This window comes from Dreissena polymorpha, chromosome 3 (assembly GCF_020536995.1).
Source record: "Dreissena polymorpha isolate Duluth1 chromosome 3, UMN_Dpol_1.0, whole genome shotgun sequence".
Lineage (NCBI taxonomy): Eukaryota > Metazoa > Mollusca > Bivalvia > Myida > Dreissenidae > Dreissena > Dreissena polymorpha.
The window spans coordinates 2222757-2294845 of NC_068357.1; the positions used below are offsets into that span (position 1 = coordinate 2222757).

At 35.7% G+C, this 72089-nt stretch overlaps 2 protein-coding genes across 2 annotated transcripts in view; both read right to left on the reverse strand.

The window, feature by feature from the left end:
* Positions 1-16160: 16160 nt before the first annotated feature.
* LOC127872741 (chromatin assembly factor 1 subunit A-A-like) lies at positions 16161-56698 on the reverse strand. Its single transcript, XM_052416110.1, has 15 exons — positions 56620-56698; positions 49689-50314; positions 47330-47422; positions 42526-42729; positions 40493-40569; positions 39473-39554; positions 38681-38758; positions 36660-36791; positions 32487-32563; positions 31500-31677; positions 30818-30895; positions 30366-30470; positions 29074-29241; positions 19795-19933; positions 16161-17927 (listed from the first exon to the last, which is right to left on the reverse strand). The coding sequence occupies exons 1-15, from the start codon at positions 56663-56665 to the stop codon at positions 16933-16935; spliced, it is 3078 nt and encodes a 1025-aa protein (XP_052272070.1). The 5' UTR covers positions 56666-56698; the 3' UTR covers positions 16161-16932.
* Positions 56699-64195: 7497 nt separating this feature from the next.
* Positions 64196-72089, reverse strand: part of LOC127875075 (serine/threonine-protein phosphatase 4 regulatory subunit 4-like) — a 106579-nt gene continuing 98685 nt past the window's right edge. The window contains 2 exon segments of the mRNA XM_052419895.1: positions 64196-65600; positions 68729-68998. Of these exon segments, the coding sequence (XP_052275855.1) occupies positions 64654-65600; positions 68729-68998 (1217 nt within the window). The 3' untranslated portion in view covers positions 64196-64653.

The window sequence follows — 72089 nt, forward strand, 5'->3', positions numbered from 1 at the left end:
TGTCCCTTGACATATTGCTTTCATGACCCCAAACTATAAACAAGAGCTGACAACTCTATCAAGCATTTAAAAAAAATAATTATGGCCCTTTTTCCACCTAGAATATGCATATTATTGATAAATCTATGTTAAGGTTTGCGTACCACCCCAAATATTTCAATGTCCCTTGACATATTGCTTTCATATTTTGCATACTTCTTTACCAACATGACCCCAACCTATAAACAAGAGAAGACAACTCTATCAAGCATTTTGTTATAATTATGGCCCTTTTTCACTTAGAATATGCATATTATTGATAAATCTAAGAAAAAGTTTTCGTACGTCCCCAAATATTTTCAATCTCCCTTGACATTTTGCTTTAATATTTTACATACTTCTTTACCAACATGACCCCAACCTATAAACAAGAGCAGACAACTCTATCAAGCATTTTGTAATAATTATGGCCCTTTTCCACTTAGAATATGCATATTATTGATAAATCTATGTTAAAGTTTGCGTACTACCCCAAATATTTTCAATGTCCCTTGACATATTGCTTTCATATTTTGCATACTTCTTTTCCAACATGACCCCAACCTATAAACAAGAGCAGACAACTATATCAAGCATTTTGTAATAATTATGGCCCTTTTTCCACTAAGAATATGCATATTATTGATAAATCTATGTTAAAGTTTGCGTACCACCCCAAATATGTTCAATGTCCCTTGACATATTGCTTTCATATTTTGCATACTTCTTTACCACCATGACTTCAACCTATAAACAAGAGCAGACAACTCTATCAAGCATTTTGTAAGAATTATGGCATTTTTCACTTAACATATGCATATTATTGATAAATCTATGTTAAAGTTTGCGTACCAACTCAAATATTTTCAATGTCCCTTAACATATTGCTTTCATATTTTGCAAACTTCTTTACCAATATGACCCCAATCTATAAACAAGAGCAGACAACTGTATGAAGCATATTATAAGAATTATGGCCCTTTTTTATCTTAGTAACTGAATATTTTGTTAAATTTTGTGTTTAGATCCACTTGACTTCTAAAGTATCAAAGCTATTGCTTTCAAACTTCAAATATTTTCTTACTATCATGAGGGTACTGTACCTGCCAAGTTCAATTTGACCTTGACCTTTGAATGACCTTGACTTTGAAGGTCAAGAGTAAATTTTAGTTAAATTGCCATTACATCTTTATTTATGATCAGATTTTATTTATACTTTGACAAAACAACACTTAACTGAATACCACAATGGATTCCACCCAAACAATACCCCATGCCCCAACCCAGAATCCCTGCCCCGCCCACTTTTTATTTTTGAAAGATCATCTAATAAATGACCACACCCCACATTATACCCCCTCTAAACCCCCACCCAACCCAAAAAAAAAGAATATTTTTTTCTTTGAAACATGGTTAAAAAATATATAAATATATTTATTTACTTTATTGTTGAAGGACCGTCCAAACTTCCCACCCAAGCTTTTGCAATCAAACTTTAAATAAAATCTTATTAGTTTGTTTTATGTCTTTACAAATGTTCAATAGATTGTGGAAAATATACCTGACCTATGACCTTGACCTTATTGAATAATTTGAATATTACCCCATGATGGCTTACGTTATACTGTCAAGCATTTGAATAGTTGAGCTCGCTGTCCTCTGACAGTTCTTGTTGGGACAGTGCTTAGACCTAAATGAAAGTTAATGTTGTCCCCAACAAGTCTGAATTTCTTTCCACTGTCAATGGAATCAATTAATTCAGTATTAAAATGTCCCGATATCTGATCCATTGTATACAACATGCCTGAATGGCTCAGAGTGACACCCAAAGGTTGAAGTCTGTCATACACCTACAATGATCAAACATTTTTGTCTATAATTCATTTGATATTTTTAAAAATATTACCTTAATGAATCAATTAAAATGGGTTTGAAAAGCTTAACCAAACACATTTAAGTAATACTTCATATATTTCCATTTACCTGAAAGGCATTCTATTAAGTGAAATTGTATAAGGATACATTACATACAAATGTAGATAGTGAATAATTCATAATTTACACCTGTTTCACGTCGGTGCGCTCAACTTACTATAGGAACAATTAGTTTAAAGGCTCATAGAAACATCACATTTCAGAAAATTGTAGAATGAATTAGCCAATGAAAAATCTTATACTTGGTTTTGCCTTATTTTAGAAAAATTCCATTGGTTTTTCTCTACAATTTGGTCAAAAGGTGATTGTCATTAAATGTAAGTATTATTAAAACAAGATTGAAGCAATAACTTTCAGCTTTAACTCATTCAGTGTGTTTGGTTTTTGAAGTTCTATAATACTTTAAGCATAAATAACAAATAAACATAACCAAAGTATAAACAAATATCAACAAACTAACAGTCACAAGGTACATTTTTTTATTTCTTATTTATGACATCTGCTGTGTAGCAGAGCAATTTATCTTTTCTAAGGCTGACCTTAAAGGGGCCTTTTCACGTTTTGGTAAATTGAACAAATTTAAAACAAAATGTTTCATATTCGCAAATTTTCATTTTAGCAATGATATTTGTGAGGAAATAGTAATACTGAACATTTACCATGCTCTAAAATGTTCATTTTATGCATCTTTTGATGACTTAAAAAAGCGAAACGATTGAATAATTTGGAAAGTTCTGTTGTTGTCGTTATAGTTTGGGAAACTAAGAGGATTGCTTATATCATTAAAAAATACATCCGCTCATAGCATGAGCATGGATGGACGAGCGGTCTATGCGGGAGACTTTTTACTCCAGGACTCCAGGGGTCAGTGGTTCGAGTCCAGTTGAGGCTTACATGTTTTTTCCTTTTTTAAATTGTATTCTTGTTGTTTTTTACTGGAGATTTTTAGGTCCAATGTTTAAATTTATCAATATAAAGCATTTAATGACAAGCTTCAATACATGTCAAAATCTGTGAAAAGGCACCTTTAAAATTTTTATTGTTTGGAGATTCCTGACTGACCATGAAATTGACAGGACCAATTTTTTTTGCTTCTGTATAAGGTTAAAAATGATTTATTAGTTAAGTATTACAAACCCTGAGAATCCGGCAGGGAAATTCACTTTTGACATCAAATTTATTACATTTTTACGTAAGGTATATTAATGACATTTAAATGCTGTTCTAATTATATATAGAACTACAATTATTCAAAAATTTAAACGAAATGGATAAGAAATAAGAATATTTTTTTATGCAAGATTTGTTAACTTATTCCTGAATGTGTTAAGGGTAGAATTAAAACAAAAGGGCCCTATATCGCTCACCTAGGTACAGGTAGCCAATATTTGTCAATGGCATAGTGACCTAGGTTTTGACCCCTGATGACCCATCTTTGAACTTGACCTACAATTCCTCCAAACAATCATCCTGACCAAGTTTCTCGATCTATGAGCAGAAAAAACACCAAAGGGGAGTTAAAAGAAAAAGGACGGACAACAGACATTCATCGATCCTATGAGCTCATCTGAGCTCAGGTGAGCTAAATCATCAAGGACCTTAAGAGCCTGGGTCAGCGCTATTAAATAGATGTTCCAAAAGATTTATTTAATTTCAAAACAAAACATGTGTCATGAAAAGTAACATAAACATTCAAATGCCCAATTTCACAAACTTGAGGTTAAGAAAATAGTACACAATTTAATGTTTAATACTGTTTTTTTTAACAACTTGCAAGAAACTATACATGCATATTGCTAATTTCTGGCTAATAAAGATTTTTTAAATACCTGGTATGTTTTTAACTGTATGTGTATTTAGATATTGTGAAATATTTAAAACATATAAAGATATATTTAAAATACATACATTGAATATTTTATAAAACAAACATTCATTCACAGCTGAGTTTGGCAACTCTTTAATGAAATTTTCTCTTGAGTTACTCATAAAATGATTAAATATAAATTGCACACTTTACAAAATTCCATTTTATACACAAGGTGTTAAGTTCATATTTCGTGCGTTTGGGCTTTAACATAACATTTGAAGAGAAAAAGAAACACAGTTGAAACAAAATGTAATTTTTGTCATGTTTGTTCATTAGCTAAAGTCATTGCGATTATCTTTTGTACTAACGAGTTGTAACGACAACTCCTGGTATCCTGTATTGATCAACATTCCAAACACAGTAGATATGACCAGTATTAGTATCTGAACAGATTTTATATTCCCTCTCTTAGAGGTTTGTAGAGACAAAGCCAAGAGAACATCAGCTAGCAGTGGCTGATGCTCTAATAGTTCATTTATGAGTTCATGCCATTTAAATTCAGCCAGGTCACAGAAATCCTTTTGGGCTAAAACACTGTCCTTGTTGTAGCATTCTTTTGCTGCATATTCAATTTCATTTAAAAGTTCTACAACGATACTTCCTCTCAATGGAGAAGACAATATATGCCCTGCTACTTCTCTTGGAGAGCTGGAACCTGATTGAAGCAAAAAACAAAACCAAAAAACAACAACAAAAACAGAAATAATGATATATGATAATATTGCTTGATAAATCTGTTTTTTTCTTTTAAAGAAATGACAATATTATGTTATTTTGGCAAACATAAATAATCTATGTTTCTATATCATAGACTTCTTAAAAAGTGTTTTATACATTATTAGTAGTCATTTCAAAAAAATTGTTTGTTTAAATTGACTAAAAATAAGTCATATATTTTACAAAAACAAAATATCTGATTGATAGCCGTTTTAGATTTTTTATTTTGTAAAATCACCCACCCCTTTACTACATTTATCATCTCCCACTGTTTCTGTTGTGTTCATATGTACAGCTTATGAGATATGGTAATTACTGTTTTCTAAATTCAATTTAATAAGCATGGTTCATATGACATTGTATCATACCTGAATATAAAATTGAGTGCTCTGCCAGCAAAATAAGGAAAATATACTAATGTGCTCACTGTTTAAGGATCATTATGTATCTGTTCTGTTTTTTCCACCAAACATGTTGTTCATGGCAATTGCACAGTTGTTCCAGAAACTGTTTTCTGACTCGCCATCTTTTCGTAATTTCTGACTGTTTTCTTTTAGAAAGGATTTCTCTTCGTTGGACCATTTGTTGTGTCTGGTTTTTCATCATAGATCAGTGATGAAACATGAAAATTTGAGTGTTTAATGGCAAAGCTTAAAAAAGGATTGATGGGCTTGTGCCAAAATAGTTTATATGAATGAAGAGTGATTTATTTGATCTTTGAATTAAAATTTTAGCCCATGTCCTAATGCTTTGAACTTAATATTAATGGCAAAAATAAAATGTATACACAACAAGACAGTGTTCTATTAAGCAAGCCTATGTTAAACAAATATTAAATCCATAGTATATATACCAAATGTTTGTTCTTAATAAGTGATATATACCAAATGTTGGTACTATAGTGATATATTGTGTTTTCAACAAATTTTACAATTGGTTGAAGAGATTTCACAATTATAAAATTACAATTGAATTATTATAGAAAAGAAAGTAGTACTAGAAAGTAAAAAAAACCCCAGTTTACTCCTTTTGTGTTAATGTTTAGGTGTTTTACCTGTGGGAGTTGATATTGCCCTCTTGCTTCCTCGTTTATAAGGGGTACTTGAGTTTTTTGGGCACAGGCCCTGTATGTGTGATCTGGGCCAGACCAACTCTCAATTACTTGGAACCAAGAATGATCCATCTGAAATATGATTCATGATTTGAATTATGAATTATGGATAACTTTGTCTTGAAAATCACGAACCATTTTTAATGGAGTTTAGAAAAGATATTTAGAAGCATTTTGCTAATCTGGGAAAAGCAGGTCTAAAATTCTGACTGTGGTGAACCTGGAAAAAGGCCTGAATCTATAAAAATGCATTACTACTGTTAATCAAAGATAACCACACTGCAATGCTTTCATATTTGTCACACTACTCAAAAATACATCACAAATACAGCATGTTACAAATTTACTCAAACATCTAAAATTACACTATCTGTGTACTTGTCCGAAACATACTCAGGTTATGGAACATTAACTCTAATATGCGGAAGAACTCGAAAAAAAGGAAGAACGTTTACAGAATGAAATATATGCATTTCCATTGAAAAATGAATGATACCCCGACGAACCACATTTTTAAATTTTTGGTTAACTCACCATTATCATCGCGTCGACCATGATTCCGCCAATGTAAGACTTCTATTTGTTTACAGTAGAAGCTGGGAACCAGAATATGCGTACAGAATATTTACACATGTTACGCACAATTTGATTGGCTGACTAACTCGGGATCTCGAGATCGCAAAAATTCTCTTCTCTTTTATTTAAAGCACCCTGCCTTTTTTTACTGCACCGCTCTTTTTTTAAGTGCACTCCTCTTTTATTTAGTTTTGCACTACTCTTTTTTCTATCTCGTGGCCACATAGCTTACTATGTCGTGGCCACGAGGTAGAAAAAAGAGGAGTGCATTTTTCTATTTCGAGATCTCGAGATCCCGACTTAGCTAACTCGTGGCCACGAGATAGAAAAGAGGAGTGCAATTTAAAAAAAAGAGGAGTGAATGTCGCCTCTATGCCACCGTACATATGCACATGTATGGAATGAGTGATGTATTGGACGTCATCAATTTATGACGTTCATTGAACGAATGATAATGGCGACTAAAATTCGTTAAGCTCCTGGTTATAGCCGCGATTTGGGGGTCTTGAAAACTGGCCCAACACGTTTGCTGAAATTTGACATGTTTATTTCTGGGAAAAATCTAGTTTTTGATAAAATGACGAAAAAGTGTTTTTTTTTATTGCGGCTTGGCCGGAAGTACATGTAGCGTTAATAGCAACCCCAAGACAATTCACCCCCAGGAAACAATTCATGCGCTAGACAATTCAAAATTGATTTTAAATGTTTGTTTTCGTACCCAAAATATTTCGTACCCAATTTTTTTTCATACACATTTTTTCGTACCCAATTTCTTTTCGTACCCAAATATTTTCGTACCCAATTTTTTTTTCGTAACCATTTATTTTACTTACCCAAATGTTTTTCGTACCTAAATGTGTTCGTTCCCAAATGTGTTCGTACCCAAAAAATTTCCGTACACATTTTTTTCGTACCCAAATGTTTTTCGTAGCCAAATGTTTTTCTTACCCAATTTTTTTCGTACCCAAATATTTTTCTTACCCATTTTTTTCGTACCCAATTTTTTTTCGTACCCAATTTTTTGCGTACCCAATTTTTTTTCGTAATCAATTTGTTTGTACCCAAATGTTTTTTTCGTTCCCAATTTTTTTCGTACCCATATTTTTTGTGGACCTATTTTTTTCGTACCCAAATTGTTTCGTACCCAAATTGTTTCGTACCCAAATTTTTATTCGTACCCTTTTTTTCGTACCCAAATAGTTTTTCGTACCCTAATTTTTTTCGTTCCCTATATTTTTTGTACTCTAATTTGTTTTCGTAACCAAATTCGTTTTTTTCCTACTCACATTTTTTCGGACCCAATTTGTTTTCATACACAAATTGTTCGAACCCAATTTTTTTGTACCCATTTTTTTCGTACCCAAATTTTGTTCGTACCCAAATTAGTTCGTTCCCAAATTTTTATTTGTACCCAATTTTTTCGTACCGAAATAGTTGTTCGTATCCTAATTTTTTTCGTACACTAGTTTATTTTGTATTCAAATTTGTTTTCGTACCCAAATTTTTTGTTCCTACCCACATTTCTTTCGTACCCATTTTTTGTTCGTACCTAATTTTTTTTCGAAATAATTGGTTTTCAATTTCATTTGATCCTCCCACTCCTTCCATTCCGCGAAACCCTTAAGGTGTCGCAACTCTAGTAAACAAATAGGTGTGTAGATAACTACTGTAACATTGAGTTACTACGCAGAACATTTTTTTAGTTGACCGCTTAACTGAACGCCTTAATTAATTTGTTTCAATTTATGAATTTTATTATGTCCCTTATGACTCGAAATACTGACTTAAATACATGCTGCACTAAATAATTACAAGGCTTCGTGCTTCAGTTTCATTTTGATCATGTTGATCTTGTTGAATTGCACATTTGTTATATCTATTTGCCCTTTAAATCCGTCAAACACTTTACATGCGTTGTCGCATTATATACTTCGAATATGAAATTTAAAATAAGCTCAATGTATTTTCTCATCGCTTTAAGCATTAATATTAACTCAACATCATATTAAGGATATATGCGTGAACCATTAAATACTGCATGACGATGTGGCAGTACTAACATGTTTATCGTATGCATTTTAAAGTGTTTGATACATAGGCAATTGGAAAACTTAAGATCGTTCTAATGTCAACAATGGTTTCATTCCTTTCGTACTATTTTCTTTGGGTAGGTCTTCATTTTTAGACAGTAAAACGCTCTGGCATAAGTTTCTTTCAAGATCAAAATGAGTACACATACTTATAATACTTAATATAGTGGTAAATGACATACAGCAAGATACAAGATACAAGAATCTCTATTTAAGTACAAGATACATATACAAGAATCTTTATTTTACGTTGGATATGAACAACAATAAACATTAGCTCATGAGCTATTTCCCAGCAAACAGATGTATAGAGTATAACAAGTTTGAATGAGATAAAAGAAAGATTAAGTATGTAGTATAAGCATATAGAGTACAAATACATAGTTTGAGCACATAAAACACAAAATAAAGTAGAAGTGTACATTAAGAGCATAATATTTTGCGTGTTAAAACACATACATATAAGACAAATGTTAAGATACCTAAAGCTACATTAAAGTTTTCTTGCATGGTTGAGCATTAAAACATATATTATATACATTTAAACACTTAAAACAAGCATAGCAGACCTGTTTAAAATTTAAGATATTAAAGCAAGTATAGCACATAAATACATTTTTAAAAGCATATTAAAGCACATAAATAACAGCTAAGTATATGTATATATATATATATATATATATATATATATATATATATATATATATATATATATATATATATATATATATATATATATATATATATATATATATATAATAACAGTAAAAACACGTGTCTGGGATTTTAAATATATATTGATTTAGCCAACGCGTTTCGCATAGCTCATCAGGGCATAATACAATATATTACAACGTCAAAATGTCATGGAGATAACGTCATATCAATTATGACGTCATAACGTCAATAAATATTAAATGAAATTTAATTTGGGTTTAAATACATGTATAAAATGTTGTTCTTTTGCTAACCTAGCTGAAATATTGTTCGAAAATAGCTTATAAAATGGAAATATTTTAAATTTTGGTTCATTATGTGAACATTCATCTAAATGTTTACTCAAAGGCATCTGTCTTGTTGAGGGGTCTCGCATTTGTTGTTCATGGACAGATCGCCTATTTCTAAGTTTATCGCCAGTTTGGCCTATATAATATTGTTTGCATCCATTGCATACTAATACATAAATCACATTTAGTATATCACATGACATATTAGTTTTTATTTTGAACATTTTGCCATTAAAATCAAAAGAATTCCCTTCAATAATATAACCACACAGGGCGCATCTAGGGTCATTACATTTGGATACTCTTGGTTCTTGAGATGAAAAGTAAGATTTGGTTAACAGACGTTTTAAATTAGGTGGCTGTCGCTTACATTTTATTATCTTCTGATTTGAAATTATTTTATTCATAACCGGGTCTGTTTGTAAAATGTCAATGTTGTTTTTTAATACGCCAAACAGTTCTTTATTTTTTGGATTTTGTGTTGAAATAAATGGAATTATATTACTCTTGTCTTTTTGTGTTGATTTTGAAAGTAATTCATGTTTAGGGATGGAAAGTGCATTTTTAATACCTGTATTTATAATAGATTGTGGATATTTTCTTTGAATAAGGGAATGCTTAAGTTCATTTAAACGTTTTAGTTTAAGTTTATCATTCGAAACTATGGTGCAGATCCGTTTCGCTAAGGTGAAAGGAATATTTATCTTTGTGTGTTTATTATGACACGAGGTAAAATTAAGATATTGTTTAGAATCAGTTTCTTTGTAATATATATCAGTATTAATTTCAGTATTGTTTTTATAATCAATATATCAAGAAATGGTAACTCGAGTGTGCTTGTTTGCATTGTAAACTTGATATCCGAATGTAAGTTGTTTAAAATAGTATAAAAGTTTTGAAGTTCATAGGGAAATTTTGTCCAGAAAATAAAGCAATCGTCTAGAAATCTTTTCCAAAATGTTTTTATAAAAGAAAGAAATTCATCATTATAAATTGATCCAATTCTTGCATATAGTTTTTGTTCTAAAAATCCCACTACCAATGTAGCGTATGTTGGCGCGAATTTAGTACCCATTGCAGTCCCATTTAGATTGGTTGTAGTACTTATCATCAAAATTGAAGTTATTATTTTCAAGTATTATTTTTTATTCCTTCTTTTATAAACCGTTGCGAAAACCTTTTATTAACCGACTCGGGATATTTTTGAAGCTAATAATCAATAGCTTCTAAACCAAGAGTATGCGGTATATTAGAATATAAATTAATTACATCAAATGATACTAATGTACTTGACTCTGGAACTTGTGAAGGTATATGTTTTAGGAAATCTATGTTATTTGTTATATTGCTATTGACATATTTTACAAACGGTTTTAACAAGATATCCAATAAAGAACTTAAACGACTTGTTTCACTGTTAGTTCCAGCGACTATTGGGCGAAAGTTTAAATCGTCTGGATCCATTAACTCTATATATTCTGAATTGCTATGTTTAATTGCATCCTGAATGATTTTACTTTTATGAATTTTTAGAAGACCATAAAATAGACTTGTTTTCCATTCGAATTTTAGCGCGGCAATTTTAGCCTAACGGCTCGTCCAATATGACGTCAAACTGTGTGCTCGTCCAAATATATCTCCGTAGTGTACAGTGAAACGTCTAATAACCTATCATTATAAGATGATGACTTGGTTTTAACAAGATCTCTGATATATTCAGGCGAGATACAATTGATCATTGTGTATGTCTCTGTTGCAATTGTCCTTAATCTGCTGAGATTAAGGGTAGACAACTTTGCCTTATCTAGCAGGACTGAATATGGAGAGTCATAGTCATAGACTATTCGCAAGGCTCTATACTGAACCTTTTCGAGTTTTTCAGTATTCGCCTTGTTTCAAAAGTGCCGATTGGACAATAGTTGAAGTTTGTGATGATATTGAATTTATATAAAGACTGCCAGCAAATTCGATGCAAAACGTGTGCCACATTTCACTTAGAAACATATCACGTTGCCTTACACATACTGTTGTCGTGTCCTCGCGGCAAAAGTTGTAAATAAAAATAAATAAATTCTTTGCACTGTTGTAAGCACGTCGCCAACATGTTTACGGTCCCAAATGTTTCATCCATATGTTTCGTATAAAAGAACCTGCACAAAATGAAGAAAAGATGGGGAGTTTTCTACTTTTTTGTGCGAACACCATTTTAACAAATGCGGAAATTTCTCTTATTAAACTTAAATTAAATTGAGCAATAATATCAAACAGTGATACTATTTTAATAAATATCGATCTCATGGTCGATAATTTAACCACACAAATATTCCTGAATGTAGCCCTACCCACAATATTCTCGTATCTCTGCGTAATAACTTGTACTCTTATTAAGAGGAATAAAATAATTTCTACATGAGATTTCTGGAAGAAACATTTTTCGATAATTTACTATAATATGACAAACCGTTGCACGAAGTCTTACCTTACTTTTATAATTATGTAGAATATGTGTCTTTTATCGAAATTACAAAAAGTATGTCAACACGGCTTCCGAGCAAAAAAAAACTGTTTAAAATATGAAATCGGTAGTTTGGGTGCCCCTTTCTTTGAATGTGAAGCATGTTGGTATAAATTCATGTTCTTCCAGAATCGAAATGTGATTATAGAAATGTTATTCACTCCAAAATGACGGATACAGCTTCGTGCATTGTATCTGTGTACCTATATCTTACGTTAAGTTGAAAGTTCACAATATTTTTATATAAAATTATATATTTAGTTATTTTAGTTGAGGTCAGACTTTGTGCTAAAAACTATATGCCGATGGCTAGCGATGTTCTAAACATTTTCAGGATCGAATACAAACGGATTCCAATTTCTATGAAGGCAAAAACAAATATTCAGCCTTTTTCGCTTTTATAATTGTTATACAATATCCCTTAATTCAAAACATTAACATTTAAATAAATAATTACTGGTGTGATTTATTTGTAGTTGTGTGATTTATTTGATTCGAATTAACAGATCTGGCAGACAAAACTAGTGAAACACCAGCGACATGAAATAATGGAAGTTTTAAAGGCGGAAATAAATACCATCTGTTTTCTGCCTCCAAGCAAGACAAAAAGACATAATTATTATACAAAGACCATTTTCCTGAATTTATTTCATTTTTCGTAAATAATTTACCGTTCAAAGTTGGATGGTATTTTAGTAAACTTTTAGCACAAGGAACAAGTACAATGTTTGTTTGACTTTATATTGTTTTTCATTCGCATACTTCACATGTTTTTTATTTGTAATAATGTTCAGTGTCTTTCAGTTAAAAAGCAACGTAATCTTTGAAAACATTTTAGATCGAATAACATCTATTGGTTAAGTGATTATAACGATTGAATCGTTAAGCAGCCTTTATAATTGTACAACACAATCACAGGATAAATAAAATTAGTTATTTCCTTGTATAAATTTAGAATTCTTATGATAGGTTACTTGTAATGCTTATTTCAATAACTTTTTGGATTGTATCGACCACAGTGAATATTATACATTTAAGCGTATGGGTAAGTTCGGATCGCTTAAAAAAGCGCTATTCAATTGGCTCTCAACTGGTTCGCGACCCATTTTCTGCCGGAAATGGAGCTTTTTGCCGCCGTACAAGTGTTTTATGAGATCGATTTTACTGAAACTTTGCAGAAATAATGTTTAACAGCTGACATCAATTATAGTATTACTTCTTTTTAATGCAAATCTTACAAATGTAATCGGGATCTGTCACTTTAAAAACACCCCTATATTTACATAGAAAATGCTTGAAACTGTATTAATTATTCGCCCACCTAATAAAAACAATGTTTTCTTAAAATCCAGTTGCTCTTTTATTGTAAAATGATATTTGATGCCTATACAGTTTGTGTTTGCGAAATTCTCATCGAAACTAGTGCAAAAACACTGAAAGGAAGTCGAAATTAAGGGGTTTTATTTAATAACTTTATAAATAATACGAAATATTTTATGAAAAATTTACTTAATTGTACTTATTAAACAAATCAGACACTACAAGCAATGAAATCAACTACAAAAGGGGCAATGAAGGGATGTTCTTGCTGTAACAAAGTTTTCAGTCTTATTATTGATGGGTACAGGAACTGTGGGAGCGTTCCAACAGACACCAAGCATTGATTCTACCCACGAAACGGACTTTTTCTATTTTAAAACTTTTTCGAACCGAGTATAAATGAATAGGTTTAAAATACACACCATTTGAAGTTTGAGTCATATTGTATAACGATAATTCACAGAACTATCATATAAAACTTGTAGATATCATACACAACTTTAATAATGACAGGACACAGGTGGTAAGCGTGTGGCTATGATGTTAATTAGTGAAAACATCATTTTGAATGATAAATTATCACATTATAATTATACCATATGAAGTAATGGCTGTTCAAAGCGATGCACTCCGTTCTCGGGTGATTTTGAGTTGGATACCTTGTTATATTTATATATATATATACATGTATATATATATATATATTTGATAGTGATTTTTTTTCCAGTTAATTTTATTTTTCATTATAATATAATTATTTATCATTCAAAATGATGTTTTCACTAATTAATATCATAGCCGCACGCTAACCACCTGTGTGACAAGAAGTAATTTGTTACCACATTACTAGTGAAGAACTTGGAAAGCACGTGCAACTGAACATTTACAAAATTACTTCCTATTTATTGGTAAACTTTTGCATAGACTTATAGGTAGAATTTATTATGTAAAGCAGCGCCATGCAATTGAGTAGTGTAATTTTCACTACGAAAACAAGCCCACGATTCGCTACGATTTATCACATTAATTGAAGCGGGAAGACTCGTGACGGTCTACTATTCAGTTAAGGCACTGGTACGATTGAGTTACTTCGAATCGTGGGGTTCGGTTAAAGTCTCGCGAATAGGGTCGCGACTTCATTACGATGTGTAAGAATCTACTGCGACTGTACTACGAACGTTGCAGATTGGTTACCACTAAGCTAGGACCTCTCCGAACGCACCCATGAATTAGGCGCCAATATCTATTGATATTGATCATTATTAACAATGTGACCTACGTTCTTCTGTGTACATGGCCTCCGTTCCTTTTTTTGGCACCAAATCAAAATTGGAAGTTCGACGAAGAGCAGCTGTAGTACTCTTCGATTGTATTCTTACTTATCTTCCCCCTGCCCTTGCCTTTTCTTGCTATTTTTGATTATTAACAAATTCCCTGTTATTCATACAAAGCCCTAACAAAGGAATGACTGAAAACCCGAGAAGCTCTGTTTATATACCACACCCATTCTCCAAAAGTCGTGACAGTTTCGTAACTAAATCGCGAGAATCTCAGCGGGTTCACAACTCACGCGGGGTGAACTCGCGAGTCTTGACAAAGTCGTAGCTGATTCGCAGACAGATCACGTGATCACCAATTTCCCGATTGAGTCACGAATTACCTACGATACCATTACGACGCCCAAGAACGCACTACGACGTTGTTACGAAGCAACTGCGATTAAAATCAGTCTTGGAGGTCCTGGCAAAATTTTAAACACGTTTAAAATCTGGTCACGATTTTCCAGGAACTCACGAGTTGCAGGAATCACTTACGACCGACCCACGACTAGCTACAAATTAGTTAGGACCTTCGCCGATTGGGCTACGAATATCCCCGACCTCGAAATATTGGAAATCGGGACAAATCGTGGGGAATCGGGTCGTAGTGGAATACCCCTATAACAAACACTTTCGCGATTGTTATGGAGGGATTGAAGTGTTGTTTTTTTAAATATAACTGTTGCCTTTTTTACATGTCAAATGTTATTAACTTGCGTGTGTCATTTTTTAGAAAACATATCGTTTAACCTTTGTCTAGTTCACGAATTAAGCCCTAGAAGCTATAACCAATTAAATTGCTTCGAAGTTAATGAAATAATTTGCCCATTAATATGGTCAATGTAAAATGCTGGAATACCTATAAGCACTTGGATCTTTTTTTTAAAGAACGCTACGCTTGCTCGAGAAAATCTTGCGTAGATTGTTATTATTTGTCTGAAGTAATCAAGTCCGAGTTCGGTGATGATGCATCAGCACTAAAAACTGAAGCAGAAAAGATCTAAGGTTCACTAACAACCATTATGCTACGGAAATACTTTTGAATATTAAAGATATTATTACGTAAAATAAAACGCACATATAATGAATCGAGAGAGCGTTTTAAAATGCATTCCTTACGTGCAACATTCAGGTTATGGAAGCGATTGATGCAGTTTACGTGCAATCACATCAACTTTATCAGAAGTTTGAGATTATATCAAGGTCAAAATGTGTGCATATTCCATATGATGTCTGACATTGATGCAATGTAGTGTTACATGGTTAATATTCGCTGGATTCCAAGCTCAAACAATTCGTGGACTTCAATTCTAGGGTCTTCGGCTTCCATTTTTCAACACAATGGCAGCCATGGGTTTCTTGCACAGGTTAGACGCAAACGTGCGTGTTTGAATACAATGTACTTGCATGTGCGCATAAGAATACGCGAGGAGCCCGTTGTCATGAACGCTTATTATTATAAGTTTTAAATAGTAATAGAATGACCTTCTCCACGGAACACGAGTCTCTACAGGGTAAACTTATTAAAATTACATTTTTAATGATGCTACAGTTTTTACATCTGTATTATGGATATATTTTGAGATGTGATGGTTCAAAGTAAGATCTCAACTTTTATGTGATGGACATATGCCTTGCCTGTCATGAGCAACTATGGGAATAAAACATAACGTAATAAACAGTTTGTAATAAACCATATTATAAGGTTAATTTTATTAGTTACCTTGCGTATAATACATAACTAGTGTGAAAATTGTAACAACGCGTACATCTTCTGTTTCAACATCATATTGTCAAATTAGTCATCACATAAACACCAGTAGATAAACGCTATCAAATAACATTGTTACATGTAAAACTACAGTATTATTTCAAAAAGGGACAAAATTGTCACAAAACCAGGTTTTCATTGTGAACAAATAATCTGATAAAGGGAGACAACTCAAACTGAACTTTTGAAATGAACAAACAAAATTAACCCCTTTTGTAAGTTTGTTTCAAAATAAATCTATTTTTTGTTGTGGCGACCTTGACATTGGAGATATTGACGTGATTCTTTTGTGCGACACACCGTCCCATGATGGTGAACAAATGTGCCAAATGATTTTAAAATCTCACAATGAACAACAAAATTATGGCCTGGACAAGCTTGTTCCGCCCGCCCGCCAGCCGACATTCGCCAATCTAATAACCTGTTTTTTCCTTTGGAAAACCTGGTTAATAATAAATAGGTATTTTGTCTCAACATCGTTTTAACAACATGCATTATTTGTTTTATTCTTAATTAAAATATAAATGATATACACACCTATAAACTCATCCACTTATGGCAGAAAACAGTTTCCAAAATCATATTTGCAAAACAAAATTCATTTTTTAAAGGTATCATCACAGTAAAACATGACCATAATATACTGTTTCCCAACTTAATGTTGTTCCAAAAGCCAGAACAGTTCAGTCGAGAACAATAATGTCTATATCCATTGGTTCTTCTTTGGCCTTTGATCTACTCTCTGTTTTGCTCTCTGCTTCTTTAAGAGAGGCTTTCATTAACTCAGGTGAAGACAACATTGACAGCAGAATATTGGGCATGGGGGATGAGGCCCCAGACTTGCAGTCAGAAGTTGTGGGTTTCAACAGGGTAACATTCTTACTAATCACCTCCTGAGCTGGGGTTGAAGCTGTACTTACAGCAGAGGGCTTCTCCTTAGGGCTAGACAAGTTGGTTGCTGCTTTGACTAAGCCTGAAGGTTTCCCACAGGTAATTGATTTCTTACTAAGAGGAGAAAACATGTCCTTGATACTTTTCTGATCAGGTGGCACTGCAGCTTTCCCTGGGGTGGTTTCACTGGCGTCCGTCTTGGCACTCAATTCCATGACTTCAATCTTGGCTTCAACCTTGGTGTGAGCCTCTTTCACAGGTGCTGGACACATGGCCTGAATCTGAGCAAGCGACATCGGCTGAGCAAACTGTACAATCTTGGGAACTGAACTCAGTTTGGTGTTTGCCCCAGAGCCTGAGTCCTCAGCTTTAGGAGTGTTAGTCTTGTCCTGGGCCCACTTGGGTTCCTTCACACACACGTACTCCCAGGAGTTCGGCAGCTTCAGGCCCTCCATCCCGTACTGCTTCAGCACGTCTGCATGCACGTACCAGCACACCTTCTTGTGGTCAGGCCGTTTCTCCCGCACAGCTAAAGCTGGAATCTTAATATCCAGCTGTCTTTTTGATATACACACTGTAGAGAACTCTGGCTGATCCAGTTTACTGTCATTCAAGGCCTGGTCCGACTTTTCGTCCACTTCCATGCTTACGTCCATGTGTTTAGAGGAGTCTAGGTTGGTGTTCTGGTCAGGATTGGTCTTCTTGTTCCAGTAATGGAAGAACTCCTTGACCAGGTTCTTAATGCCCATGGGATTGCCATGGACCAGACGAATCAGGTCTGGCATCGCTGAATTAAACACAACAGTTTCCATTACTTGAACAGTTGAAAAATAAAGTGGACAGTAGAAACTAAATTATAAATGTAGAGCTACTTATTAAAATTAAAGTAGAAATCAGAAAAAACTTTTATTTAATAAGAGATGCACTTATTTAAAATACCAAGGAATTAGTATTGTTCTGTTCTGTAAAGAATGTATGACAAAAGCTGCAGTCATGTCGTTAATAAATGTGATGGTTGAAAAAATAATTGATATGCCCCTGTAACCTTTACCTTTAATCTCCATTTCACATTTTTTAAACGCTTAAGTATGTAGATTTAAAATATCAGTCTAAAGGATTGTGTATATTTTGTTTAAAAACAATTTTTGTTTAAAGCAAGAGATGTGTTTGTCAGAAACACAATGCCCCCTACTGGGCCGCATTGAAATAGGATTTCTATTGATAATTTGGCAGGTATAGAAATCATCTCCCTTTAAAGGTTATTACTTCCCTTGAATTTTGTCCAATCCAACGGGGTGGGGGGTGGGGTGGGGAGGGTCTCACAGTCAATTATGACCATGTCAGACATCACTGACAATCAAGGCCTGTGGTTTAAAGGAGATCAAAGCCAGATCATGTATCTATGGACATACCGGTAAGTCCACAGGTATGTAATGAAAATCAAAGAAATTAGAATTATATCATTTTAATAAAAAACTTTAAAAATCAATCATTTGGGTTATAAAAAATCAAAATAATAAATCTGTACAGTAACTGTGAAAAGAACTTCAATTCTTGGTAAGGAAATATATAATATGAGATTTATAATTATATAAATTATTGCCTTGAAAATAATTGTCTGTAACAAATCTCTATTTTTAGAAGCAAATAATTAAAAGCCACTACTGTGACTGTAGATTCACCACTCAAAATGTGAAACTCCATGAGATACACATGCATGCCAAATATATAAAGTGGCTATGTTCAATATTGAATAATTTTCTCCCTTTTAAAAGCTAATTACTTCCCTTAAATCTGTATTTTTACCGTAGACCGCAAAGAATGACCTTAACCTTTTACCACAATGTGTTTGTCAGAAACACAATGCCGCCTACTGCTCCGCTTTGATTTATTTAACAAAAATATATACCTGGGCAGGTCAGATAACTATGTCCATTTAAAGCTTATTACTTCCCTTGACTTTGTTTTTTCGACCGTAGACCTTGAAGGATGATGTTCACCTTGAAATTTTACCACTCAAAATGTGCAGTTCTATGAGATACACATGCATGCCAAATATCAAGGTGCTATCTTTAATATTTAAAAAGTTATGGTCACAGTTAAAGTTTTTTCGGACGGACGGACAGACTGACATACTGACTGACGGACAGTTCAACTGCTATATGCCACCCTACCGGGGGCATAAAAATACTGTTTAAATCATAGAGATGATTGACTAAGTAAGGACTACAAATCACAACTTGACAATCTTTGATAAACTGGAGATAAAATTGTCTCTCACTATGACTCCCCAATATTTACAAGGATTTTATCACTACTTGTATATACAAGAGAAGCTGAATATAGGTTCCGTTACAAGTGTGTATAGGCTTCTACACAATCACTAAATACATTAATTCATATTTACATATATGCCTTATCAGCATTATATTTTCAGTTTCAGCACCAACTTTAAAAAATAGTTTTCTATCCTTTATTATAAATTGATCAAGCTGACACAAGAAACGACGAATATTTTTTTTGTAATATGTTAAAATACTCCCCCGCAAAAATGGAAGGGCTAAGAGCTATTCACAATTCTGTGAGAAAAGCAATTCTGAATGGAACTCAGATTGACAATGGCATAACTCAAAATTTAAAACATTAAAACTAACCTTCTTCTGGGACTGCTTTCTTCTGAGGGTTTGACTTGGTCTTTTTCTCCTCAGTTTTATCCCCGTTTCCACCGGCTTCGCCACCGTTCCTTGCGATGGAGTAACTTGTCTCTATTGGGCATGACGTCAAACATATGGCCTGTAAGGAAGTGAACACAAGCTGTACATCTGCTTTGTATTCATGACTGGGGTGTGATATTGGTTAGCTGTACATTTGCTTTGTATTCATGACTGGGGTGTGATATTGGTTAGCTGTACATTTGCTTTGTATTCATGACTGGGGTGTGATATTGGTTAGCTGTACATTTGCTTTGTATTCATGACTGGGGTGTGATATTGGTTAGCTGTACATTTGCTTTGTATTCATGACTGGGGTGTGATATTGGTTAGCTGTACGTTTGCTTTGTATTCATGACTGGGGTGTGATATTGGTTAGCTGTACATTTGCTTTGTATTCATGACTGGGGTGTGATATTGGTTAGCTGTACATTTGCTTTGTATTCATGACTGGGGTGTGATATTGGTTATTGTGGGAAGATGATTACCCTACAACCTCTCAAGGTTCACAAAAGTCTTCACTTTTACATAGATTTTGATAATTAATAACCTTTTTGTATTTATATTTATTAAGTTTAAAGAAGCCATCTGAAGTGGATTACATAATACAACCTAAGGCATTGCAGGCCTTTACTGCCCTATGCCAGGGCTCCGAAATTGGTCCATATTCCCAATGCAAATCTGGTTGTTTTTTTCCCAATTGAAAAAAAAAAAATCCCAAATCCCCCCCCAATTTTTTAAAATATACAAGTTAACCTGATCCAGTGTAGTAAATATAAAAATATTGCATAATTAAATTATCAGTTGCCTTGAATTTGTTTTAAAAACAGTAAAATATGTTAAAATGATTATAAAGACTTTCCTTATTTTCCCCAAAATCCGGCGTTTTGCGCGATTTTTTTCCCCTCAAACAAGATGTGTTTGTGAAACACAATGTCCCCCTATATGTAGAGCTGCAACGATTCACCAACAGCTCGATTCGATTCGATTTCGATTTCAGACACTCCGATACCGATTTTTTCGATTCGATTCATCTTTAAACCTAGTTTTATCATATATTCACTCTTATGCCTCAAAATTAACATTTCTGTTCAAATGTGATTTCAATAAAACACATAAAAAAGAAAAGCAAATTAGGAATTTTAATATAAAAACTTCTGACTAGAAGATTGTGTGAATTACACAATAATATAAAAAATAAATATATAATCATAAGAACGTATCTGGAATCAGTTGAATGGTAGTACTATCACATAATACTTTTACCCAAAACCGCAATAAGCATGTCTGCCATTGTGACATGACAGCAGCACCTGTTACCTGTAGGACAAATCACATTCTCTGATAAACTTAACAAAATTCCAACAGAAATAGAACTACTTTTCTGGCTCGCGACTTCAGAAGTTGCACTTGTGCGACCTCTTAGTCTTGCTAAATCAACGTTATGTTTTTGTTTGACATGTTGCATTAGATTAGTGGTTAAGCCGGACTTTGCGTACGCCACATCCGTGAAGTACAGTTTACACTTTGCTTTATCGGTAGGGCTACCAAACCCAAAATACTGACACACTTAGGCGCATCTGATAATTTCAATTTGTCGGAAACAACTTGTTCAGCCATTTTGACGCTTTTTCCGAAAGTAGACCTTAACGCGCTTATTGATTGGATGACTAAAGTAATAAGCAACCAATTGCGCGGGTCCTAATTACAGGTAAACATAAAACCTTCACCTTCCCGTATCAATAGTCAGAATACAGCGTTCTTTACGTATTTATGTATATATGTATATATTTTAAAGAATCGAATCGAATTTGGTAGGTTTGGTATCGTAATCGAATCGAAGCATTTCGAATCGATTTTCGATGAATCGGATCGAATCGTTGCAGCTCTACCTATATGATGTTTGACCTTAAAGGATGACCTTGACCTTGTGAAGGATGACCTTGACCTTTCACCACTCAAAATGTGCAGCTCTATGAGATACACATGCATGCCAAATATCAAGTTGCTATCTTAAATATTGCAAAAGTATTTATAAAATAAGCGATTTGGGCCACATATATTTGACCTCTGACCTTGAAGGATGACCTTGACCTTTCACCACTCAAAATGTGCAGCTCCATGAGATACACATTCATGCCAAATATCAAGTTGCTATCTTAAATATTGCAAAAGTATTCATAAAATGAGTGATTTTGGCCACATATATTTGACCTCTTACCTTGAAGGATGACCTTGACCTTGACCTTTCACCACTCAAAATGTGCAGCTTCATGAGATACACATGCATGCCAAATACAAATTTTCTTAAGTAAAATTCATTTTAATTATTAAATACTTACCTGTTATCTCTAGCTTACCCCTTTCCAAGGGAGTTATTTCATCCGGAAAATATTCAAGCGCTGGGAATCGTCCACCTCTATAAGAATCCAAATCAGGTTAAACATAGTACAATGCAACCTAACAGGAAATCAAGAACCACAACTCATCTTTCCTTTACGCAAACATAAAAAGGCGATGAGCGGGGTGGGAGGTGGGACTTACCGATAACAGGTAAGTATTTAATAATTAAAATGAATTTTACTTAAGAAAATTTGTTTTAATATCATAAATACGTTACCTGTTATCTCTAGCTGATTTTGCAGCTGCGGCGGGAAGGTTCGCATATTTTTTCCCATCACAGCAAAACCCATATAGAGGGTTTACAGCCAGAGATAGTAGAATCAAGTCCTCTTATAATCTTTGTTAGTACAGTATAGTACTTAATTCTCGGATGGCACCAGTGTACTTACGCCATAGAAGAAACTACAGTTTGAGCCACTACAAGAGGACCCAACTTATACAAATTGTCTTGTTGGCACTCAAGAGAACGAAGATAAAAAGAGGAGAAGGTGGTCGGATTCCTCCAGAAAGCAGCTTGAAGCACTTCAGATAGTGGGGTCTGATTAATATAAGCCCACGAAGCCGAAAGAGCTCTTAATTCATGCGGTCTTATCTTAAACAGGGATAAATCCCTCGATGAAAGAGAAGAATAAGCTTTCCTTATAGTCGAGGCTATCCAACGAGAAATAGAAGCCGCAGACACATCGCCCCCCCCCTTTTAATGGAATGAAAAGTCTCTTGCGAGAACCTCGAATAGACTTTACCTTTTTAAGGTAGAACTTCAAAGCCCTGACCGGGCAAAGGAGTCTATCATCATCTTCATGTCCACAAGTTCTAGATAGACTTGGAACTTTGAAATGTTTGGAAGCCATTGAGGGGAGTTGATTTTTAGCAAGGAATCCTGACTGACACAACAATGTAACAGAACCATCAGAAGAGTCAAAACGAAGATGACTATCCTCGATAGAAAGAGCATGAATTTCACTTCTCCGTTTGGCTGAAGCCATAGTAAGAAGGAAAACGGTCTTCCATGTTAGGAATTGTAATGAAGCCTGATCAAGAGGTTCATAGGGAGCCTTAATAAGGGAACCAAGCACACAAGCTAAATCCCATTTAAGAGCAAGTGTACGAGATACAGGACGACTAAGTTCCATAGCTCGAACAAGTTCTGAAATAGCTGGATCAGCACAAACTTGTGAAGACTTAGTGAAAGCCAATGTATGCGAAATCATAGATCTGTATCCTTTGATGGAACTAAGAGAAAGTTTCTTATCATCAAAAAGATAAATGAGAAAATCCGCTATTCGTCTAGCAGAGGGATTGAGGGGATTAATTTTCCCTCGAAAACACCAATTGGAGAAGAGTTTCCAATGAGCATCATAGACTGCTCTGGTGGATTTTCTCCTTGCCGAAGCAACGAGGGTTGAAGCCCTGACAGAAAAACATTTCTTCTGCAAAGATTGCCTGATAACGGCCAGACGTGTAAGTGGAACATTTTTGGGTCCGCATGTAGTCTGCCGCTTTGAGACAGAAGATCTGACCTGTGAGAAAGATTCCTGGGATAATCGTACAGGAGACTGAGAAGATCGTTAAACCAAGATCTTCTGGGCCAACAAGGGGCAATCAGGAGTATCGTGCAAGAGCTCACCCTGATTTTCCCCAATATTTGGGGAATTAGAATGGGTGGGGGATAGGCGTAAGCGTCCAGTTGGTCCCATGCGAACGAAAGCGCGTCGATTGCCCACGCTGCTGGATCGTAAACTGGACTCACATACAGAGGAAGTCTGTGATTGTGTCTGGTTGCAAATAGATCGACCAGGGGATAACCGAACTTGAAAAAGATCTGGTTGGTCACTTCTTGATGAAGTGTCCACTCTGATGGAAGTAACTGGTGTTTGCGAGACAAACCATCCGCCAGGGCGTTGAGGCGACCTGGTATATATTTTGCCAGCAGATGAATGTTGAGTGTTTTGCAAAGAACAAGTAATTTTCTGGTTTCCAGATACAGGGATTGAGAATGTGTTTCCCCCTGTGCCTGGATGTAAGCCACCACAGATGTGTTGTCTGTTGACACCATCACACAAGAGTCTCGAAGATGTGATTGGAAATGAGATACAGCTAGAAATACTGCTCGCATTTCTAGATTGTTGATATGAAGGTGAGATTCCTGATGAGACCACAACCCTGAAATTATCAGACTGAGAGGTTCCAGGTGAGCACCCCACCCTTCCTTGCTCGCATCCGTTATTAGATATAATGACGGTTGCGGGGGAAGAAGGGGTACTCCTGCCAACAGAGTCTCCTCGTCTAGCCACCACTGAAGATGAGACCTTAAGGAGGGAAGGATTGAAATCTGTGTTAATAGATTGCCTGGAGACCATTTCCAACAAGCTGAGAGATAGTGCTGAAGAGGACGTAGGAAGAGACGTCCCAACTGCACAAAGTCTGCTACTGAGCTCAGGATACCGTTGAGAGAGAGGAATTCTTGAGCTGTTATATGAGATAGGGACAAAACCCAGTTGACCTTCATCAGAAGGTCTGATATACGTTGAATAGACACTCTTACCCGATTGATGTGGGTCAAGAAATTCATTCCCACAAACGTAAAGTCCTGTGAAGGAATGAGGTCTGATTTGTCTGCATTGAGAAGGAGCCCTAACGAGAGGAGCTCCTTCCAAGAGAATTCTAGGTTGTACAGAAGCAATTGACGATCGAGCTGGTGTAAGAGCCAGTCGTCGAAATACTAAAGAAGAATAATCCCGTGAACTCTGAGGTGTGATCCGACTGCCGACATTAGTTTGGTAAAAACTCGTGGGGCTGTCGCCAACCCGAAAGGCATAGACCGGAACTGGTAGACTTGGCCTTGAAAGGCGAATCGCAAGTACTTTCGGTAGTTGGGATGTATAGGAACATGGAAGTAAGCATCTTCCAGATCCAAAGACACCCCCCAGTGCAGGGGTTTGATGGATTCCCGTATGAAAGAAGGAGTCTCCATTTTGAAAGTTGGTTTGAGGAGATACATGTTGAACACTTTTAAATCTATTACTGGTCTCCAGGAACCATTTTTCTTTTGAACAAGAAAAAGACGACTGTAAAATCCTGGAGAATAAGGATCTTGAACCCTTTCTACCGCCTGTTTTTCCAAGAGCCCGAGAATGGACTCTGGAATATGTGGATGCCCAGATACCAGCTCTATAAGGACGCAAGAAAGTGGAGGCCTTTTTTCGAATTGAAAAGTCAGGCCTTTTGTCACAAGAGAATGAACCCATGCGTCTGAAGTAATTTGAAGCCATCGATTTGAGAAGTGGAAAAGTCTGGCCCCGACTGGTATTTCCGGCATCGGAGGTTGTGGCGGTAGAAAGGGAAGGGACCTAGGGCTGATAAGCAGGAGGTGCTCCCCTGCCGGTAGAAGGTTTGAAATTCCTCTGTCCCGGCTTGGGTTTGCCCTTTTTCCCAGAATCTTTATTAGAAGACTTGTGTGACAAAGAAGGTCTGTTATAGGAAGACTGCCTATTAGGACCTGACCGTGGATTAAAAGAAGGCTTTTTAGAGATAAGGTTATTTCTCTTAGCCGTCTTGAATGCTGGAACTGCTGGTGGCCTAGAAGCAGGATGCTTAAAGACCCCTTGGCGTTGTCCAGAGTTGTTTCTAGCTAAAGAAGCATGAAGTTGGTCATCCTTGTCAGCTGTGATTGCTTCTTGTATCCTTCCACCAAAAAGAAACCCTGATGTGAGAGGAGCTGTTCTGAGCGAGTTCATACCAGGTTCCAACAGAAAATCTTTAGGTAAAGAAGTAAGGATAAGATCTCTACGAATCCTTAGCATCTCGGACATTGAAGAAGCAGAAGTGTGAGATAAGGCCAGTGTGGTCCGTGAGAGATGAATTAACAAATCACGGAGTTCCTCCGGAACAGATTCCGACCAATCACACACCATTTGTAAAATTGTCGCTAGCATGAAATCAATTTGGTTAGTCAAACCTAATGATCTACGTTCCCTCATTTCCCAAGTTTCCAACATTGAAAACGGAACAGAAACTGTATTGGAACCACTTGGCATTACAAGAGATAGCTTGCTTATGTCCGGATCTGGAACCGGAAGTTTTGAAAAATCCAACCCGGATGTTGCATGTGGTACAGGAGGTTTGTAACTTTTACTACCTTCCTGGTGTTTTGGATCAGCTAGTTCCTTAGGAATTTTCCATGTTTCTCCTCGTTTTGGAATTGTCTTATTAGCTGATTCCAATGATTGAAGAACAGATAGAACAGTAGAACCAATGGGAAGTCGTGGGTCAGAACGAGCCGTCGACTTAATAACCCTGTTGGGATCAAATGTACGAAAAATTTGTTCTGTCACAGAAATCGTCGCATTTGAAGACAGTTCAGCAGGTCTTGGACAGTAATCTTCACCAAGAGTACGAAACATCAGTTCATAGATCTGACCAATCGGAGCTAAATATTAATCCGTCTCAACATTAGATTCTGCATCTGAATCAGCCTCACTCTCTACAACACCAGCGGTTTGTATAGAATCAGCAGGAACAGAAGTGAGAATATCTTGTACCGGATTGCAATTGTCTGGTAACAGCGAATGATGATCCCCGACGTCAGTAAACTGATAATGTAAACCGGAAGAAGGTAAATTATCAGCATTGACCGGTACAAAATGTCCCGCCGAATTCTGTATCCATAGTGTATCAGGATTCGCCAGGGTAGCTGTAGGGGGTATACGACTAGATACTGTAGATGATACCCGTGGTGTTGACACTGACGCCGTAGTAGTGAGATGAGCTCCTGAAGATGCAATACGTGTGGCAGTCAACATTGGAACCGACACATTTGGCATGGAAACATGCGATTCCATAACTGAACACGATGGTGAACGACTATACGTATGGTAAGTCCGATGCTGTCTACGTGAACGTTGCCGACGTCCTCGTTTCCTGCAATGTCGAGATCTGGATCGGCTGTGCTGTCGAGATGTGGATCGGCTGCGATGAGATCGAGATTTTTTGGAATACCGTCTCCATGAGTGACGACGTGATCGCTTATGAGCGCCGCGACGATGATAACTGCTCGACGAAGAAGAGCGTGTCCGATGTCCACTCCTTGATGAAGACGATGTATTCGACGACGAATCGGATGTAGAAGAATACGCCGATGATGAAGACCGAGTTCTTCTTGACCGGCGATTGGTGTTATCGGTGGCATGCCCAACTGATGACTGTTGACCGGTGACCGGACCGGTGATCAATGACCGGACCGGTGACCGGCCGGTCATATTATGACCGGTTACGTCACCGGACAAAGACCTTAGAATGGCGGCTGCCATGTGGTCTGACATTGATCCAGTCGTTCCATGATCAATGTCGCCGGTATGCATGGTGTGAGTCATAAGATCTGATGACGATCGACTGACAACAACACCATCTTGCCCGGTACCCAGTTACTTGACAAAACCGCTGGTCATCCTTGACCAGTGGAGTCACCGGGTAATCAACGTCAGATGGAGGTTCGTTGCGTTTGCGGCTGATCGACGTCCTCCGGCGACCTGCTTTTGTCCATACGTCGTAAGCCCACAAATCGCAAACCGCACATTTGTTATTAAATGTGCAACCGGTACATGCCAAGCAAGTATCGTGGGAATCCCACCTTGCTTTGATATGACCACAAGAACCTCTATCCTGTAAGTTCATTCTGAAATAAAAGAAACAGAAAGAACCTACAAAAGACAAATTAATGATTATAAATTCAAATAAAAAGTTAAACCACAAAATGGAAACACAAAGAACGCTGTCCAATTGACCTCAATTACTTATTGGGGAATAGGCACGAATTCCTCGTGGTTCACGTGCTCATGACGTCATGTACATGAGCGACGATGCAAACAAAGAAACCCAGCAAAAGCAGAAATATGACAATTTCTGCAACAAAAAGTATAGAAATATAAACCGAATGATACAAATAAAAGATAAATAAACTTTATCCTTTTAAACTCCGCCAAAAACACAGTGAAAAGAACACATTAGTCCTGAGCCTAAAATAGGCGTGCACATGGTTTTATCCGGAAAGGAAAGATGAGTTGTGGTTCTTGATTTCCTGTTAGGTTGCATTGTACTATGTTTAACCTGATTTGGATTCTTATAGAGGTGGACGATTCCCAGCGCTTGAATATTTTCCGGATGAAATAACTCCCTTGGAAAGGGGTAAGCTAGAGATAACAGGTAACGTATTTATGATATTAAAATGAAGTTGCTATCTTCAATATAGCAAAAGTTATTGCAAAATGTTAAAGTTGGCGCAAACAGACAAACAGACCAACGGACCAACAGACAGGGCAAAAACAATATGTCCCCCACTACTATAGTGGGGGACATAAAAAGGCCAGGCCCTTTCCCCAAAATCAGATTTAAAACCCTGCACTTATCACACATGTTCATAATATTTTGTAATATTTTAATTAAATGTTATCAAAATAGTCGTTATTTACCAGGTAACAGCTTCTTTGAAATATAAGAAACACTATTTACATGCGATTATTATTCCCAATTGAGCCAGTTTTGCGATGAATTTTTTCCCCAAAATGGGATTTTTCACAATGCGAAATTCCCAAAATTCCAGTGTGGCGTTTTCCAAAAATGGAGCGGAAAAGGCCTGCGTTGAAGGTCTTTAAACCACGTTAAAAAAACAACCTATTTTGGTTATAAGACTTAGACAAGGAATAATAAATTCAAACAAAAATTAATATAAGCTTTGTTCTGAGAAAACTTGGCTTAATTCATGTGCGTTAAGTTTTGTCTCAGATTTCCCTTAATGAGCCTTAAATAACCATAATCACTGACCTTGAACTTGAGGAGTATCTGTAGCTGCTGTGCTGCGATGGTGGTGGTGGAGTCCTGCCAGTGACAGCCGATGGCGAGCATCTTGAGGGGCTTGGCCTGCCGTCTCAGCTCGCTCTCCCAGGCTGCCTGACGTACACGCTGTAGGTCCTGCTTGCTCCGTGTGTCCACCTGCTCAGGGAACAAGGACACTACATAGAATCACCAAGTCAATTCATTATTTCTTTTATGTGGATTTTTGCTTTAAAACACTACTTGTGTTGACATACCAGCAGTCAGTTGAACTACCCATCCTCTCACTACTTGTGTTGACATACCAGCAGTAAGTTGAACTACCCATCCTCTCACTAGTTGTGTTGACATACCAGCAGTCAGTTGAACTACCCATCCTCTCACTACTTGTGTTGACATACCAGCAGTCAGTTGAACTACCCATCCTCTCACTACTTGTGTTGACATACCAGCAGTCAGTTGAACTACCCATCCTCTCACTACTTGTGTTGACATAACAGCAGTCAGTTGAACTACCCATCCTCTCACTACTTGTGTTGACATAACAGCAGTCAGTTGAACTACCCATCCTCTCACTACTTGTGTTGACATAACAGCAGTCAGTTGAACTACCCATCCTCTCACTACTTGTGTTGACATACCAGCAGTCAGTTGAACTACCCATCCTCTCACGACTTGTGTTGACATAACAGCAGTCAGTTGAACTACCCATCCTCTCACTACTTTTGTTGACATAACAGCAGTCAGTTGAACTATCCATCCTCTCACAACTTGTGTTGACATAACAGCAGTCAGTTGAACTACCCATCCTCTTTCTGGGTAAGATGGTTCACTAGTGCTTACTGTACAAACTTATGCTTGTAACTGACCTATGCCTATGATGATTAAGAGAATGGCTGTCAACATAGACCACTTCACAAATGGATGAGCTGTGAATTGAACCTCCTTCCTTTAGAGTTGTAGCCAAGGGCACTACAGACTGAGCTAGTAAGCCTGATTTGACATAAATGTGCATCTGAAATGGACTCGGAAAACCCCTGAAAGTATGCACAGCAGAAAACCAGTCATCTGAAAGGCCAAAACTTCAAGCTGATTTAATGATGGCAGTGATTTTTTTTTTGCTTTTATGTCTTAAAGCCTGTGCCTTTTGGATTGGGAAAATTAGCGCGATCAACCATGAAATTGGGAAAAATAGCGTGATAAACCATGAAATACTTTTCCTTCAAAACAGCATCTTATAAGTTATCTGCTATTGTCTGCTGTTACAAGGTAGAACCCCATACCTCCTCCTCATCTTCTATGCCCTCCCCGTCAGAGAGGTAACCATGAGGCACCATCCAGTCATCTCCCTCCTCCTCATCATCACACTTCTCCTCCTCCCTCTCCTCCTGTAACACAGGGCAATTACAGAACAATATAGCAAATCAGGCATAACAGAGTACAATATCAAGAACAACATAGCAAATCAAGTATAACAGAGTAAAATATCAAGAACATAGCAAATCAAGTATAACAGAGTAAAATATCAAGAACAACATAGCAAACCATGTATAACAGCGTACAATATCAAGAACAACATAGCAAATCAGGTATAACAGAGAACTATATCAAGTCATTCGACGTAAAATCAATATAATAAAGTTTAAATCTTTTTCGGCTAAACTTGCAATAACACCCCAGAATTCTGGTGAATTGATACATTTGTTTTGACACATTTGCTAGACTGGTGTGTTACCTCGTCCGAGGAGACGGATTCGCCAGGTTCCTCCTCCTCCCACTCATCATCACTGTCAACCTCATAGTCAAACAGGCCCTGCAAGCAACAAGTTAAAACAATTGTACTGTCAACCTCATAGTCACATAGGAAGTGTTCATTCTGGGCAAGATTGCAAGTGGGCCAATTGCCCATCAGCCATGAATTTAGTAGGGCATTTAAAGATTTTGTAGGGGCCACCTGATTGCAGGATTTATGATCACTACCAGCTGCATGTCTTTTCAGAGTACTTGTCCAAAAATTCGAACAGCAGTTTACAAACATGTTACTTTTACTATGCTTTTTACAAATGTCACAAAACATTAAATTATTTTTGTCATTGTGTTGGGTGAACAAAACATGCATTATTCTACCATTTATAATGACAGACACCCATGTACTCATATGGACCTATCATCGGATTAATCTTGAATTTTTTTTATGGCCAGGATGAACAATAGCTATACAGGTTGTGACCAATACCAACATATTATTCTCCTATATGATCACAAATACATGACCTTTGAACCTCAAAATATTAACTTAACCATATAAAGAAAATTACTCTGCCCCCATCTTGCCACGTTTTTTTCTAAGAAGCCTTAAACGCATCAAAGTGCGCATCTGAGTGGAAAATGGTAAATATACTGTCATCCCCACCAACCTGGTCCTGCTTGAAGGGATCTCTAGGCGTCAGTTTGCTGCTCTTCTTCCGCCATGTGCCGTAGTATGGGGGGCGCGTGTTTTCCTGGAATCGCAGGAACTTCACACGGTGTGTAACCTTTTCAATGGTCTCTTTCTCGTGTGACATCAGTTCCACATCATCATCCTCTTCTAGTTGCCTTGAAATATTCATCACACATCTTACTTATGCTTTATGCAGCTAAATAAAATAAAATCACATTTACTTTTTTTATGTTTTGAATTATAATCAATTATAAAACATGTTTAAAGAGTTATTTTTAACCATAAATTACTGTCTCTGACAGCAGATTCGGTTGAGTTCCACAACACTGCTTTGTCGGTGTCATAGCAGCCAAGCCCAGAGCTAATACTTCAGAAATATATGAGAGGTGGTCTGTGAAAAGGTGGTTAAATGCATGTGCGTAAAGTGTTGTCCCAGATTTCGCTGTGCAATTGGCACAGGCTTATCAAGAACGACACTTTCCCTCTAAACTGGATTTTTGCTAAAAAAGAGACTTTCTTTCCACAGAAAATATTATAAAAGGGGAAAGTGTCTTCCCTGTTGTAGCCTGTGTGGAATACACAGGCTAATCTGGGACGACACTTTCCGTCTTAACTGGATTTTTGCTATGAAGAGACTTTCTTTAAACAGAAAATATCATTAAAGCTGAAAGTGTCGTCCCTGATTGTCCTGTGCAGACTGCACAGGCTCATCTGGGATGACAATTTACGCACATACTTTAAACCCTCTTTTTACAGAGCACAGCCCATATGCATCACTTTGCAGAGCTTTTTTCCATCTGTAGCAAGGGCAGTATATAGGCCCCTTCCCACTGCCAAATGTCGAGCCATTCATTAGCAACTAGTTTTACTGAAAAACTATAACCAAGCTCAAATGTTGTAACTAGTAGAATAGCTTGCTAATTATCTCAAATATCTCTTCATAATGGTGCAACAAAACACTTACTTTGGCCAAGTCTTGCTACCCTTTCCTTTGACAAATCCTGGAGACTTGAGAGCTTTGAGGTATGTCTCACTGGAGGTCTGAAGGTAAAACATGGCTCATGTGTTCAGTTGTGAACATTGTGGGCATGAAATGTGAAGGAAGTATCAAAGGCAGGGATCATATTTTTTTCGGTTTTGTCGGTCCTAGACCGATTGGGGTCATGAAAGACCGATTGAAAATCCCAAACAGTCGGTCCGTTTCTGTGAGCTAAAATTCCCATGTCATGAAATCGATTACACAGTGCACATGCTAACATACCCTAATTACTAGTATTTCGATTATCTGTACCATTCACTGCAGTCTCTAAACCGGTCAGGACCAGTTTATTGCGTGTCAGCCGACTAGTATCAGAGTATGACCCCAAGAAGCGAAAATTCGCGCGGTTGTGTATTAGTCATGCGTGAATAACCCCGTGTCAATATCAATCGATAATTTCACTGGCTTATACCTAGCACACTAATCGGTCCAAAATATGTACTCGTCACGATAAAATCGTTGACAGTTACTTAGGAGATGAAAACTTCATAATCCTCGTGGAAAGTGTGCATTTCATGCAGTAAACAGTCATACAGTAAACTTTCATATAAACAAAGAAGAAAATCGGATATTCTGCAATAATTCATATTATTGTGGGCGGACCTTATACACTGAAAACACGCGCTGTAACTAAACAAAACACGCCGATACATTTTCCACCATCAAACTGACTGGCAATAACTAAATGAAAGTTGCGGATCTGATTGACAGAACAGCCGAAAGTTATTTTTATGGGCGGAACTTCACATAAAATAGTACGCAAGAAAAATAATATACATTGTATAAATCTTTAGTAAAAATCATGTTAGAACCAAAATAATTCGTGAACTTGATTGTTTGTTATTGAATAACTCACGACCGGAAGTTTAGATGCGTGGTTCGCACTCGTGATTTAATCCCTACGGATCTTAACTATCGGCCGTGGGTTAATCCCGGTTATTTGACAACAAACTATAACGTACACGAATTATTTCTCAACAATTTGGTTTTGTTGTTGCCAGTATCCAACCTACGCACAGACATTTGTTAGGTTCATTGCATGTATGTAAGCTATTATCGAGTCGACAACGATTTAAAACATCGGTATAGACTTACACAGATAATAATATTGACAACGATGAAAAAAGTCAGATACAACAGCACACGAAACAACAATAAAAGAGAACAAAAATCATAAAACCAATTGAGAGAACTCGTATGTTCCGTTTTTTAAAAGGCAATTAAACTTATACATTTATTATACCACCTTCATGAATGGCAAAATCAATGGTATATATGTTAACGTAATTTGTCATGATTTCGGATATGAATTTTCGGACACTTTCCCCATTTAAATCCAGACCGATTGATGTAGCGGGAAAATATGATCCCTGATCAAAGGGCTTGGAACTCCAAATAGCATAAATCCAATCTACTGCTTTTTTCAACATTAAGTAAAACTCTGTTAATACTTGAATCCAGCCATTGAATAAAAAAGCAAGAGGGCCTGAGATGACCTGTTTTTGCAGCCCAATATATCAATGGAACAAATGTTCTAACCAAGTTTCATGAAGAATGAACAACAAATGGCCCCCTTTTGGCAATGTTTTTCAACAGACCTGAACCATTTTTGAACTTGACAAAGTTTCATGAAGATCAGACAATAAATGTGGCCGCTACAGTGTTAACAAGCGTTGAAGGCAAATATTCATGACGCACAAGGGAAGACAGACAATTGACAAAAGGATCACAAAATTTCACCATGAGCAAACAAGAGATGTGTTAGTCAGAAACACAATTCCCCCTTCTGCGACGCTTTGAAGCCAAATATTTGACCTTGAAGGATTACCTTGACCTTTCACCACTCAAAATGTGCAGCTCCATGAGATACACATGCATGCCAAATATCAAGTTGCTATCTGAATCGACAAAGAAGTTATGAGCATTTTTTGAAACCTAAACGCGAAACCTAAACGCAAAGTGTGACGGAAGGACAGACAGACGGACGGACAGATGGACGGTCCGATCACTATATGCCTTCCTTTGGGGGCATACAAATATTATTCTCATAAAGATTGTCACCATGTTTGAAGATGATATTATTAAAACTAATTGAGTAAACTAAATCAAGATAATTATGATATAAACATTTGCACTCAGCAAGTGTCATTCAGATTGAACTAAAAATGTGACTTAAAGAATTCACAACTTTTCACTATAAAAAACTGTAGACATACAAAAAACTACCACCTCCCTGAGAGCCTTGTTTATAAACAAACATTAACTATTTTCAGACTCACCTTGCAATTATATTTCCAATTAAAATATCCATTAATCTGTTTTAAAACACAAATCTTTGATAATGTGGGTTATTTTACATGTATTAAACAATAAAATCCAGTTTATTTTAGCAGAAGTGTAGACCCTTCAAGGGAGAGTATCTTAAGCATACTAGTGTGATGATGAATAAAGAGTGGTCATTATCTACCGCAATAATTATGTAAAGGTAAGCCAGTGTATTTAACTGGAGTCAAGGTTGCCATGAAAACAGTTTCATAGCACAGTAGTCGTCTGAGATTATTGACTTTCCCAATCCAAGTGATCTTAGAAGAAATTCAATCCATACACCAAAACACAGTTGGTTAACTTGGCTTATCAGTAAAGATCAAAGATAAGGCTCTACAGTGCATTAATACATGTAAAGTTATTTTATGACATAGAAACAATAGGTTTATTAAGTGCATGCAACCTGCTGTCTTTATGTAAACCACATTTTATGAAGGAAGTCCCAGGTTTATACAAGAAAGTTAACTATTAGAAAGTATGTACAGCTTATCTTTAACATTATTGCATATCAGAACTAGACAGTTCACATGTTTTCACTATATACATATTGAGAAAACTGCCCCACCCCATGGCGGCCATGTTTTTCCACCCATCATGACCATTTTCGAACTCATCCGAGATATCTATAAAATTGATGTTTAGAAAAATTATGATGATTAGGAAAAAAAGTGACTTCAAGTTCTAGAGTGTTCACAAGCTTTTTTTTTAAATATATAAATATAAGGAAAATGACCCCCCCCCCCCCCCCGGCGGCCATGCTTTTTTCCTGATCAGAACCATTTTCAAACTCAACCGTCATATCCAGAAAACACATGTTCTTACCAAATTTCATGAAGATTGGACTAAAAATGTGACTTCTAGAGTGTTCAGATGTTTTCACAATATACATATAGAGAAAAATGCGCCACCCCCTGGCGGCCATGTTTTTTCACGGATCTGGACCATTTTCGAACTCGTCCGAGATATCAATAAAACCAATGTTTTGACCAATTTCATGATGATTGGGCAAAAAATGTGACTTCTAGAGTGTTCACAAGGTTTCTCTATAGCCATATAAGGAATACTGCCCCGCCCCCTTTCGGCCATGTTTTTCCAGGGACCGGAACCATTTTTGAACTAAACCAACATATCATTTAGACAAACATTTTGACAAAGTTACAAGAAGATTAGGCATCAAATGTGACTTTTACAGTGTTCACAGGGTTTTTCTTTTTTTTTTGACCTAGTGACCTAATTTTTGACCCAGTTTCGAACTCAACGTCAAGGTATCAATGGGACAAATGTTCTGACCAAGTTTCATGAAGATCAGACAATAAATGTGGCCTCTGGAGTGTTCACAAGGCAAATGTTGATGACACAAGACTCACGACGGACCAAAGGCGATTACAAAAAATACAATCATGTATCAAAAACTGAGTATTTTCATATCAGAATCAAAACATGAGAATTCAAAATAGTTCTTTCATTTAAATGAATGAATTTCTGTTAATTCAACAATGGCAAGTCAGGCACAGCATATACATTTCCTTTACTTTAAAAAAAGAACATTTAACCTGCATCATGCTAAAACGGGTCTTAAGACATTTGCAGCCAGCAAAGCTCCAGACCAACATGCACAAATTTTTGCAGTATGGTATGGAGCTACTCTGTCCAATAGACACCACCATAACTTGTGTGACTATTTAGAGGAATGGGTCTTAAGCTACGCTGAGTGCAAATGACATAAGAGCAATTTTCGCATGATGTTTGTCATTTAATTTCCTATACAAGCACCTGTTCTGTGATCCACTCGTCTAGTTTCTCCCTCTGTGACTCGTCTAAAGGTGCCCGGCGATTGGCTGGGGCAAGTCTCATGTTGGGTTTCAACTCGAACGGCATGAACATTCCATCCTTAGTGTCCTTATTCTGAAACAGTCCATCAGATAGCTTTTTAAGGGTATGAATTCAGGGCCCATTCACATGCGCGCATCTAGGAGTAAAGGGCTGAGGTTTTCACGAAACAATTTTTTATATGGAATGCTTAATGGCTATTCAATAAATAATCATGACTAAGAGACAGAACATACATTTTATTAAAATGCATTGTGTTGGTGACATAAGTGGGATAAGTTTGTGTTCTTTGATTCATTATGGTAAAAAAAAAGGAATTTGAGAATATTTAAAATGAACTTAAAATTTAAAATACTTAGTATCTACACTTTAACTCCAATATGGTGCGGTCCGTAATAAACTGTGTTCAATATAAGGCAGGGGGGTGCTTGGATCCCGTTTTTTCTCCAACCTTCCATTTCTGATTCAAATCATGTTATGCAACTTCATTTATATTTTCAGAAAATTCAAAGAAGGCGGCGATCAAAGCTTGATTGCTTTATCCGTCTGTTTAACTGATTTTAATCGATTAGAGGTTAAACGCCACCCGACAGCTATTCGGTGTTAATCTGTTGTGTAATGTCAATAAAGGTGTGAAAACTCGCTAGTCAGTGTTTATTGCATGTATTCCCTATCAGAGCGGTTCGGTGTGCTAATTTCAATAAGGTAAGTGCAAGCGGGATTATTATAAAATTTAGGTTATTCAAAACGATAAAAACCTTCTTACTTTTTTTGATTGCAGTTTGACTCTACTGTATATTAAAGGAGCGGCTTTGAAATATACTGCAGCGCACAGCATAAAACAAGTTTTTCGGTCATTTCATTAACATTCTAGTATTTAATAATTCAGTTCGTGTACGAGACATTAATTAAATAATCCAGACGATTTATCTACATGCTAACGCAGTGTAATTGTTAGCAGACATTCACTTTCTTTCATTTTTGCCCGGTATCAGAAAGTCCCCGAAAAGCATGTTTTTTGCATGACGGCGTATGACGCAATTTGTAGATGTATCGTATTGCATTCAATCTAAATTTAAATTTGCTTGTCCAATGAAAGCTCTGCCCCATAATGCACTGTTCTCTTTACACTTCTGAAAAAAATGCGTATGCATATAGCTGTGTTTACGAAATTCGTAAACATATTTATTGTCATAAATGTTCAAGATTATTTTTTTTAAGTGATGTTGTAACTTTATTGGATTATCGGTTTAATGTACACATTAGAAAAGCGGTATGTATAATGTTATCGTTATGATTCAGTTTATATGCATGTATTTTCGGATGACAACACAGCATGGTAATACACAGGACCTGTTTTATAGGCTATACTATAACTGGTTTTAAAGCCCCCTGCAATAAATGAGCTCAAAACTTATAACGCGGATCCGTTTATAACGCTGTATCGTGGCTTGGACCCCGTCATCCGCGTTATATTGGAGTTATAGTGTATTTACTGAACATAGATATTCCTGAAATTGAACATGTGCACTGTTTTCATAGCATTGAAATACTGGGTTAATGCAAATAAACTTAAATTCTAGAATTCGGATGTGTGTACTCTTTTTTTTAAAGGATTAATTTTAATTTGGGAAATAATATGCCCTGCAGCAAATGAATTATAACCATCTCAGAAATTAAACATCCACTGAAAGTTCAATAAACTAATCAAGATAAATTTTGATACATTTTTAATAAATTGTAAATTTTCTTACAGAACATGACATTTTATGTATTATGAACCCATTTAACGATTTGAATGCATAAAATTTGATTTGAATTCAATATCACTGCTAATAATTGACAGATTGTAAGTGAAATTCAAATACCTTTATATATTATTTGTTCAAGGTTAAATTTGATCCAATGAGTTTTCAAAGTAAAAGACTGTTCACGTTCTGTACAAACCCTGCTTATACAGTTACCTTAGGAGGTGATGATCCAGGCTCTTTCTTTATGAAGAAACCTTTGAACATGCTGGCCTTCTTTTCAGCTTTCCTTTGCTAAAACACATCTCAAATATTGTTTGTATATTGCTTAAACATTATTATGCATCTTGACGGATAAAACAGAAATAAAATTAAAGCTGGAAGCATTAGTTTACAAAATAACACCCTTCTTTTCTATGCACATCATACATAATATAAATGATCAAGATTTTTATTTGTTAAATTTTTGTTGTTGCAGATGTCAACAGTAATGCAGCAATATCAAGGCAGTCACTAAAACGGCTCAAACTTTAAATGGGTAAGCTGGTTGGCCAGTTATAGGTGTAACCATTTCCCACTTAAAAGCAAAGTAAAAATGTCTATGTGCGAACAGCATTAAACCAGAACAGCCTGCAAGTAACGTGCAGTCTGTTCAGGTTTTATGCTGTTTGCTGCTCATCAGTTCATCAGTACCTAAGGGTTGCAAATGAAGCCTTTAAAACTTGAATCTAGTAAGAAAGGTCTTATAATTAAATATAACTTTGTAAGGGACTACAAATGCATGAAAATACGTATCTAAGTGGGAAAGGGTTAACATATAAATACCAGTAACTGCAAATGCTCTACCTACTGATCTACATGTAGCCAACCTAAATGATACTTAATACATCACTGATACTTGGTCTTGATAAATTTAACTGTAATAAATCACACAAAGCAAGTTTGAAATAAAACCTCAAATGATCTCAAATGCAAGTTTTATCACTGGTCTTTGATTACTGAAACTACCTTTTCTTCTTCTTCTTTTTTGCGTGCCTCCTCTTTGAGTCGTTTTTCTTCCTCCTTCTGACGTTTCTCTTCTTGTTTAGCTCTTAAAATTGATAATTTCAGTACACATGTATTTATCGTGTTCTAGCCAACCAAAATCATTGCTGAAACACTAACTGGTATTGCAACACTTACTTTAAGTAATGCAACTTAATAATCTAATGTCTGAGTAAATAATGACATGGGATTTAAACAAATTCAATTGTATATTTCCATAAAAAAAATATGGTTACCTTATTTTACCTGCGTCATGCAAATGGGTCTTAAGTCATTAGTGGCCAGCGCATTGCACAGTCTGGTCAGCAGTTCAGCTGTACGCAAAGTCATGCAAGGTTTTGTTGTCTCACTAGCAAACAGGGTAACTAAGCACTGGCTTGGCTGGAGCTACTCTAGCCCCAAATGGCATTAGACCCATTTTTGCATGATGCAGGCCAAATAATAAGGAAATCATTCAATGAATAAAGTAAGTCCCGTATTTTGACTTAAACTGCACAATTTGTCTTTAACTTTGAAGGTAGCCATGTGGTTCTTGCACATGACAACTCTAGTTGAACATTTGTGGAATCACTTGAAAGGCTTCCAATGAACGAGGAAGTTGAAGCCCAAAGGATTTTGCATGTCATACTTACAAAATACAAGTGAGCCTTGCTTTTTAAAAAGGGTGTTTAATGCTTGAGCAGTCTGCACAGGCTAATCAGGGACACCACTTTCTGCCTACAACGTATTTTTTTTAAACGAAAAATATCTTAAAAACCGAAAGTGTCATCACTGATTGGTTTTATCTGGGCAGACACTTAACACATATGCATTAAACCCCCTTTTCACAAAGCAAGGCTCAGTTCATGTATGCAATGTACACAAGTTCCAGGGTTGCTAAATCACTGCAGTTAATACATTTGGTTTTGAATTGCCCATCAATTATGATCAACATATTATTATGTATCAGGCCTTAACTATTTAGCGACATTAATTCAAACCCACTCAATTTCCTTTTCTTTCATTTTTTTCTCCTCCTCTTTTTGTTTCAGCTTTTCCAATCGCTCTTTTTCCTTCTTATCCTGAAACATTCAATACATATTTGTTTACAGGGATTATGTTTTGTTTTCTTTATTTATCTGTTGTGTATAATTTTCTATAAACTTCTTCCATGCATAATCCTGTTTACAAAATAGTTTGTTTTTCTTTTGTTGTTGTTGTGTTTTATTTGGTAGGGAGTGGTAAAATTTTGGTCCAAACTTTTTTTCCTGCAAACTGTTAATTTGACGACGTCACGTAAAAGAGAACAATCGTTGATGTACAGTTTAAATTCCGTGCTTTATTTAGAGTAACATTACTACTCAAAATCAACGAAAATTGCGTACAATTGTTCGTAAAATAAACTTAAACTATTAAAAATCACTGTTCCTTATGGCAATTGCCAAAATTTCAACGCCAGATGTGGTCTGGTAAAATAGATGTTTGTAGATACAAAATGCTCGTTTTTATTATTGTTTTGCATTATCTATTCATATGACACATGAACACTACCATGGTGTTCGTGTGTCGTATGAAAAGATATATTCGCGGGAATTAATTGTGGCCACAAATAAATAAAAACGAGCATTTTGTATCTACAAAAATCTATGTAATCATACCACATCTATTTTGGCTATTGCAACAAGGAACACTGATTGTTAAGGTATTAACTTTATTTTACGAAATACTTAACGAAATTTTCGTTGATTTTTGAGCGTTATAGAGACTTTAAAAAGTATTATTAACCAAACACTTGTCAAGAAAACAACATATTGTATTACCTAGCATATCTCAATCAAATATCTCAGATAACCGAAAACAATAGAGAATGTCGGAATAACATTCGGAAAGGACCGATTTCGGATTAAAAATGTAAAAATACTCATTGGTACTTGAATTCGTGGTTCAGCGGAACAACGAAATCCACCAAAATTCATACCACACGAAATTTAATGGTTTTACAGTATTTTATTTCACTGATATTTCTCTTCAAAACCAACATATTATCATGCTTAATAATTTCCCTTTTACTTTAATATTCACAATTAAGAAAGGCCTTACAACTTTTCCCGAAAACAAGACTGTAGTTAAAGTGCTTATTACTGTGTTATTTGTGTTCTCCTCTAGTCATGTAATGAAGAATACTCAAACAATAATCCATTCCAGGAACAACCTTGCTATCTGCTCAATAATCTGACCGCTACAAAAAATTCACAATTGATATTTCAAGTTCCAACAACCTAACACTACAGAAAGCACAGAGAGTGCAGTTACTTTTATGATATATTTTCATTTACAGACAAGATATGTGTTTGTCAGAAACACTATGTCTCCTACTGCGTCGCTTTGAAGCTATATATTTGACCTTTGACCTTGAAGGATGAACGTGACCTTGACCTTTCACCACTCAAAATGTGCAGCTCCATGAGATACACATGCATGCCAAATATGAAGTTGCTATCTTCAATATTGCAAAAGTAATGGCAAAATGTTAAAGTTGGAGCAAACAAACACACAAACCAACCAACAAACACACAAGGCAAAAACAATATGCCCCCCAATATAGTGGTGGGTGACAAAAAAAACCTTAGACTGCCTAATTGACCTCTTGTCTGCATTCTTTCAAACTAACTGATAATCCAATCAGACCAACAGTGTTGCATTAACAAAATAGGCATCCAATGTAAGAAAGAACTATTTAGTTACTTGTTAATTGGGCACCCAATTCAACTTATATGTCACAAAAACTGAATTACATGTATGATCTCAAAGATATGATGCACATCATTAGTTGTGTCTTGTGCTGTAAAAATGGGGCAAAATGCATATGCGTAAAGTGTCGTCCCAGATTAGCCTGTGCAGTCCACACAGTATAATCAGGGATGACACTTTCCGCTTTTATGATATTTTTCAGGACTGTACAGGCTAATCTGGGACAACATTTTACGCACATGCATTATGCCCAGTTTTTTCAGAACGTGACTTAGTTTCATGTTCACCTTTTCCTCTTGCTTTGCCTTCTCTTTCTCTGCCTTTTCTTTCTCTCGCTGCTCATCTTTCAGTCGCTTCTTTTCAGCCAGTTCCTTCTTCTTCTCCTCCTTTTCCCTCTCCTTGGCCAGCCTCTTGTCCTCCTTTTCACGATCACGTTCCTCCTTCTGTTTCTGACGCTGAGCATCGCGGTCCTTGCGCTTGCTCTCAGACAGCTGGCAATTGAAACGGGCATACAATTTTTTATTTATCCATACAATGAAACTAACTGGTTAACCCCAGTGTTTTTTCACCATATTGGGAATGGGGCCAGGTCCCTTCGGATTGGGAAATTTTGCATAGTTTTGACTAAAAACTAAAATCGAGAAATTAAGTGAATTAAGTTTTGTTTTTATTTTCTTACAAATACTTGAAAATTGATAATACAAGTGTTTTCAGTATTATATTGATAATACTAGTGTTTTCAGTATTATATTGATAATACAAGTGTTTTCAGTATTATATTGATAATACAAGTGTTTTCAGTATTATATTGATAATACAAGTGTTTTCAGTATTATATTGATAATACAAGTGTGCCCAGTATTATATTGATAATACAAGTGTTTTCAGTACTATATTGATAATACAAGTGTTTTCAGTATTATATTGATAATACAAGTGTGCCCAGTATTATATTGATAATACAAGTGTGCCCAGTATTATATTGATAATACAAGTGTGCCCAGTATTATATTGATAATACAAGTGTTTTCAGTATTATATTGATAATACAAGTGTTTTCAGTACTATATTGATAATACAAGTGTGCCCAGTATTATATTGATAATACAAGTGTGCCCAGTATTATATTGATAATACAAGTGTGCCCAGTATTATATTGATAATACAAGTGTGCCCAGTATTATATTGATAATACAAGTGTTTTCAGTATTATATTGATAATACAAGTGTGCCCAGTATTATATAATACAAGTGTGCCCAGTATTATATTGATAATACAAGTGTGCCCAGTATTATATAATACAAGTGTGCCCAGTATTATATTGATAATACAAGTGTGCCCAGTATTATATTGATAATACAAGTGTGCCCAGTATTATATTGATAATACAAGTGTTTTCAGTACTATATTGATAATACAAGTGTGCCCAGTATTATATTGATAATACAAGTGTGCCCAGTATTATATTGATAATACAAGTGTTTACAGTATTATATTGATAATACAAGTGTGCCCAGTATTATATTGATAATACAAGTGTGCCCAGTATTATATTGATAATACAAGTGTTTACAGTATTATATTGATAATACAAGTGTGCCCAGTATTATATTGATAATACAAGTGTTTTCACTAAGGTTGATCTTATACTGATGGGAGATGAACAAAATTGAGCTCTAAAAAAAAAAAAAAAAAAAATTTTGGGGAAACCTTTCATTGGTAATTTTTAGCTCCAATTTGGGAAATTTTTTAATTTTTTTTTCCATTGGGAATGGGCTGATAACCGGACCTGATTTTAAATGAAAAAATCAAAACACTTAACCCCTAGAAATAAAATTCCCTTATCATAAAAATCAAAAGAAATTTAAGCCCAAATTCCCCCCTACAACAATGTATATCCCATATTTTCCCATGAATAAAGACTAGGGCCACATCCACCAAGCAAAGCCTCTAGACATTCAGGGCCCCACCAGCTTACAAAATCAGGCTACCCGTATTCACTTTTTGGTTGCCCTTAATTTATGTTGCAGTTATATTAGGTAATACATGTATAAGGCATGTCTGCAAAATTACAATAAAACGATCCGTTATTTTGGATTGTCCAAAATGTTGCCATTGGTCATGAACTCTCGTTTCATACATGTTAAATTTCACTAAATTATTCCACTTTCTTTTCTTTTAACTTGCCATCATAAAACATCACATACACTCTAGTAGTCCAACAAACTGCATAATAACCCTACTCGCCGTACATGAAATTTCCCAAGACCATTAGAAAAAAAAACAAATTAAGGTTAAAAAAAAACAAAAAACACTTTGGTACATGTAACTGGTAAATAAAATTAAACAATCAGTTAATTCCTCTTAACAGCTCTATGGCTTGAACATCAGTAAATATAATATTGACAACAATTCATTATGAAATATAAAGTAATTGTTAGAAAAAATAAAAAACACCAATTTCCCATTTTAAAATAAACAATATAAATTTTCCCAATTACAAGGGTTTTCTCGCTTCTTTTTGCCAAGTGTTCCGGTACTTTTACCAATTGGGCAAAAAGATATCGCTGAAAGACAACATATTTGTTGGTATTCTTAGCAAGTTTCATGATAAAAGGGAAACAAATGTGATTTCTAGAAAATTCAAATGGTTTTGCTATGGTAGCCATGTTTTACAGTGGAATAAAATCTTAACTCTTTCAGTGCTGGAACCGAATTTTGAAGGCCTTTGCAAACAGTTTGGATTCAGATGAGACACCACAGAATGATCCAAACTGTTTGCTATTCTGATAGTATCGTGAGTATTTTTTGAAAAAAAATATGCTAATTTTAGAAATTCAGCAGACAACATTTTAGCAGACAACAAATTTCCCAGCATGCAAAGGGTTAATCAACTACAAAATCATTTAAACGTATGTTTTGACCAAATATTCATGAAGATTGAGAAATAAATACGGCTTAAACTCTGCTCATAGGCCTTTTCTTGAATTGGACTTAGTGACCTAGTTTTCCACACAACTTGACCATAGTTACACATTCCGTCATGATATGATTGGGACAATGTTCTGACTGATTTTCATGCAAACTTAAATGTGGCATCTAGATTGTTTGCAAGTTTTTTATACAGTTTTAATTAGTGACTGCATGTTACAATACCTAAGTTTAAACTTTGTTGATTTTTTTATTGGGAAACATGTTCTGAACAAATATCATGAAGACTGGTAAATTAATTGGGTCCCATGAGCTTTCACAAGCCTTTTTTTCAATTTGACCTACATCTAGTAACCTAGTTTTTTAACCCCATGTGACCCAGTTTATAACTTGTTTCATAGATACAAATGAACTGACCTGTTCTGCGCAGCCCAAGATATAAGAACAAATGTTCTGACCCAAGTTTCATGAAGAGTGAACTATAAATGTAACTTTTAGAGTGCTAACAAGGTTTTACTATAGCTATATTAGGACTTGTCCGAGATATCATAGGAACAAATTTTCAGCCTAAGTTTCATGAAGATCGGACAATAAACGTGGCCTATAGAGTGTTGACAAGAATTTACTCCAGCCATATATAGCTATTTAAGGAAAAATGCCCAGCCCCGACGGTCATGTTTTTAAAGAAACCGACATCATTGTCTAACTCATCCCAAGATATCATTGGGATATATCTTCTGACCAAGTGAACAGTTTCATTATGATTGGACAATAAATGTGGCCTCTAGAGTGTTAACAAGGCAAATGATAAACCTGCACAACACACGACGGAAAAAAGGCGATCACATAAGCTCACCATGAGCTGAATGTGCACAGGTGTGATAAACAGAACTAATTGATAGGCAAATCTTAACAAATAAGTATTTGGCAATATGTATACACAGTCGTGACTGGGTATGAATAAATACTTGTAATTTCAACAGACACACGCTTTCACAGATACAAACTAGAAATGGCGCGGCAGAGGCCGACGCGTATCCCCACGCCGCATGTTTGACCCAAGGGCGCCCCAGGGTTGATCATGGGGCCATGCATAGTTGAGATTGACTGTATTGTCATAAGAGAAGTTCAGTATCAATTAGAAGTGAATGGGTGTAAAAATAAAGAAGTTATAGTAAAAGGCAATTTTGGGAGGGTGTGGCCTATGTGGGCGGGGTGCCCCAGGGTTGGTAATGGGGCCATGCATAGTTGAGATTGACCGTATTGTCATAAGAGAGGTTCAGTATCAATTTGAAGTGAATCAGTGTATTAATGAAGAAATTATAGTAAAAGGCAATTTTGGGCGGGTGTGGTCTATGTGGGCGTGGCGCCCCAGGGTTGGCAACGGGGCCATGCATAGTTGAGTTTGACCGTTTTGTCATAAGAGAGGTTCAGTATCAATTTGAAGTGAATCAGTGTAGAAATGAAGAAGTTAATGTAAAATAACCTAAATTTTTTTTATAGTAAATGGATTTTTTTGGTGGGTGTGGCCTATGTGGGCGGGCGCCCCAGGGTTGGGATTGGGGCCATGCATAGTTGAGATTGACCCTAATGTCATAACAAAAGTTCAGTATCAATTTGAAGTGAATCCGTGTAGAAATGAAAAAATTATAGTAAATGGAAATTTTTGGTGGGTGTGGCCTATGTGGGCGGGGCGCCCCAGGGTTGGGAATGGGGCCATGCATGGTTGAGATTGACCGTATTGTCATAGGTGAGGTCCAGTATCAATTTGAAGTGAATCGGTGTAGAAATAAAGAAGTAAATGTAAAATAACCTAAAAAAATGAGTGATAATTTCTGACGCGGCCCCACCCCAACCCCTATAACTTTTGACCCAGGGGTCAGATCAAAATTCCAAATAGTGCACCGTCGCACATATGCTCATAGCTACCATGTGTGTAAATTTCAAGGTTCTAGTGCTTTTAGTGTAGGAGGAGATAGTGGCCAGGACGGACGGACAGACGGACGGACAGACGGACGGACGGACGGACGGCGGAGATCACCACAATATCCCCACCTTTTTTTCAAAAAGCGTGGGGATAACAACACAAACTTAGCATGAAATTCAGTCAAACTGAACCCAAATTTAAATGTGTTGTTTTAAATCCGCTTAGCCCTTACCGGCTTTGATTGCTTCTTTCCTGATAGACTGGGAGTTCCTTCACTGCCAGATCCCTGACTGAGTCCAGCGTTGTCCTCACTGACAGATGGGGACTAGATACAATGACAAGTAATAGAAGAATTATAACCATCAATCAATCATACTGTTTCACAACTAAAAGGTATCAATATAATCAAGCAGGTCTGAATTCTATTACTTCTTTAAAACAGGATAACGTTACAAACATGTCAATATGATTCTGAGATTGGAAGTTTGTCTAATTGAACATAAATTTGGTAATTAGGTAATGAACACATGTAGAAAGATTTAATATATTTAGGTCAAATAAAAAACAAACAAGAACAAAAGTGTCAAACTGTCACAAGATACGCCCGTTCGAAGGTTTTGGACACCATGCTCAATGCTTGAAATGCACTGAGTGACCTCGAGACCTAGTTATTGACCCGGCATGACCCATGTTTGAACTTGACCTAGATATCATTTAGACGTAACATCTGACTAAATTCGGTGAAGATCAGACGAAAACTACTTCAATTAGAGAGCGGACATCATGCTATATCAGGGTTTTTTTTTGCCCGATTTTATAGCCGAAATTCGGCTATGTTCCCAATCCCAACAAGTATACTTTTTTCCCAAAATGTGGCAAAAAAATCCCAATTTCAAAAAAAAGAAAAAAAATAATTTTTTTTTTTTTTTTTTTTTTTTTTTTTTAGAAAGATGTCTAATGCTTATTTTATCTCAATTTCAATTCAATTACATCTAACAAAGTATTATATGGTTTTGTTCTTTTAATTTGAATGATTATAAAGAGTTATATCAAATTGAGTATTTCCCTAATCAGTGGACTTTTCATGTGGAAAAAAAGGCTAATGAATTTATTTTCCCAATTTCATGAAAATGCCGATAAAATTCCCAATTCCAAAGCCATGGGCTATCTTCCCAAAAAGTGGAAAAAAAAACCTGTATATGCTTGAAATGCACTAAGTGACATCGTGACCTCGTTTTTGACCCGGCATGACTCACATTTGAACTTGACCTACATATCATCTAGACACAACTTCTGACCAATTTAGGTGAAGATCGGATGAAAACTATTTCAATTATAGAGCGGACACCATGCTTAATTCTTGAAATGCACTTAGTGACCTCATGACCTCATTTTTGACCCTGCATGACCCATATTTGAACTTGACCTACATATCATCTAGACACAACTTCTGACCAAATTTGGTGAAGATCGGATGAAAACTATTTCAATTAGAGAGTGGACACCATGCTAAATGCTTGAAATGCACTAAGTGACCTCGTGACCTAGTTTTTGACCTGGCATGACCCATATTTGAACTTGACTGAGTGACCTCGAGACCTAGTTATTGACCCGGCATGACCCATGTTTGAACTTGACCTAGATATCATTTAGACGTAACATCTGACTAAATTCGGTGAAGATCAGACGAAAACTACTTCAATATGAGAGCGGACATCATGCTATATGCTTAAAATGCACTAAGTGACATCGTGACCTCGTTTTTGACCCGGCATGACTCACATGTGAACTAGACCTACATATCATCTTGACACAACTTCTGACCAAATTAGGTGAAGATCGGATGAAAACTATTTCAATTATAGAGCGGACACCATGCTAAATGCTTGAAATGCACTTAGTGACCTCATGACCTCATTTTTGACCCTGCATGACCCATATTTGAACTTGACCTACATATCATCTAGACACAACTGCTGACCAAATTTGGTGAAGATCGGATGAAAACTACTTCAATTAAAGAGTGGACACCATGCTAAATGCTTGAAATGCACTAAGTGACCTCGTGACCTAGTTTTTGACCTGGCATGACCCATATTTGAACTTGACCTACATATCATCTAGACACAACTTCTGACCAAGTTTGGTGAAGATCGGGTGAAAACTACTTCAATTAGAGAGCGGACACAATGCTTAATCCTTGAAATGCACTAAGTGACCCTGCGACTTAGTTTTTGACCCAGCATGACCCATATTCGAACTTGACTTAGATATTGTCTAGACACATCTTCTGACCAAGTTTGGTGAAGATCGGATGGAAACTATTTGAATTAGAGAGCGGACACTGCTGTGGATGCTGCCCGCAAAGGGTAAATCTATAATATGTCCTGTTTTTAAAAACGGGCGTATAAAAATAACACTAATGAATAAGAAAATTGTTTTAAAATTGATAATTATCAATCTACATTGGTAAAATAAAATAGAATTTGTAATGCTTTAAGGCAATTGTCAAGCACAAACATGAATTGACAATGTAGAATTTGAAATACAAAGGCTACCTCGATCAATTATAAAGCAGTAGTTAACACTACCTTAATTATCGAGTCCATATCTTTGCTCTTGGCAGGAGTTTTAAGAGCATCTTCACAAACAGAAGTGTTGGCAATAAAAGAAGCATTGCAATCTTCATTTTCCTCTTTCCCGTCTTCACTATCTATACTCATAACATCGTCAGTTTTATCATTTTCTTTATTTTCCCCTTCAACTTTCAAATCCTCATCAGGATCAATGTGACTGTTTTCATCAATTTTTATACTTTCCTTTACCAAGACATCCACTTCCTTGTTTTCTTTGGTGGCATCTCCAGCCACATATTCATTTGATTCCTCCGTGAGATCAATTTCTATGCATTGATTAGTCGAAGTTATCTCCTCCTGATCTGCTATAGGTTTTTTGCAACTGAAAAATTTATCAAGTGTATGCATCTTGGGCCCGGGCATAAGTAATGCAGGATTTTCAGCAGCATTTTCTGCCTCTGAACTACTGCTAACCTCATGCTCACCATTCAGCCCACCCTTCTGAGTGGAGCCTAGACTAGTCCGAATCTGTTTGGCACTTGGTGATTCATTATCAGAGAGTTTCCTTTTCTTGTTGCCTGGAGGTGTGCTGCCCTGCTTTGTCTGTCCAGTGTGATCCAAAGGCTTGAATGGAAGCCGACCTAAAGAAAAATAAAACTGCATATGCATTAACCGTGCTCTGGGAAAACCAGGTTTAATGCATGTGCTTTAAGTATTTCCCAAGACAACAGACTTCACAGGCTCATTTTGGACAAGTCTACACTTTCTGCTTATGATAGATTTTTTTTAACAAGATACACCCTTTAAAGTAAAAATTCCTTAAAAGCCAATATTATCCCTAGTTAGCCTGTGCGGAGGATAAAGGCTAATCTGGGAGGATATATCAGTTTCATGCATACAGCCCATTTTTTCAAAGTGCAGCTCTTATAAATTGTGTAATTACATGTACAATACAGTCCATGAGTTTTAAAAAAAACTCGCTCCTTCTGCGGGGCTTTTGTTTGCTAACAAGTGCTTCCGCGGCGGGGAAGGCAAGGTGTATACGCTAAAACGCTTGGCGTTCCTCAGAGATAGCCAATACCTGCAGTGTGTATGACTTTAGTCTCTTCGGTAAAGGCAGACAATTTCCGTTCTTATCAGGATACCACCGCGCAACACCGCAGTGGCAGTGTGCTACTGTGCATGCCAAAAAATAAAAGCATTGTACAATGTAATTAACAAGAGGGCCATGATGGCCCTGAATCGCTCACCCGACTAACCAAATAAAATCCCATCCCAGATTTCATCAAGATAAACATTGTGACCAAATTTCATAAAGATTAGATGAAAACTGTGACCTCTATTGTCTTCACAAGGTTTTTCTATTATTTGACCTAGTGACCTAGTTTTTGACCCCAGGTGACTCAAATACAATCCCAACCCAGATTTCATCAAGATAAACATTCTGATCAAATTTTATAAAGATTGGATGAAAACTGTGACCTCTGTTGTCTACACAAGGTTTTTCTATTATTTGACCTAGTGACCTCAGTGTTTTTTAATGGCGATTTCGGGGCCGATATTCGGCCCCATTCCCCTAAAAAAAGAGTATATATTTTCCCCCAATTTTGTAGAAAAAATCCCCTCAAGAAGTTAAAAAAAAAAAAAAAAAAATTATTAGAAAGAACTCTCTAATGATAAATATATCTCAAATTAATTTCATAAACATCTAACAAAGTATATAAAAAATTAATATGATTTTGAATTATAATAAAGAGTTATATTAAATTAGTTTTTTCCCACATCTGTGGACTTTTCATATGAATTGCATTTTTCCCAAAATGGCCAGGAAAAGACCTGATGTATCTATATTATGTCAATATTTGTTGATAAAAACATTCCAATTTGGTCCATTTTATTTATAAACAAGGGCTGTTTGTAAAACATGCATGCCCCTCATATGGGCTGTCCGTTGTACTGGCAGCCATTGTGTGAATACGACTTTTGTCACTGTGACCTTGACCTTTGACCTAGTGACCTGAAAATCAATAGGGATCATCTGCAAGTCACGATCAATGTACCTATGAAGTGTAATGATCCTAGGCAAAAGCGTTCTTGAGTTATCATCCAAAAGTCATTTTACTATTTCGGGTCACCGTGACCTTGACCTTTGACCTTGTGACCTCAAAATCAATAGGGGTCATCAGCGAGTCATGATCAATCTACCTATGAAGTTTCATGATTCTAGGCATATGCGTTCTTGAGTTATCATCCGAAAATCATTTTACTATTTCCGGTCACCGTGACCTTGACCTTTGACCTGAAAATCAATAGGGGTCATCTGCGAGTCATGGTCAATCTACCTATAAAGTTTCATGATCCTAGGCATATGCGTTCTTGAATAATCATCCGAAAATCATTTTACTATTTCGGGTCACCGTGACCTTTGACCTAGTGACCACAAAATCAATAGGGGTCATCTGCGAGTCATGATCAATCTACCCATGAAGTTTCATGATCCTAGGCGTATGCGTTCTTGAGTTGTCATCCGGAAACCATTTTACTATTTCGGGTCACCGTGACCTTGACCTTTGACCTAGTGACCTCAAAATCAATAGGGGTCATCTGCAAGTCATGATCAATGTACCTATGAAGTTTCATGATCCTAGGCCAAAGCGTTCTCGAGTTATCGTCTGACAACCACCTGGTGGACCGACCGACCGACATGAGCAAAGCAATATACCCCCTCTTCTTCGAAGGGGGGCATAAAAATGCTCAAATTTGCCAAGTTTTCCTACTTTTTGACCTAGTTATCTAGTTTTTGACCCCAGATGACCCAAAACAATCCCAACCCAGATTTCATCGAGATAAACATTCTGACCAAATTGCATAAAGATTGGATGAAAACTGTGACCTCTACTGTCTTCACAAGGTTTTTCTTTTATTTGACCTAGTTTTTGACCTAGCAGGGGTTTTTCTGCCTATTTTGGGAAAAGGAGTCTGACTTAATTGGGAATTTTTTATCGAAAAAATTTTTCATTTTGGGAATTTTTGCTTCGATGAAACGGCTCATTCGGGAAAATATTGTGAATTTATCATGCTTAAATAATTCAGCCGTTTAACAAATAAATTTGTTTTTATTTTGTCTTCTTTATATAAACAGATGCAATATTGGGCATGTTCAACGTTTATTCAAGTACTGCAGTTTTGTTTTTCAGTTACAGTTACTCTCTGAGATAAGAACTGTACAGTCAAACCTTATAGCAGATATTTTTTACCAAAACAAACACTGGTTAGTCTAAATCTTCAGTAAAAATCGTGTTAGAATCGAAATAATTCGTGTTCTTTATTGTTTGTTGTTGAATAACCCACGACCGAAAGTTTAGATGCGTGGTTTCAAATCATATAATCCCTACGCATCTTAACTATCGGCCGTGGGTTATTCGACTACAAACTATAACGTACATGAATTATTTCTTAAATATTTGGTTTTGTTATTGTCAGTAACAATCCTACGCACAGACATTTGTTGGGTTCAATGCATGTTTGTAAGCTATTATCGAATTGACAACGATTTAAAACATCGGTAGATTGACTTATAATATTGACAACGATGAAAAACAGTCGGATAAAACAGCACACGAAACAACCAATGTCAATGAAATAGCAAATGATAAAACAAAATGAGAAAACTCGTATGTTCCGTTTAAAAATAATGCCTAAAGGAATTTAACTTGTTCATTTATTATACCATCTTCACGAATAGCAAAATCAATGGCATATATTTTAACGTAATTTGTCATGATTTCGGATATAAATTTTCGGGCACTTTTCCCCATTTAAATCCGGACCGATTGATGTTGCGGGAAAATATGATCCCTGGTTATAAGACACTTCATTCTTAAAAAAAAAAAAAAAAAAAAAAAAAAAATTAAATTGGGAATTTTTTTATAATTTCGGTTTAGAATCGGGTCTGTTTGCTTTGGGAGTGCCTCCGTTTCTGGAGGCTCAGACAATGCTGAAAAACCCCTGCAGGGCTTTCCTTAGACCTCAAATCTCAAGAGTCAAGGACTCTTGGGACCATATTTTCAAGAGTCAAAATCAAACTTCTGAGAGTCCTAATAATAACGCAGAACAGTCAATGATTTTTTGCAATTTAAGCAAATTACTGAGATATAATATATAAAAAGCAACAAATAAAAAGATACATGTATGTTAACATTTATTTCTTACATTTTACTGTCACTACAACACTATGCATTTAAACACAATATTTCAATGATTAATAAATACAAAACATGTATTCTAATACAACATTAACTTCATGTATACAGCAGAGTAATATGTCATATGTTCTTCTTTCGCACGTTTGGGGGTGTTAGGAGCACTGTCATTTAGATCTAAAGTACGCTTTGTCGTTGGCGTCTTACACACACTTTCAGAGTTACTACCGATTTCGAATTCGAAAAGGTTTCTCTGCGACATTTTCCGAATGCACAAGCACAATTACACTTTGCACAATTACACTTTATCCAATAACTTTGTTTGACCGTTTCGCGTGGCTATTAAATTAAGAATGAAATACAAAATGTGAAAAAAAACAAAAAACATTTCCGCTGGCTATCACAAAAAAAACAACAACATACGGGTGGTAACTTAACACAATAGCCTATATAAATCGGTAAACTATAAAAGGAAATTATTTCTACTCGTCGATAAAGGTGCCTCCGTATTTAATCCCATCAAAAATTCCGACGCCCTTTAATTATTTCATGTGCCATCTTCACTGAAGACGTGCGACAAACACGCCGTTTTCTATGCCTCCTCAAACGGTCAATTATTACGCCTACATGTATTTTGTAATCAATTAGCTCATGCAAAAATTGTCACTTTGCCACAAGGTCAGTTATATCGGTTCTATAGTTATTTTTAGCAACTTTGATGCAAAGCGTGTAATTTGACGTTGTAGACAGTACATATGCCAGCATAACTTTCGCGCGTCTTTGAACTGAGCAATCATGAAGTAAAACAGTGATAAGTGCATTCAGCTTTGGAAAAACATTCTGCCATACTCTCGAAATATCTCAAAATATGCTTTGGATATGGATGTTATTATTTAATATTGAACATTATTAAAACTGACGCGGATGAGTCCATTCTGTTTTAGTGGGTTTATAGTTCTTCTTAAATGCTCTGAGCTTTTATGAGTACATACGTACAGCTCAGAGGGTCAATAGCTGGGAGTTGGATTATTGCAACTAGGTGGGTTTAATACACGTCTTTTCCGCAAACAGCTGATCACAAACGCTATGATAAATAATGGAAAGTTAATACACGCGTCATCTAACCAGCAGTGTTTTAATTGGTCAATACTAGATTTCTTAATTAACCAAACTCCGCCTACTGGGTGGACTTGTGCTTCAATGATTGGAAACGGGCGTTAACGATTAGCGCGTGCTAAATGAGATACTCCGCCCCGAGCCAATTATCGCTTAGTCTTAACAACTTTTGATCTCGTTGACGCAAGTCGGTATATTCCCCCGGGTCAAATGTGACGCATGACGTAATTTTCTCAAGAGTCAAAAAGGGGTCTTCTGTAATTTACAAGCGTCAAAACCCGGGAGCTCGGGTCAAAGGAAAGTCCTGCCCTGGAGTTTCAATGGAAGGACTTGTACATTTTGACGATGTTTGTTTATTTTATGACACTTGCTTCAAAAAAATCTAGTTTTTGTTTGGCCGGGTTTTTGCTTCATAGGAATCTTTTTCACGTAAAATTTAAAATGTGCGACATCTTTGTTTTCTATTCAGCCGAATCACAAAACGCTTGAATTTCATTGCAAATATAATAAGCACCTGAACAACATGGAGAATATTGGGCACACAAATAATGCTGACGTTATCCAAATTGAGGTATAGTGTAAAATCCGTAAGAGACCAGACTCAAAAGGGCCCTTTTGACAAAATACAGCGCATCGAAAAAGCCCTTTTGACAGAATAGCCCCCAGGGCCAAAAAACCCTTCTTCGCAAGGGGCCTCTTTTTCTTCCCCTTAACAAAAACAGGTTTTTTTTACCTTCTTTGTGACCCACTGAAAAACGGCCCTTTCCCCTCTGATTTTTTGTTCCCCTCAGCTGGTAAATTTTCCCCTCCAAAAAAGATTTTTTTTTAAACCTTTAAATATACAAGTTAACCGTGATCCAGTGTAGGAAATAGAAAAATATTGCATAATTAAATTTTCTGTTTCCTTGAATTTGTTTTAAAAACAGTAAAATATGCTTAATTGATTATTTAAGATTTTCCTTATTTTCCCCCAAAATCCGTGTGAAAAACCTCTCTTTCCCATACAGAAATTTCTTTAAAATCATGCATTTTTCTCTAAATCTCCAATCTACCTCAGTATTTTTCATTCCCCAAAGCCATAAAATTGTGTATTTTTCCCCCAAAAAAACGGCTGTGGCCCTTTCACCAAAGTTGGTTTTTTGGCCCTGCCCCTCCCCCCCTTAGGATTTTTTTGACCTGATTCTATATTTGAAATTCGGATATATATTCCCAATTGCAAGAAGTATACTTTATTCCCAAAATTTGTTAAAAAATTCCCAATTGGGAAAAAACCCTACTAATGACATCGTCTGTTTCGCTTTTTAACAAAGCTAAGTCCAATCTGGTTTCGTATGGGTTTGAGACTATACCTAGATTTGGTTAATGTCGGCATCATTCCTATGCCCAATATTCTCCGTGTTGTTGAGGCAATTAAATTCAAGCGCTTTGTGATTCGGCTGAATGGAAAACAAATATGTTGCGCATGTAGTTTTAAATCCCAATTTATTTTCCTAATTTCTTTAAAATGCTGATAAAATTCCCAATTTTAAAGCCATGGGCTATCTTCCCAAAAAGCTGAAGAAACCTGACTTTTCAAATCCTCGTGGAGCCCTGTGAATCATGTCTATGTTAATATGTATGAAACTGACCTTGCTTCATCTTTTTGGATGGTAGAACTTCAATTGCATCCATCATTTTAAGGGAACCTCAGCTACTGTAATCTGCTCTGAATATGGAATAGAAAATAATGTTAGAGTAAGTTCTCAGATCACATGTGTGATGCATCATGACCGAGATTTTTTTAAAAGCCCATAAAAACTCAAAATCAAAGAATATTTTGTACAATATTTAAATTAAAAGTTGACAAATAAAAATTAAATGTTCCCTATAATAATATTGCAATAGCCAAAATTTCAACGCTAGATGTGGTCTGATAAGATAGATTTATAAGCAGTGTGCGAAATTAGCACTAGCCCAAAGGGTTTTGGCTAGTAAGTAATTTTACTTCTTATATATGTGTATAAGAATTTGTGCTATTACTTTAAAATCTGAATTTTGCACACTGTACAAGCGATTGCGAATTCGAATGCGATACTTCGGGAAGCTTCAAAAGCACTATGTTGTTCTCAAAATATGTTGTTCTTCCGACAGTGCCTGAAGCCTGCAGTATTGACTCCAGTATTATATTTACTAAGGTCCAACTTAAAGAACTAGATGGGTGATGAAATCAATGTGGAGTTTTTTTCACCATTTTGCAGGGTTGGCACACCACGAAAATAGGTGACATGGCAATTAACACACGTTCAGTGGGTAAACCCTGTCCCAATTGGATAATTTTATCAAATCTTTTAATTAAGTAGCATATATGCCGAAATTTTATTTGAACAATTTGCCAACGTTGTCTTTTTGCAATTCCTGAGCACTGTGACTTTTTTGTGTCAATGTTACTCAAAAGAAGATCAACCAATAAAACAGAAACTTGTTAAATTGTAAATAAAGTTATGAAAAATTAAACTTTCATTATCTATAAATTTGTTCAGTGAATCCAATTTTTAAAGTTTTGTTGACCTCATGTCAATTGCAATCGAGTACTCTCACTTTCAGATGTGAGGCCTCGACTAAAGGTAAACAACGCGCATAGTGTATGTAATTTGTGGGTGTTTATGGAACTATCCACTTTGCATGGTTAAAACTTAAATAAACAATTTTGACATGGATTTAATGGGAATCAATTAAATCTTTAAAAGTACATTGTTTATTGCGGCATTGTTTGAATAAATTCAGTCATTCTTTTAGTTGTTTCCTTAAACGCTCGACTCAAGGTAATTGGAGGATACGTATTTACTCATACAAACACAAACTTCAAAGCATTCAAGAACCACTAAGTTATTAATAAGAAATAGTGTTTAAATACGAGTTTGCAGCTTATAGGGTTTCATAAACAACATAAAGATAAACCAACGTTGAAATATGAAAATGAAACAACACACTATACGTGTTTTAAGGACAGTAACACAAACCTAATATGCCTTTGTTTTCAAAAAAAATAACAACTCTGGCGCCAGATTTCGCGGGGACTTGATGTTTGATATAACGAAAAACAATTTCAAACGAAAAGGCTACACTAAACTAACTAGTATGCCCATGTCCTGACGGATCTGACTAAATACAGTAATGTATACACTTTAGCGTAATGTGGCGAACTGAGGCGTAATGTATATATAATTTTAAAGCGGGAGCTTATTTTCGGTATAAACATGTTGTTTTTTACATTTAGCGAACATGTTTTTATAATTGAATTAAAATAAATATTTTTTTTTGTGTGAAAAGTACCCGGGGGGGGGGGGGGTTAACTTCCGAAATTTTAGGGTAGGAGTGTCCCACTGAGACTTCCAAAATGTGATCCATTTGTATACCGGAACTCTGATAAAGTAGACCCATTTTGATACACGATTTTTGAAAAAGAAGACCCATCTGTATACGATACCACGGAGCGTATATTGACCTCTCATCTAGAGTCCGTGACGATACCTTTGAGTAAATGGACCCATTTCAATACAATACTTTTGATAAACTGGACCCATTTCAATACTTAAATTTGATAAAGTGGACACATTTCATACAAGAATTTTAATCTCTATCATATCAATACAGTATACTTATTGAATTTGCCTTTATATGTTTATTTGTAAATTTCATATATGAAATTTACTTTTTGATACCCATTTACATACAAGGATGAAATTTATCATACCTATTTTGTTACAAATACTTTCAAATCTATATGCATTTATAAACAAGCAAATTCCTGATTTCAATACACATGTCTATAATTAGATACTCAAAACCATACCCACATCTATAATCTTAGTCGAAAAACACACCCCATATTTTCGACACACCCCTATATACCCGTATATAGGAAGTTACCTCCGGGAAAAAGTAGGTATATATACGGTATATCAATCACGGGTCATGCGTAATGATATCCGTATCAATTAGTGTATATATTATTTCAAAACTGGAGCTTATATATTGGTATAAACGTATTTTTACATTAAGTGGACACGTTTGTATGATTAGATGAAAATAATTTAATTTTCACAATGTGAAAAGTAGGTATTTAATCACGGGTCATGCGTAATGATGTTCGTGTTTATAATAAAAGGTTCGCACAAGCGTAATGATGAATTTATTTACAAGTTTGCCCATACCAGTGTAGAAATGTATACATTACTGTATTTAGGTACACCGTGTCCGGGTAAAATGACTGTCATCAGGCGACATGTTTTACGAAGATACGCATTTATAAATTGTAACGTATTTTGATTAATTTTACGAAATTTAAACAAAAAATGAAATAATCGGTACGTGTTGTACAAACAGTATACTAACTAAATCTTACAAAGCAAATACCGATAAAGAACGAGACGTTAACAGATGCGTATGATCATTTTTGACGATGCTGCAAAGCAGCTCGTCTAAGTTATCATACCATGAACAATGCTTCACAATGGCGACCTATGTAAAAGACCGAGCCAGTCCGATTGAGATAGCTCGATTTTCTAATCGGCATACCTCGCTGATTATCATTGATAAAGGTAAATATTAATAGAACAGCATATTCTGGGGAAACAGATTCAATAAGTGTATCAAAACGTTGATTTTAAATTAGTAATTTTACATCCATTTTATATTTATGGACCAATGAAACAACTATATATTTGCCCTATTGTGTTTGATATTTGTTCTCTATTATATAAATAAATTGCGAATAAAAACATATAAAATTAACTTTTTACGGTATCACAAATCTAAAGAATACGAACAATTTCGAACCTGCAAATTGTAAACGCTGCACTGCCATGATTGATATAGATAAAACAACATTTCTTAGAGTAGTTGTCTGTCCCGCTTGCGCAGTGGTAAGCACGTACCCTTTTTCACCTCTACGGCAACGGCTCGATTTCCGCTCCAGGCGCAATGTTGTTGTTTTTTTGTTTGTTTTGTGGTCACAATATCGGAAAGGTGGGGTTTTCTCCGGAAAATCATATCCCCCCGCAGAACAAAACCATATCTAAAATTAAAAAGTATTTCAGTAAAAACAATTAATAGCTGGAAATTGCAGCTATCATTTGTAAATCGTCCCAACTGTCGTCAGTCTGAGCTTATTAGGTAGGAGTGCTGGACACACTCCGGGTCCCATTATTATGCAGCATTAGGCGCGGAGGTAACTCATAACCTTGAAAATACACAAATACACACACTGGGTGAATCATAGGCGCGTATAGACTTAAAAAAGGAAACAAACTCACGTGCGGACACAATCATTTTAAATGTACATATTTAATACGATATTCTAACAGAAATTACACAACCGCCTAAGTGTACATAACATGTTCGATAATTCGTTCGTTTGTTAGATTTCAGCATATAAAAGGTCATATCGCTTTGGTTAGTTAACTTATCCACATGTTCCTGGGCGAACTCGGGTAGTCAAGTGCTCTAACGATTGAGCTCACCTGTGCCGGCTATGTGCTCATACCTACTTTCGAGAATCATCATGAAAGTATTGCCATACTAAATGGACAAACATGCCTATGCGTATTGAACTTAAATTAACAAACAATATTCAACAGAAAAATAGCATAAATCCATGTCCATGGGCATGTGAAATCACGTCCAAACATATAACATTATTAAAGGGATCTTTTCACGGTTTGGTTAACTGACAAAAATGAAAAAAATTGTTTCAGATTCGCAAATTTTCGTTTTAATTTATGATATTTGTAAGGAAACAGTATATGTATCTTTTGACGATTTGAAAACATAAAAATTATAAAGCGTTGAAACGCGAAACGATTGAATATATTGGAGAGTTCTGTTGTCGTTTAAATTTACGAAACTACAAAGATTGCTTATATAAGGTATAAAATACTTAAACTGCGTATGCCCGGCGGAATAGCCGAGAGGGCTAATGCGTTTTTACTTCAGACTAACTCCAGGACTCCGGGGGTCACTGGATCGAGCCCTGGTACCGGCTACTTTTTTCCTTTTAAAAGATAATCGGCGTGTATTTTTCTGTACTACTTTTCGTAAAACTTTCAATTACAATAAAATGTTTTTGGGCTATTGAAATTATGTTTCAGCAGATATATACAAAACATGACATGATCGTTAATAACACTTGTACATCATACCCTATCTTTATTTCGTTATTTACGTTCTTAATTTAAAGGGGCCTTTTCACAGATTTTGGCATATTTTGATGTTTGTCATTAAATGCTTTATATTGATAAATGTAAACATTGGATCTTAAAAGCTCCAATAAAAAACCAAGAATAAAATTTAAAAAAGATATTTCTTGTTAGATTTGATCGAGAATGTAACCAGCCTCCCAGTTTCGTACCTAAATTTTTTTCGTACTCAATTTTTTTAGTACCCACAATTTTCGTACCCAATTTCTTTTTCGTACCCGAAATGTTCGTAATCACATACACAATTGTGGTGATATAGATATACTTAAATTGATGCTTTTATATCCATCCTCTTCAAAAGCCTCGTCACACCAGTACTGTCTGTACTTTGATTGAAAAAACGTTGGCGCCTCTCAGTATGAACTTCGCATTTAGTACGAGCCGAGTCGTCTATTCTCCACCGCTTGCAACTTCATGAACAGTACATATAAAATAATCTTAAATATTCTGTGAAAATGAGCTAGATTTATTTATAAAACTGGCATTATGTCACAGACACTGATGCCCCCAAACACGTTTCATCGCAGACTACTCAACTATATATTCTACGGAGGACAAAAAATACCTCAATTGGTCGCAGTCTAAATTCCTCCAATAACGATAATGTGCACATTCATTTGAAAAGATTACAGCAAACTACGATAAGAAGTATCAGGAGTTGATCACACAAGATTTTTAAACAATATATGTTATACATGGGAAAAAATCAAAGGACCATAATGCTGCGAAAAGTCGTTGCAATAAAAATTAATACATATTCAGGTCATGCTATTTAGAAAGAGTTTTCTTAAGATTCAACCATAAGTTTTACAGGAGTAAAGATTTTTTTTCTGTGTTATTAAGTTGAATAACAGAACAAAACTCATAATTCTTTAAAAATTGTCGCAGCCCAAAATCAATCTACAAATTGAAGTCATGCAGCTGTTAGTTTTGCGAGATATATTCCATAGTTAAATAGGAGTTCAAACCAAACTTTTGGACGTACGTGAGGACGGCCGTTCTTTCGAACGGACAACTGCAAGCAATACTACTAATTACTAATCCATGTAAGTGATTTTTAGATTTCGTCATGACGACTTACTAGGTCGTCTTGACCATAATGGCTTGAACTGATACATGAAATTCATAATGACTTAACTGACATCTCGAATTCCCGTAAAAGCTGTACATAACAGCTTGACATCATGACATTTACGAGTATGTCTTGTAACTGTGGATTCATAGACCCCATGCCTACCTCCATATCGACTTCAGCAGTTTATAATGATATAATTGATTGGTTTATACCGTGACTTAAACACTTTGTAAATTATAATTAATTAAATTTACTATGTGCTGGGATACATACCTTTTAATACATTCATAGTACTAGAACGTATATGCCTGCAATGTATTGTTGTCATATCTCAAATTTATGTTTTGATCTCCAGATAAACTTTTCACATAAATATACCGGTAATGTAATATAGCATTATTCCGCAAAGCTTACCGTGGTTAAGTTTTAAGATTGATTTAAGATTTGTACTAACTAGAAGATAAACTTATAACAGAAATTCAATGCGCATATATCAGTGAATAATAATTTAGCGTCAACAAACACCAGAGTTCTACAATTTCTGGTCACCAGAGCGACGACATTTGGGAAAGTCAGCTTTTTATCATAATACGTCTCTTCCACACCAAATGGCGTCATCATCACAAACAAAACACCAAGTGTTTGAAAAACGCCCGAAAGTTCGAACAAGAACAAAAATAAATACGAGTGTTTTTGTGAAAACGTTTTGTTTTCAAAAGTTTTTTTAACGATTAAATGTACATTGTATTCCGCATACAGACTTCGTCTAATTAAAACCGATCTTAAAGTAACATTACTATTCGAAATCAACGAACATTTCGTACAATTGTTCGTAAAATAAACTCAACCAATTAAAAATCAGTGTTCCTTATGGCAATTGCCGAAAATTCAACGTCATATGTGGTCTGGTAAAATAGATGTTTGTAGATACAAAATGCTCGTTTTTATTATTGTTTTGCATATCTATTCATACGACACATGAACACTAAAATGGTGTTCGTGTGTCGTATGAATAGATATATTCGCGGGAATTAATTGTGGCCACACAAAAGTACAACATTCTCACATACGTCAATCAACAATTAGCATGCATTTGGCCATATGACCATTTCCATTTTTTAAAATTTATATTTGACCAAATTTGAATAGTTTGTTAGGTGTTTACAATCAAATTTTCATTGAAAAAAAAGCAATAACAAGAATAACAATTATCAAGATACTGCGTTCAATAAACGCATATGCCCCAGTGGAAACATTGCCGGTAATTGTTAATTTGTCCATTTCGAAAGGTCTAGGTGCAAAAGTATGTCAATATCAATGGCAAAATGAGATCAGGTGATGTTGACATGTTTAGAGTGTGCATACATATACATAGAATTATAAAAGATGAGTATAGCAATCACTATTGATTTTAGACGAAATGTGTCATTTTTGTTTAACCAAGTATTTCGACTCTCTGAATAAGTCTAATTACACAAGTACCGGACGGTCAATTATCAAGATTAACGTGAGTTCAGGTATATTGGCTGTGTTGATAGTGTTCCAATTAATAATCCATACAGGTATCAAAGCTTTGTAGAAAGCGTTATGTTAGACGAACACCTAATTTTCGGTTTACAAAGAATTTGGACCTTCTCAATTAAAAAAAATAGGTACATGTCACGGTAAACAATAAGGTCGGGTCATGCAGGTGTGTTGATAGCGTTCAATCATTGAAGCTTTGTACGAAAAAAAAACAACAATGTTTGACATGTCATTTTGTGTTAATCTCGTTAAAAAGAGGACGTATAGACGGAAAAACTAATGGAAACGTCAATCTCTACATGATTTCTGGCATCTCTAAATGCTGGGATCTATAGCAATATGGAATAACAGGACAAACAAACACAACAGTTGGTGCATACAAAGATGTATTATAAAACAAAATACACAATGTCTAAGCTACAACTGTTTTAACAGTTATGAGAAATATTAATAGATTAAATAACAGTAAAAGGAAATGATAGATTATCACAGTTAAGTTCTTAAACAACAGCGTTAATACAATAAATCAGGCTAAAAGATCATTTATATATGGGACACACACAGAATATACCTGATAATCCCTGATCCGTTTCTGCTAAAGCATTGTCCTGACATACAACAGTTAAATATAAAGCAATTTCTATCAACAACGAAATATTAAGCAAATGCTATCAACATCATATTAAACAAACAGACTATGGAACTAACAACAACATATACAAAGAGGTAATAGTTTAGATCAATAACTATATATATTTATATTTGTATGAATCCTCAAACACTTTATTTTATAATGCCATTCATGTAAAACTTATATACTCTTGTAATTAATTCTTATCAGCAATAGTTTTAAATTTCCCGATGATATACTCTAGAAGCTCAATTTTGTTGCGTCTTTTCATGAACAGGGCCTTTGACTCGTTGATTCCGAAATCGAGAATGGCTGCAAACACAGTCATGAAGCAGAAGCTTACGATAAACACAAATCCAACAAAGAAGATTGGTCCCAACACCCTGTGTGCTTGCTCGATTCCTGGAAAGTCCGAAGTTCCAAGGGCAAAGTTGAAGATTGCAATGACACTTCTGAGGAAACTTCTATAATCAGACAGAACCTTTCCAAAAGCCAGATAGCAGAAATGCCCGAACCCAATTACAAATACACATGCCATGAACATGAAACTGAGTAGCATGCCTTTTGATTGCTTTACAGTGTCCATTATCATGAATGTCCTCTTGTTAAAACGAAGCAGCTTTATCGATTTCAGGGTGACAAGGCCCACCAAAAAGGCCATCAGGTAAACAAGGACTGAATCCCAGAATAATGCTGTTTGAAAACTGATGAACGATGACACATTACTAGCCCTGTAATCATCTATCACGCTGTTCACTGAAACCATTCGTTGGAAAAACAGTCCAATGACAGAATAAGACAAGGAAATTTGTATTATTTCAACGTAAGACCAAATATCGCTGAAATAGGCTCTTTTGCCAAGAACTTTAAACCTTTTCCACTCGATGTACGCAAATGCTACGTTAAAGGCAAATAAGAGCACTTCACACATAGCAACGAATATACTAAAATCCGTAGAATAATGGAACAGCTTTGTGGAATGGAACTGATGGGATGGTACGACTTCGCCAGTGTTCAGGTACTCGAACATGATCACAGCCGCCGTGAAAAGGTTTGCATTTTGATTGTACACTGTGAATTCCAGCAGGACTGCTCGGGTGTACTCGTCTATCCAGTCCGAGTTCCACATGTCTTGAATGATTCCTGGAAAGAAGAAATACAAACTTACTCAAATATGCTTATGGAGTTACACAAATAATATAATTACATCGAATGTAAATCGTGCAATAACTTCCTGTCAATAAATTAATTTTCTGTACTTAAATGGGGTCTTTTCACGTTTTCAAGGCGGGGAATCACGTGGTCAGAAATGAGAAAAAGGGCTGCCGATGCATCGATTCAATGGTGAAATCAAGTTTTAAAACAGGTACATCTTCCTTATTACTTACTTGTTTTAATCGGATGACGCCTATCATAGGACAAGCCGGAAGCGGTTTCAGCGAGTATCAACCATTTTCCTCTGGTTAGTCTGAGTGTGGATATAGCTCATGGAATATTTCGCAATTTCCTGGACCGTCAATTGTTATTGAACACGGACTAACAATAATATCACTATTTTCACACTTATTAGCACTGTTTAAGTACCAGTTGTTCATGTGGACGCATTTTGGTTGACAAAAAACGGATAAATCGATTGCTTATGGCGTTATTTTTGGGTAAAGTTGAGTTTCGATTGGTTTTGACGATTAATTGTTATTGAGCACGCACATGGTACTTATACACGGACAACTTCTTGAACAACTGTTATTGAGCACGCACATGTCAAGGAATACCGTTTTATCCGTTTAAAACAACCTCGCATTGGCATGTTCTGGTACATGTAGCGATACATATCTAATGTAAAGGCACTGTAAATGTTAGTTTCGTATACGATCATACACATTTTATTTTCAATAGGAATTTTATTGCTTGCCTTTTTCGATGTAGCTGCTTTTTGTTACGGCTTGCGAGTGTTTGAAAATGTTTTATTTCCTCCACATGTATGTACATTAAAGACAGATCTCGAAGTTGTTTGATTTAAAGAATTTGCGTGCTCAATAATAGTTGTTCAATAAGGTGTCCGTGTATAAGTACCATGTGCGTGCTCAAAAACAATCGTCAAACCCGATATTAATGTTAGTCCGTGTTTAATAACAATTGACGGTTCAGGAAATCGCGAAATATTCCACGAGTTATCTCCACACTCAGACCAACCAGATAAAAATGGTTGATACTCGCTAAAACCGCTTCCGGCTTGTTCTATGATAGGCGTCATCCGATTAAAAACAAATAAGTAAGTAATATGGAAGATGTACCTGTTTGAAAACTCGATTTCACCATCGAATCGAGGCATCGGCGGCTATTTTTTCTCAATTTTGACCACGTGACCACGTGATTCCCCGCCTTGGTTTTGGTTTCTTGACAAAATTATAAAAAATGTTTCAGATTCGCAAATTTTCGTTGTAGTATTGATATTTGTGGGGTAACATTAATACTGAACATTAAGCATGCTCTAAAATATCAATAATGTGCATCTTTTGACAATGACAAAATCTAAAAAGTATAAAGCATTGCCACGCGAAACGAAAGAATAATTTGGAGAGTTTTGTTGCTGTCGTTATATTTTGTGATTCTACGAGGATTGCTTATATAAAGCATAAATTACATCACTCATGGTATGGCCGAGTGGTCTAAGAGGGAGGCGTTTTACTCCAGGGCTCCAAAGGTAAGTGGATCGAGCCTCGTTGAGAGTTACTTATTTTCTTTCTTTAATTTTATTCTTGTTTTTTTACTAGAGCTTTTTAGATAAAGTGTTAACATTTATCAATATAAAGCATTTAATGACAAACTTCAATACATGCCAAAATCTGTTTAAAGCCCCCTGTAAAAATACAGTTAATACATATAAAACCATTAAACCTATTTCTTTGTCAGTTTTTTTATTCAGGCAAAATGTTTGGTATATTGCATTCCTTAATTAAACAAGAAACCGTCGGAGACGGGTGATGCTCCCCAATTTTTTTTGTCACAATACTGCACTATATATTCATATAAAAGGAAATGTCTACAGGCACAGTAGTTGGGGGGGGGGGCAATATTTTCTTTATAGAAAATTTAAAAGGGCCATAACTCTGTAAAAAATCATCCGACCAGAACCCGCTGATAATATGCACATCTCCTCTTGGTAGTGAAGCTTCCCATAAAGTTTCATTGAATTCCGGTCATTAGTTGATGAGAAATAGCCCTGACAAAAATTGTGCACGGACGGACAGACGAAGCGGCGACTATATGCTCTCACAAAATAAATTTTGGGGGAGCATAATTAATTGTGTCGTTGCATTCCAAGTCTGCTTATTATAATAATTGCTATATTTAAATATGTATCCGTATTTATTCATTGTTAATCTAAAGCGTTTTAAATGCAAGTTAAGTGTAAGGGGTTGCTTTTGTTACATTTACCACTTTATTGCATGTGACACCGCACCTCAGCGTGACATGCAATACAAGTACATGGTACAGTACGGTTGTAACTTTTGCAAATATATATAGAAAATCTTGTCAGCTGGACAGTCATACTCTCAACAAATTGTAAGGTGTGATTCGGGTTTTCAACATTAAACTGTAAACATGACCGTAGACATCAGGACTAGGTTTGTCTCTCCTTCTCAAAATAGAGGATGAAGGAAGCGATACGCAAAACATCTACTTATCTAGAAAAACCCCAATTACTGCAAATTTCGTACACTAACTAACTTTTTTAATTGTTTCATTCCCAATTCGTTTATACATGAAAGTACACCCACGAGTCAGTGACCAAACATTAAGGCAAACCCTTAAAAATAAAAATTTACATAATTTCATCGACGTTTGGATACTACTCTGTATATCGGTACATTTTAAAATAATAGCGTGTGCTATTGAACTAAAAGTTGTAAAGTATTAATAACTTAAAGAAATGTTTAAAATGAATTTAAAACATTTCTTATTTTAGATTCTTTACAGAAAGGTATTCCATGGTTGAACTCGGACCGTCAAGTACAAATAAAGCATGGTAAAATCTGTAGTATGAATCACCAAAAGCAATCTTTAAACTCTTAATTCACACTGATTTACAGGATTTGTTGTTGCCAATAAATTAATCAGCACCTATTGTATAAACACATTAAGCTTAAGGTATAAACAATTTTACCATATGCGTGCAATGCGCAACGGAAACACGCAAATAGGAATAACTACTTTCATTAAACAATATAACTATAACGGTACTTGGGTATTATTTTAAGGCTGAGCACCTGGTTGAAGATCGGATTCTTGAGGTAGAAGGACTACATATCCCCCACCCGAGTAAGTTGCCCGTTTTCCAACGGTAGGTAGCGTCTTCAGTTGCCATGCTGACTGGTGTATCCACGGTGACTCAAGCGACGAATTCTCGGGTAAAGACTTACTCCATGTCATGTTGTAATTGCCGGTGTCTTGGGTCTTAACTGAATACTCGTTGGAACATTGAACGTTGTAGATTTGGAATCTCTCGAATATTTTCTCGGCGCCTTCATAGCATGAGCCTAGAACGTAATTGTACAAAAGCATTTTTATACCAATACACTGTTTCCTTTTTCTTCTAAAAATACTGCAGTAAAGCTAAGTTTACTTCGTGAAGATTTATGTCAATAATGTGTGGACGATGATGAGGTAGAAGTCTTGTCAAACAGACATTAACCTACACATGAACTAATAAGTTTGAAGTTGGTATTTATTTAAATGAAAATAGGTAAAACCCGGACAAACAATTCCATTGGATTTAAATACATAAATAAAGAGATGGTAAAAAGAAGCAGGCTGCTATAAAAATCCCGACATGGGAGACTGGGGGATACAATAACAAGGTTTTGACAGTATTGCACACAATACAACAGTCAAAATCAGTCCGTTCAAAAGCCCTGTCAATTAAACATGTCTTTTACTTTAAAGCCGCCATTTATATATACACTGAAATGTTTTGTAATAAATAATTAATATCTATTGAGCAAACCAAATCGGATGATCTTATTGTTTTTATATTGACAAGATGATCGACCTTTGATTAATAAAGTGTATGAATATAACACTCACAAAGCTATTCATTCGAATAACTAAGTGTGATTTTTGTATTGTGGTAAAAAGTCATCTGACACTTTACTGCAAAGGTGAAGAACATGCATAAATCCTGGGCCCGTTTTCACCAACAGCCTAAAAGAATCAATACACCCCAGAAAACTCGATACCTTGCGGGTCGTGTAATACCATAGGGGACAGTGCTGTGCATTTTGGCATGAACTTACATAGGGTAAGTAAATTGGAAAAATTAAATTGTTCAAAGTCCAATTTGAAACAACTGTGTATAAACATTGATAACAAAGGTATTGGCCTACATGTAGAAAAAATCCTGACAAAATTTCTTAAAAAATGAGTGAAATTATGATCCCTGAAGTAGAAGATCGGGCAAAACGGGCCATGTTTAGGCATTTAGGGGAGAAAAAAAACACACTTTCACATGTCTGCCATAACCTCTCAGCAGGGTTTCTCCAGAAAACTATTTTTTGTAAAGAAATTGCGTTTTTAATGACCATGTTGGGAAATTATTGATACCATCTGGGGAAGACCAGGAAACCATATGTGGGCAGTGGGTTTATAATTCTTTTTCGTGACAAAAAACCTAATCTTCAGCCATTTTAATGCAATTTCTCTGCTTTGTAGAGGCCTATAGTAAGTGTTTGTGGGCACATATGCATACAAATGTACTTTTAATGCTTTTTAATACAGTTAATGATATTATTTGGCTTTTATCCAACATCATTTCAGAAACGTGAATCCTATGTCTTATATATAATGTGGCTATTCAATGTCCACTTTAGATATGCGTAAAAAAGCTATCACAATGCTAGTGTTGCCCCCCCCCCCCCACACACACATCATTATACTGCGACAAAGTCTGTTTGGGGGGGCTATATAGCTATATAGGAATCAGTTTTTCCCCACCGTCCCAGTCCCAGTATGTTACGTCTGTCCCGATGTTTTGTCCGTTTGTCCGCCCAATTTATTTTCATGACATAAATTTTGAACAAATGAACATACAACATTCAAACTTCATATGTTGATGCAACCTTATTAGCTTTATATATACGCCCCACCGTCTTTTAGGTCACTAAGTCATAGGTCAAGGTCACTTAAATCTCTGATAGAAAACTTTATCATAGACTTATATTTGAAGTGCTTCCACCTACAGCCTTCAAAATTCTTATTTTGATGCACCTCATTGAGTTTTACAGGTCAAATATGGTGTCAGATCACTAGATCAAATGTCAATGTCACTTCAACCTCTAATAGAAAACTTTCATGTTGTCTTCAGAACAAAAATGCTTCCATCTTCAATCTTCAGACTTCCTATGTAGATATACCTGACCTAAATGAGTTTTACATTATCACACTACATTATTTGGCCATTAGGTCAAAGGTCACTATGTTCTCTGATCAAGATACATTACATTTGCCCTTCCTGGGTTCTAAAAAACCTCATATGTAGATGCATCAATGAATTTTGCGCAACACATACCCTTATGATCAAAGGTGGAATGGAACATAAATTATTAAAAATGCATACTGTAATAAAGTGAGTATAGGTAAAATGTCTTCAACATTCAAACATATTATATCAACATGAGAGCTATTGTTACTCTAAAATATATCATTGTCATTGCACAAAATCAAAGACTGCTTGTGATTGTAAATTTGTTACAGCAACTAGCTGTAATATGAGCTTTTATTAGTCCCATTTTGGTTGGCAACTTGCATTATTACATCTGCAAGTGGGATAGACTGGAAAAGTTGCTTTTGCACAGTGTTCCATTTCATCCTCTTAATATATCACATGCATTTAGCAAACATGATAAGTGTTTTCTGGCGGTGTGGTATTAATAACTTATTAAACTTCTTCTCAAGAAGGTCAGATATCTATCTATCTATCTATCTATCTATCTATCTATCTATCTATCTATCTATCTATCTATCTATCTATCTATCTATCTATCTATCTATCTATCTATCTATCTATCTATCTATCTATCTATCTATCTATCTATCTATCTATCTATCTATCTATCTATCTATCTATCTGATCTATCTATCTATCTATCTATCTATCTATCTATCTATCTATCTATCTATCTATCATCTATCTATCTATCTATCTATCTATCTATCTATCTACTATCTATCTATCTATCTATCTATCTATCTATCTATCTATCTATCTATCTATCTATCTATCTATCTATCTATCTATCTATCTATCTATCTATCTATCTATCTATCTATCTATCTATCTATCTATCTATCTATCTATCTAGTTTTCCAGCAAATATCCTTTAAGAATTAATAACAATGATTTAACTTTCTGTGAACAAGGTAAGTGTTATTCTTTTAATCAACTGTACTTGTGTGGTTAAATGTATAAAATCGGTATATTAACGTCATGTGTTGAAGTCTTATTTGCGGCTATAAACTGGCAATGGCCAAATTCGTTAAAAGGGTAGTAACAAGTCAGCTCATTGAAATTAAAAGGTCAAAATCAACTATTATTTTGTTTGATAACATTCTTTCCAAGGCCAGTCTGTGCCG

Bases quoted from the DNA above. Each gene is read 5' to 3' on its own strand.
- LOC127872741 (XM_052416110.1), bottom strand. From the start codon at position 56,665: ATGATGGATGCAATTGAAGTTCTACCATCCAAAAAGATGAAGCAAG. The intron at 30,471-30,817 runs GTAACACACCAG...CCTGTGTTACAG, and splicing joins AATCCGTCTCCTCGGACGAG to GAGGAGAGGGAGGAGGAGAA. The intron at 19,934-29,073 runs GTCAGTGATTAT...ACTTCCTTACAG, and splicing joins AGATACTCCTCAAGTTCAAG to GCCATATGTTTGACGTCATG.